Source organism: Tiliqua scincoides, chromosome 4 (genome assembly GCF_035046505.1).
Source record: "Tiliqua scincoides isolate rTilSci1 chromosome 4, rTilSci1.hap2, whole genome shotgun sequence".
Classification (NCBI taxonomy): Eukaryota; Metazoa; Chordata; class Lepidosauria; order Squamata; family Scincidae; genus Tiliqua; species Tiliqua scincoides.
Window position 1 is genome coordinate 138,539,669 of NC_089824.1, and position 71,934 is coordinate 138,611,602.

At 43.8% G+C, this 71,934-nt stretch overlaps 2 protein-coding genes across 2 annotated transcripts in view; both read right to left on the reverse strand.

The window, feature by feature from the left end:
- Positions 1–1,279: 1,279 nt before the first annotated feature.
- Positions 1,280–32,476, reverse strand: LOC136648460 (calcium-activated chloride channel regulator 1-like). Its single transcript, XM_066624572.1, has 15 exons — positions 32,321–32,476; positions 28,792–28,932; positions 28,408–28,558; positions 25,801–25,909; positions 24,268–24,436; positions 23,955–24,176; positions 22,890–23,114; positions 20,521–20,698; positions 19,614–19,720; positions 15,349–15,573; positions 10,014–10,284; positions 9,429–9,593; positions 6,551–6,805; positions 1,542–1,794; positions 1,280–1,445 (listed from the first exon to the last, which is right to left on the reverse strand). Exons 1-15 carry the CDS (start codon positions 32,474–32,476, stop codon positions 1,280–1,282), a joined length of 2,793 nt encoding a protein of 930 aa, XP_066480669.1.
- Positions 32,477–50,636: 18,160 nt separating this feature from the next.
- Positions 50,637–71,934, reverse strand: part of LOC136648461 (calcium-activated chloride channel regulator 1-like) — a 28,550-nt gene continuing 7,252 nt past the window's right edge. The window contains exons 4-15 of the mRNA XM_066624574.1: positions 71,200–71,308; positions 69,995–70,163; positions 69,672–69,893; positions 68,048–68,272; positions 65,044–65,221; positions 64,165–64,271; positions 63,519–63,749; positions 61,624–61,894; positions 61,029–61,196; positions 55,638–55,880; positions 52,815–53,234; positions 50,637–50,710 (exon numbers count right to left, since the gene is read on the reverse strand). Coding sequence (XP_066480671.1) covers positions 50,637–50,710; positions 52,815–53,234; positions 55,638–55,880; positions 61,029–61,196; positions 61,624–61,894; positions 63,519–63,749; positions 64,165–64,271; positions 65,044–65,221; positions 68,048–68,272; positions 69,672–69,893; positions 69,995–70,163; positions 71,200–71,308 — 2,417 coding nt within the window. The remainder of the gene's footprint in view (positions 50,711–52,814; positions 53,235–55,637; positions 55,881–61,028; positions 61,197–61,623; positions 61,895–63,518; positions 63,750–64,164; positions 64,272–65,043; positions 65,222–68,047; positions 68,273–69,671; positions 69,894–69,994; positions 70,164–71,199; positions 71,309–71,934) is intronic.

Sequence of the window (71,934 nt, forward strand, 5' to 3'; positions counted from 1 at the left end):
ATTGACAGTATAGATAATTCTGACACTCTCTTCAGCAGTTGTGTTGATTTGCAGGTGAGCATAATTGTTGTTCCGTTACACAGACTTTGCCAGCTCAGAAATAAAGAATGAGGTTAAATACTGGTCAGTCACCAATGACAACAACCTAGTCACAAGATCAACCATACACAGAATACCAAATGAAAAGACAGGATACACAGGTAATCCCTTGGACAGAGTAAACTTGGGGCACAATCCTAACCTCTGCTGATACAGCCAGGCCAAAGTGACCTGCATTGTATCCAGTGCAGGTTAGTAGGCTGCTGGAGGTCACCTCAGGATAAGGGGATATTTTTCCCTTTACCCCGTGTTGCCCCAGTCTGCCCTATGGGGCTACTTGGATCTGCACCAGCTATTTAAATCCAAGCAGCCCGCATAAGGTTGCCTGGCCCTGGCAAACTGGCATGGGCTTCCGCACTGGCCCAGCCAACTCCTGAGTTGGCGCAAATGTGCCTTACGTCAGTGCAGGGGGAGCCAGCGCAGGGGCCTGTGCCAGTTCAACTGTTAGTTTGGACTGGGGTCTTGGGCAAATAAGCGCATTAATCACTTATCACTAAGGTAATTATCTAAGCATTACTAAGCATTAATTATTAATGATTACTAAGCATTAATCACGAGGTATCACTAAGAGGTGCCTGATGAAAACTTTGCTTTGTTTTCAACAGGAAAATAAGTGATCATTTCCTAAGCTGCAGTGAGCAACATGTTTTGACAGGGTCTTTGTTAAAAGTAAATTATAACAAAAAGTTATGAATATGACCAAGTATTTGTAAATTGGAGTCTGGATTTTCCTGTTCACTAGTAACAGCTGCTAAATATGTAGCTGCAGGAATCCCATGTACCTCGATCATACAGTCTTCTGCTAAAGAGTTTGGAGTGAGCGTGTTTGTGTGGAACACCCTCCCACTTTGCTTTCCTTTTAAAACAATGCATATGTTGTGATGTAGAAAATAGAAATGTACAGCAACAGTATAATACAGGTTTCAATTTTACTACAGAGAATATTCATACCTAGTTATATTATTTAAAATGACACAAAATCTCCGGTTTTGTTATTCAGCATCTGTGTATGTACAGTATATCACCTTTTACAATCTGTGAAAACTATGAACAAAAACTACCCTGAAAGAGAGAAAAGTTTAATGTTCATGTATCTAAAGGGCACAGCCAGTACACTTTTCTATCCCCATTGTATTATTTAGGAATCCCAGCTCATAAGATCTTAAAAGGTAAGATCTTCTTACATTCCAGTCTCCGGGTGTCTGTTTTTTTGCTTATGTACAACACATACTGTTATGCTTACAATAGCACTAATAATAATAGCACAAGCACATGCTATGATCACTATTACAGTAACATCATTTATAACTCTGTTGCTTTCATTATGAGAAACAGTAGGAGATGTGGTTTTCAAATTAGAATGAGTACTAGGGCGAGGATAGTTAGAATGTGTTGTGGCACTGGCAGTGTCAGCTGTATTGGGCAGAAGAGTCGTAGGCAATGGTGGCATGAGCAAAACCGCTCTTGCGATATTGGATGCTTCTCCAGCATTGTTACTGGTATCAATGGCACGAATTGCAAAGTAGATCATGGTGCCATTTTCCTTTGTGAGGTTTTCAGGCTTGAACTGAAGGGATTGTTTGGTCCCAGCAACAGCCGGTGTCAGACCTGAAGTGTTCACAGAAATGGCACTCTGAAAGGTAGCATCTCTTAATTCCAAGGGATTTCCACTCATTTTGATTTCATATTTCTCAGCTGCAAAACAAAGAGTATTTTTACAGGATTTTTCACCCTGCCCCCCAGGCAAAACTTCCCATCATAACTAACAATGTTCAGATGGATAATAACAAAGTTTAACATTTAAAAAGACACTCGGCAGGGACATTCAGACTCAGGGTCTAATGCTACAGTGGGCCAGCACCGAACATGCTGTAAGACACACCCACAACACCAAAGGGGAGTCAGCATGGGAAGGATGCCACCCTGAGCATGGTAAAAGCTCTGGGCAGCGGTGAGGGTTTTGGAGGTGGGGGAGGCATTCTGGGGCAGGAGGAAGGCTCTCCTCTTTTCCCAAGAATAGCACCAAGCAGGGTAGGACCCGCCAAATCCTATCCTCCATGTCAGGCTGCAAAATAGCCAGAACAGACTTGAGGAGCCCCTTTTTGGGACTTAGGGCTTTCCTCAGGGGAAGAAGACAAAAATCCTTTTCCCCCAAGGAGACCTCTGGTAGCCACAGTGGTGTTGCTGGATGCAATGGTAGCCATTCTGACGCTACTGCACCCAGTGGTACCACCAGGGATAGGAGTGGGCTATAAGCCAGGAGCCAATAAAATGAAGTATGTTGAAATGACTGAGCAAATAAATGAGACTTCAAGTGCTAAAATGAATATAGGGCCAGTGCCAAGCATTCCTGTCTAGGGAGAGCATACCACAAATGGAGTGCCACCGCAGAAAAGGTCATCCACAGTTCCCCAGTGATTGCATTCAGAAGGCAGAAGGACTTGGGGCAAGACCTCTGAGGCTAATCCTAATACCTAGACTAGATATGGGAGAAGGCAGTCCTTGAGCAACCTGGTCTTTTGTTTAGTTTGGGCAGGGCAGCCTGGAAATAAACTAGGGATCACTGAAGCTTTTTAAACTGCCTGGACCCAGTCAACAACACATGCATATTAGGATTCAGATGTTCATCCATGAATGAAGACTAGTTATGTCAAAGATCTCTTTAATGTATTTGAATCTTCCTACCCTCAGGTCTCCAATACACTGTTGGAGGAAAAAAAAAAATTTGTCCTTTGTCAGAAAACAGGAATCCCAAAGAATCTAGTACTTTTTTGTTTGTTTCAGAGATATGCCCAGACAACTGTTAAAAGATATGACTGCCAATTAACAATGCAAAAAGCCTTTCTGGTATTATTTGCCAAATAAACCATAGACGATTATATATGAATTCAAACAATTACATGCCAACTAGGTTTTCCAACCAAACAAACCCCCATAATCATATGTCTGGTCTATACCTGTAAGCCTGGGTCAATCTCTTAATGACGTGAGGGATGGGTCAGTGTGCAGAGAAAAGACGGATCCCAAATAACTGTTGGTCCTGTGTTTAAATGGTGGACTTGCTGTTCTTGAAATCTTGGAGACTTATCAGTCACCACTTGTTTTCCTGTTTCCCCCCAGTTTAGGTAATTTCTTACCTAATTCCAAAGATAATCAGTCTAATGGGATTGTCCAGCTTCTCCTTTTCTCCCCTGATCTCCACCCCGTTAACTGCCTTCTGATGTGGGTGTCTGTTCTGAACATGACGACTGATTGCTTCAGATTCTGTGGTTACGTTGCAAAAACCTCCTTCCGTAGCCTCCTTTCTTGAATCTTGCTTTCCTAGACTTGAGCAGAGCCATGTGAACTACAGCCTAGTTGTTTTACTTATCTGGAGGTACTTCATTCTACCTAGCTATATGGTGTGACACCACAATTAAGGAATTCTCTACCAGCGGAATTAAGAACTCATGGCTTTTTGGCAAGGCCTCAAAACATTTCTATTTTGCCAAGCATTTGAATGATGGTTTTATGTTTGCCCTCTGAGCCTCCATAATAGAATTATGGTTCTGCTTCCTTTTTCTGGACCATATAGCTGCCCTCCCCAATTGTTTTATTGTTTTTATTAATGATTTTAATCATTGTTTTGATACATTGTACATTTTATTGTGGAGCTTTGTTAGCTGCCTTGGGCATTTGCTTCAGCATGGGAAAGATAGGATACAATTTTTTCAAAACAAACAAATAATTCATCATATTGGTGTGTAATACAGATTGTTGTGGAATCCCTGCATGATGCAGAGTACTCTGGAATATATTTCAGGACACACTTTCAGCATGCCTTACACAGCATGAGGGCTGGGCTTGTGTTGGGATTAGCTCATATTCCATTCAAACCGACTGCCGTGTGATATGCTTGCTAGCATTTTTAAAACAGCAGCCTGAAGGGGCCACAAAACTACATCAAGGGAACAGAGTGCAGTGTCCCTGCCAGTAAGGGGTTTCTGCCAGTACACAGACCCCTTCTGTATCTGTATGGTGTTGCAATTGTGTTGTGACACCACTTCCAGACATTACGCAATGACATCATCGCATCATTGCTCAACTTCAGTGTTGCCAAGCTCCGTGCTGTGCAGAGCTCAGCTTGGAGGAAACCTTAGAGGGAACAGTAGTAGAGTGGATCTTTAGGACTTGTTTTCACCATGGCTTTGCTCTTAATCTTAATCATACTCCCCCTTGTGACCTATTTTCAGGGGTGGTCCAACCATTAGGCAAAGCTCTCATGAGGGAAGCTCTCATGGCTCCATATCACATCTTCCTATCTTGGTGCTTATGACGCACCAAGTAGGCAGGGAAAGTGATTTGGAATCTGCCTGCCCCCTTGCCTGGACTTCCAAAGATCACTGCCTGCAGCCTCACCAGTTTGCCCTTCTGTCTGTAATGAATGTGAGCTGGGGACCTGGGTTCCCAGCATCCTCTGCACCTGTTCATTTGAAACATAAACAGTGTGGACCAAGGAGGCTGCATTTCAGCAATCTTCATAAGTAAGGGTGGAACACAACTGGTCATCTGCCTACCCATTCTCTATAGGAGGGATGCATAGGAGGGTGTCTGTGAGCCAATGTGGTAGAGGGTGGATTCAGGCAGCACAGAGACACCCACTGCCCCTGACTATTTTAAAAAGGAAAAAACTTTACTGAAAGCCAAGAGAAGCTTTTTTCTTGTTAAAATAGCGGGCTGAGCATGATCTGAAGTGAAACCATGATGGGGGAAGTCCTAAGCGCCCCCCCCCCCGCAACTTCCTTACAATTGTTCTTCTCTGTAAGGGCCAATAAGTTATCTGTTCATTGCTCAGGTGATGAAGCAGATACATTCTTTACTAACTTTAAATGAACTTGGGCAGACTATAATGTAGGTGACGCTAAGCTTTAGAAACGCTAAGCTTTTGAAACCCTCACAGATACTGCTGCAGTGATGGAACCCATGGAAGGAACAGTTATACTCTGTTTAAAGACCAGGCAAGACAGAGTTTGGTCTTCATCCTTGAAAACTTCAGGCACCAAATTAGGGCCCTGGACAGCAAGATCCATGTGGGCAAAAAGGGCAGAGATCCAGAACTAGAGATAACGTCCTGATCCAAATCAGGTTAGAGCAGTTCTATTAAGTAGTTCCAGGACAGATACAGTGCCCCATACTGGATAAATAAAAGAACCATCCTGGCTGAGAAGGAAAAGCCTAGAAACAATTACGTGCCAGCTAGGAAGGAAAGAAGTTCCTGCCCTAGGAGCCAAAAAAGATGCACAAGGAAGTAATTAATTCCCTGAGGCAAAGCCCAAGAAACTGAAACCCCTTACAGAAGGGACTGATAGAATTATTTGAATTGTTCCTAAAGGACAGGGACGTGTTGTGATGTTCTGTGCCAGTGAGGCACAAAACATCATGGAGCCCAGTGTAACACTTCCGGGTCATGCAGAGCCTCCAAATACAACCGAAACATAGTTCTGGTTGCATCTGGAGCCTTTCTGAAGCCCATAGAGGCTGTAGGCAGCCTCTGCAGGCTTCAGAAAACCCACAGACACAGGCAAAGCTGGGGACACAGGCAAAGCTTTACCACACCCCATCTCGGCTCCTATGGGAGGGAATGCAGAGAAGTGCCCCATCGCAAAATTCTCCCCGAGGGCGGAGCCTTGCCAAGCCTCTCCCGGCTTCTGTGAAGGCAGGAGCCAGGAGGGAGCGCCCCACTCTTGCTTTCTTTAGGTGGCCACATAGGACCTATTTGTTCTGTAAAACCTTCCCTGATTATCAGCCCAGTTCCAACTAAATTCCCATACAGTTATGCAGCAGTGCTAACAAAGACTACGTAGGGAAATTTTGGTTGCTGGAGGGGTCATTTGTCCCCTTGCCCCTGGGTATGCCCCAGCAGCCACTTTGGGTCAAATTGGACCTGCGCCAGCTGCATCACTGGCACAAGTCCAAGTTGATCCATGCAGGCAAATTGGGCTTGAGAAGGGGATAGGATAGGGCACATTCTGGCACCAATCCCACCTCCCTGACCCTGCCACTCTCCCCCGCCCCATTCCAACTCTTCCCTGTCCTCCCATCACTCTTCCTCCACCCTGTGCCGGACTTGCTTAGTCAAGTTGCTGCAACCATCTCGCCAGCAGGAAGGCTCCAACCTTCCTACTGGCTAGAAGTGCTGTTGCAAAGTGCTTTACAGTGCTTTGGTGCCAGAAGAATGCATATTCCACTGGCACACCAACTAAATGGGATTGAGTCGTATGTTTTATTCCATTTCATGATGGTTGCTTTTGTTAACCGCTGAGCCCTCCTTTTCTGGACTATTTCTGCTTTTTGTCTTTATTATGAGATTTTGTATTTTAATTACGAGTAGCTACCTCTTCATGAAAGTGAGATATAAATCTTTAGAAATGAATAAAAGAAGTCTCTACTAAAAGCAGAATTTCACACTCACCTGTCCCCACATCGTAATCATTCCCAGGAGCTGTCCATAACAAAATGAATTCCTCAGCATCATCAACTGGTATTGCCTCAAGGTCAGTGATTTTACAGGGTGGAAAGACATCTGGAAGAGTTCCTGACGGAGGAACACTGGGAACATTTGTCACTACAAAAGAACCTCCTGATGCAGCTCTGCTGAAATTGCCCAGGTTTGTCTGAAGTTCATCCTCGCTTGGTTCAGGCCTAGGTGCATTCATATTTATTACACCTTTAAAAAAAAAAAAAAAAAAAAAGGTCTAAAAAGTTGCATCACATTATGCCACAAAATTACTCAACACTTTTTCATTATTTTGATAACCGAGATGATTATATAAATCCTAATTATTTTCCTTATTAATCCAGAATATATTTGTTTTCTGTCTACCATGGGCTGTCAGTATCTGCAGGGGATCCATTCCAGGAAGCCACCTCTGGTCACATCCGGGAAGTCCTCTTGAGGCTCTCCAGCCATAGGCTCAGCATCCAGAGATATTTAACTCCACAGATGCCAAGCCTGTGGATAAGAGAGGCCCACTGTATATTCTATTTTTGGCTTTTTATTTCCTTATTAGGTTTACAGTATGATTTTTATGCAAAATCCTATTACATCTCTATTCCGCATCTCAATCCTCCTCGTCTTCAAATGTTTCACAGATGTTTCTTCATAGATGTGAAATAATCAGTTGAAAATTAATATGCAGCTTGTTTTTCTCCTGAAATATTTTCACTATGCCTGGGAAACAATGTACCTAATCAATTGAGCAAATCCAAATTAACCTCTGCCTCCTCTCAGAGACGTCCAGGAACCTCATATCTCCTTAGACCCCTGATCCAGCTAGTCCACTGTGCCACCTGAAACAGGATAGTTCTTTACAGTTCTAACTCCATCCTGTTCTAATTTGTGAAGAATTTAAAAAGCACAACTCTCAGTAGAGATTATTGGGGAACCCACGTACCTCCATCATGAAAATTTGCCATTTATTTCTACTCTCCTTTTCCTATTCTATTAACCAGTTATCAATCTATAAAAGGAGCTGTACATTTGATTCCATGATTGCTAACTTTATTCAAGAGCCTTTGGTGAAGGACTTTGTGAAATAACCTTTTGAAAATCAAAGTGTACATCCACAGGATTGCATCAATCCACATGCCTGTTGATACTATCAAAGAGTCGAAGTGATTTGATAATTTTCAATGTGTCAGTAAGCAGTCCTACAACATCATCTCTAATCACTTCTATTTGACTCACAGCCCAATCCTATGCTGCCTGGAGTGCATGGCTGCCGCAGCATCCTGAGCGCTAACCAGGCGGTGCAGGCAGCACCTCAGGAGAAGGAGACTTTCATCCCCTACACCCAGATAAGGCAAGTAGCCCCACAATGGGGCTACTTGATTTCACAGCAACCCTTGGGCTGCCATAGAATTGAGAGCCTCCATGTAGGGCCCACAGGCCCGACACGGAGACTCTGGATATCAGCTATGCTGGTCCTGCCCTGCTCCCTCCCCCTGGCTAACCTCCTCCTCACCCTCTCCCTGCCTCCTCCCTGCCCAGGAACAACTCCTCCCCACCTCCCCCCATGCTTCCACTCACCTCCTACTGCCCAGCGGTCTACACGACCGCTGAGTGGCAGAGCACTGGTGATCCATTGGCGCTAGCCCAGCACCAGCCAGCACTGAGCTAGCACCTGTGCTGGACTGGCACTGAGGGCCACATGCTTTAGGGCACATTTACAACACTCACCACCAGCGGAGCACCAGTGGTGTGATCTCAGGACTGGGCTCTCCGTACTCTCTCCTTGAAAAGGTCACTCCTGGCAAAGTATCTGCCCTACAGGCATGTCTTGTGTAGTGAAGACAGATGCAAAGAATTCATTCACTTCCTCTGTGATCTCCACATTCTCTTTAAACATCCTCTTCACTACATTGTTATCTAATGGTCCAAATTTCTCTTTGGCTGGTTACCTGCTTCTGATGTATTTAAAGGTATTGTGCTTGGCTATGGTGTTTTTAACCATGTGTCCCTAATTTTTTTTATTTCTTTTGCTAGAATTTGTGTTCTTTTGTCACTTTCTCATTTGGGCAAAACCTTCATTTTCTGAAGAAAGCTTTCTTGACTCTACTCATGAGCCATGCTGGATGGTAATCATGAAATTGATTACAGCAATTCATGTATTGATTATTTTGAGACTGGATTACTTGCATGCTCTATATGGAACTGCTCTTGGTCTAACTAGAAACTTTACTTGGTGCAAAATGCAGCTGCACATGTAGGGATAAGGCTCAATGGTTTCTCATGCCACTGCTGTATCAACTTCACTGGCAACTGGTTCCTTTCCAGGTGCAATTCTAAATGCTGATGATTATGTTTAAGTTCTACATGGCTTGGGATCCAGGATACCTAAAGGACTGTTTGCCCCAATATCAACTGGCTTCTCCCTTAAGTTCAATTGGGGAGGCTTTCCTGTAAGTGCCACCAAGGTCTGAAGTTTGACTGGGAGGGCTTTCTCCATGGTGACACCCCAGGCTTGGAACTCCTTCCCACCGAGATAGGCTGGCTCCCTTTCGCTTGGTGTTCTGGCTAGTAAGTGTGCCTAAGGTTTCAGTAAGGAAACGGAAATTGTTGATGAGAGTATAATAGGAGAGAAAGTAAGGCTGTGTGTGAGAGATCTGTACTCAACTTTCAGGTTTAATCAAGATCTATATCAAGCCAGTGATAGGGAGGGAACTAGCAGGGGAAGCTTGCGTCTCCACATAGAAGCCCGTTTCACACATTGCAAATCCTTGAACTAATGTACCCCTCATTTTGCTGCAATTTATTGAGAAAGTAATGCTATTTCATGATGCATCCTTACCATTTTCTACATAACCTGGTACATATAAAGCCTGGCTCTGTCTGCGGACACGTCTGGCAGTCTTCTCTTCCCCTTGGACATGCACTTTCAAGTTGTATCTACCATTTACTTTGAAGGATGTGAAATATCTGGAGTAGACTCCATCATGCTTGAGCGTATCAGCACCTTGGCACATAAATATTCAGAATTAACATATAAAACAACATTCTTACTGCTGCCAAACAGAATATATGATATTTAGGCGAAAGCAGATGTTACGGGGAGCAGAATAGAAAGTAACTGTGTGATATGGATTACAAAGGCCCAGCACAAGTTATTCCCTATACCATCCCTATACCATCAGCAAGGGTGTAACTGGCTCAGTGTGGGCCACAGCTTAGTGGTAGAGCACATCCCATCCTTTGCATTTCTAGTTAAGGAGAATCTCAAGAACCCAGTTTGGGAATGAGCTCTACTAGAAACCGGGAGAGATGCTGCCAATTAGATGAGACAACATAGCTAAACATGTTCATAACTTTTAAAAAGCATGAACAGAAGCACATTCTAAAATGCCTAATGCCATAAATGAGTCAAAAAAAATTGTACCTGAACCATCGTCAAGAAGTTCCAACTCTACAGTAGTTCCATCTTCTGATTCCACTATGGCTTTGACATCTGCATGGAGCACAGGCAAAAACCCTTGACTGACTTCTGCATAAATGATCATTGGATTAGGATAGTTATTGTTGTCTCTGTTCATAGAGGGCTTCACAGTCACTGGAGGCTCACTTAAAGATCTTGCTCTGGTGGTCACTGTCAACGAAATGACTTGAGCCGTATCGTAGGGATTCTGAATGGAGTAAGCCCAGTCTCCCACCTACAGATCAAAGTATTTGAAGAATATTAAATGTTCCGTTTTGAAGACCACATTTTTCTTACATTCAGATTTGTTCCTTTGGTTTTCATGTTAGGTAAGGCTTGGCATGAGGAGGTTGTTGTTTGAAAAAGACAACAAAACCAGAGGTAAGAGAGTCAACCTGTTTATATGACAACCAGATGATAATTTGACTCCCTTCTAATGGGGCACCACAATAGTAAGTCCTGGTTGACAGTGATGGTCTTCATCCACTGAAATAAGCTATTGAATTAGAACCTGCTTCTCCTCCTCCCTGGCTCTCGGCCAACCATACCAGTTGTTCTACGGAATTGTTCTGCTGGATTTTTTTCAAATTATGGTGTATTCCTTGAGCCTTAGCCATCTCATACTAAGATGAACTGAGGTCATTGCTTCAGCTCAGGTGGATCTTCCCTGATAATCCAGGGGACAAAGCAAATGCCTTGCGATTTTCACACACAGCCACAATTCTCTCACAGTGTTGCTGTCTTCTTCAAAGTACTTCCCTGTCTTCAAATTATGAGGAGGCATTCAGGAGAAGATAGTGTGTTGGAATCAGGGAGGATCTGGCAAGGATATAGATATGGTGTCAGCAGTGGCCCCTTTAAGGGTAAGGCCTGGGCATCCAGCACAGCTCCAGCCACTTGAAGGCAATAGGGCCCTCAGGGTTATAAAGAGCACCTGAGGCAGGAAGGGTTTGTGGGTTGTAGAAGAAGTACATGTTTTTAGATTGTGAGCCCTTTTGGGACAGGGAGCCATTTAGTTATTTGATTTTTCTCTGTAAACTGCTTTGTGAACTTTTTGTTGAAAAGTGGTATATAAATACTGTTAATAATAATAATAATAATAATAATAATAATAATAATGTTGGAGGTAGGAGAGGAGACTGACTGACTGACTGGGCTTATTGACTTTGATACTCTGACTGATTTGACTGACTTACTTTGGAATCTGACCTTGGACTGTGACTTGGCTTATTGACTTTGGACTCTGTCCTGGATACTCTGACTGACTTTGTGACTAATGGACTGCTGGAGACACTGGAGTTTGGTGTGTGGCTGCTGTGCCCAAGACCTGCTGAGGACCAAGGGGCTGCTGTAGTGGTGGGAGGCTGCTGGCAGGCAAGAGGACCTCTGCAGGTTGAACAGGCGAGCTACTCTGGAGGAGGAGTCCAGCAGGACTGCAGGGCAGAACCAGGGTCATTTGTTGGGAGAAAGAAGGGGAGCTAATTTGCTTAAAGTGGGCATAATTCTCCAGGCAGAGCTTGGTTTGGGATTTGGCAGACCAGATAGCAGCACTACAACAGAATTACGGCTTCCTGCCTCCTACTATCCTCCTCACAAAGGATGCTGCAATAATACAGGAAGTGCCATTCACCAAGGGAAAGAAGGAGCTGCTTTCATCAAGAGACTGAGATTCCCCAGTGTCAGCTACAAATGGGAGGAATGTGGCAGCTCCTCCTTCTTTCCCACCTTCCAAGGTTAGGAGGATCAAGGCTTGCTGCTGCTACCCTGCATTCTGGCTTCCCATTCAGCAAGGGGAGGGATGGGAGGAAGCAACCAACTACCAACTTATTGCAATAACTACCCATCCTTGCCCATCACTATCATTCACCTGCCTGCCTGCTGCTCCAGCTACATCTCTCTTCCCCCAGTTCAGGTAAGAAGGAGTGGGGTGGTACAAGAGTGCTGATTGGCAGGAGAGGAACACAGGTTGCAGAGCATGGTTGGGGGACAGCATGTGGGATGAAGGAGCACCATGAGAGGTCCACTGACTTTCAGTTCAGACAATGAAATGGTTTGGGCCAATCCTGGCTGTTGGAGGTGTGGGCCTTCTATCCCTGTTGCTTCAAGATTACCACACCCTAATCTACTTTGTCAGATGATCTCGCTTTCATGGTTTGGCAGTGAGGTTTTCTTCCAACTTCTGGCTGGCTCTCTCCTTTAGGTGACTGCAATGGGACTACAGTCTAGTACAGGGGTATGAAACATAAGGCCGGTGGACCTGATCTGGCACACTGAAGCTCTTTAGCTGGCTCCCATAATAATTGGGTTCTGCCAGCACCACCTTTTCAGTATTGTCACTTCTACTGAGGCTCTACTGAGACGGAAATAGGCCTCACAAGTCAAAGAATGAAACATAAGAAGGGGCAGACCTAGGATGAGAGACAGAGAAAAAGATGCTGCTGAAGCTCTGGGATATCCCAATTATCTGCTTTCTCCAGAGTTATGTGCCCTGCTTGTTCTCAAGCCAAGAATTGTCCTAGTTTCTCTAAGGGCTTTCCAATGTTCAAAGTTCCTCTACTATAAAAAGGGTGCTGTGCAAGGAAGGTCCACTTAAATGCATCTGCAGTGGATTTCTTATTATCAAGTCCTCCCGTTACATGCCGTTTTGTTAATGAACAAAATCACAAGAGGCAAATATTTGGCAAATGAAACATTTCATTTTCAGGGAGTTGCAATAATAGGAATACTTGTACATGTGTAGCCTTCAGAGAGGCTGAGACATCCTTGCTCTAATGTCTGTGAATAACATACCTTGGGTGATATAAGAGTGAAATGGGCCCCTACTTTGAATTCAGAAAAATGTGTCTCTTGGGTAGCAAAAGTTTGGGAAATTGTGGTCTAGGCTTCTCATGGATGCTGTGAGCAAGACTACAACAACAACAACAGTATTTATATACCGCTTTTCAACCAAAAAATTCACAAAGCAGTTTACAGAGAAAAATAAAATAATGAATGGCTCCCTGTCACAAAAGGGCTTACAATCTAAAAAGATGCAAAAGAACACCAGCAGACAGCCACCAGAAAAGACACTGCTGGGGTGAGGTGGTCGAGTTACTCTTCCCCTGCTATCTTCCCCTAACTCTCTTCCCAACTAAACATTAGCATCAGAGAGTCTGCAGAAGGGCTTGAATACCTACTAGGTGAGCATCAGAGCAGGTTGCAGGGATCCAGGGGGAGTGGCTATGCAAACACACCATCAAACTTCTAGCACACAGTTGCTGTGCAACATCTGGGCAGTGCATTTCAAACTCCATGACCAGCACTGATAATCATGTCCAGGGGGATAGAGAATTGCTAATATCGGGTATCAAGAGCCTTTAGAAAAGTTACAGAATGTTGCACCCTGGACTTCTGGAAATAAATGGGCTTGAGAAAGTCTTAGGGCGCAATCCTAACCAACTTTCTAGCACCAAGGTAAGGACAATGCAGCTCTGAGGTAAGGGAACAAACACTGCCTTACCCAATGGCGTAGCATGTGGGGGCGGTCTGCCCCAGGTACCCTTGGGGGGTGTAACACCACAAATCCCCAACATTGCTAACATCACGAAGGTTACGCGTATCCCCATCATGCCATATACCGTTGGATGCGGAATTTCCAGCGGAAAGCAATGCAAAAAACCAAATTGAAATATCTCCTTTCTATCAAAAGGTATGGCCAAAAAACCAGAAACCAAAATGCATTGAACCCTATGGAAAATGAAACAGCCATATCGCATGTTTACTCATGAGTAGGTGAACTTGCCATAGAAAGGGCAGGCTGAGAGGAATCCAACGACACCAGAATGGTTCCAATCCAATGCAAGCCGCCCCCAAAAAAACACCCAAGAACGAAGTCCCTCCCTCCAAGCAGACCAATGTATTGAACCCTATGGAAAGTGAAAGTAACCCACACAGTCGTGTTTACTTGTGAGTAAGCAAATGTGCCTTGGTCAAGTCAGGCAAAGAGGAATGCAAGGCTAGCTGCATGGTCCCCATCTAATGAAAGTGGAGCTCAACAAATGCTCCAGAAGGCAGCCCACCCCCAAAGAATAAACCAGATGCTTGAGCTGGTAAGGTGGGCACTGGGGAGGGCTGAAAATCTAACTGCTTTATCTGTTTGTGTAGGGGAGGTGTCACTGCAGTCAGGCTACAGAGAAAATTCACTTGGTGAAACAGGGCTGGCTTCCCCTTATTTATCTGTTTTCCTTTAATTATTTATTTATAATTTTATTTTGCTTGATGATGTCACTTCCTGGACAGATTGTCATTCTAAAAAGTGGTTCCCAGTGTTAAAAGTTTGAGAACCACTGCCTTAACTCAAAACATGCCAATGAGATATCTGGGGGGGGGGGGTGACATCCTAGTGACCAAAATTCTGGAAATCATGGCTTTTAGGAATAATACCATCATGCTATATACCATTTGATGCAGAATTTCATCCATTGCTTGTGGAGAAATATTCACTGCATTTATTTTTCTGGCCATTATTATTATTCATTCATGTCATGACTATTACTGTCTCTGTCTCACCTATCTCACAGGGTTGTTGTGAGGACAAAATAAGAGGAGGAACTATATACACCACCCTGAGCTACTTAGAGGAAGGGTGGCATAAAAAGTGAATTAATTAAACAATATGATTAATAATTAATTAATAATTAATAATTAAGTCATATGGAGTGACAAAAATTTATGGGCCCCGGGTGTCAAATGACTTAGCTACGCCTCTGGCCTTACCTTGAGGAGGCCTCTGTGACTGTCTCCCAACTGCAGGATGCAGCACTAGCCCTATTGGCACAGCTATGCCAGTGCTGGAAATTTGGTTAGGATTGTGCCCTTAGAGCAGCCATTTTCAATCACTGTGCCGTGGCACACTGGTGTGCTGTGAGTGGTCCACAGGTGTGCCACAAGAATTTGGTGGAAGGTTATTTATTCATAGGGCCAATGGGAAATGTGAGCCCCCACTGGTAGCATGGTGTGTCTTGTCAATTGTCAAAAACCTGGTGGTCTGCCTTGACCATTTTAATGCCTTGTCAGTGTGCCGTGAGATGAAAAAGGTTGAAAATCACTGCCTTAGAGTCTACTGAAGCTGCATGGCTCTTCTTCACTTGCTGAACCAATGACCCTATCTGAGTTGCAGTGATGTAAATTTTTGTTGGCATTTCTTGCCTACTTTAATGAACAAACACTTTCATAGTATGTATAGGGTTAAACATATAGAGAGGTTTAACATAGGTTTAACATGTATAGGGTTAAACATATAGAGAGGTTCAGCTCTTACCTCTGCAGTTCCATCAATCTTTAAACGAGCCATTCGCACGTTGGTTTTGTCAATTTCAAAATCTGATTGAACGTATCTTCTTCCTTTTGGATCCGTCAAGAAAATTGTAGGTATAGATGCAGTCCATGTAACAACGAAGAATGTGTCATTTCCCACAGTTTTATCAATGGATACAACACCATCCAAAGACTTGTAGGGTCCAATGCTTTGACTTTTACTTTCCAGCTGTTAAAAGAAAATCCTAAAGTATCATAATACAGCAGAAAAAGCTACAAATGTAATAAACAGAGGGTTTATGTAATGTTTCAGAGATAGTCAGGTAAAATTATACAGTTCCATGGTTTCTTTACAAGGATAACTGTTTAATCAGTTTCTGCATGTGGTTTTACACTATCCAAGATTCTCAACAACCTTTTGGCATTCTGACTTCACTGCTATACTGTGAAATACTTTTTGCCATGCCCAAAAAGGCAAATTATATCTTCTCCAGTGTAAATGAGAAATGGAATAATTTGATCCACTTTCTTTGAGCAAAATGCCTTGCAATCAAAAATACCTATTTGATACTTTCCATTTCATTCATTGCTTTCTTATCATGGTGTTGTAGTGCTTGGTGATCCACTTCATATTTTCTAGTACTTTTAACGTAACAGAATCTGGAGCAGTTCCAACCCAGGATTTAAGCAGGATTCAAAGTCATTCCACACAAGGTGGAGCTGCTCTGGTAGCAATGAAAGATTTTGAAATGCCTCACTCAAAATATTTGTTGCTACCCAAGATGTTCAGTAAAACAATACTTTTACTGAAAATACTTCTCTGGCTTTTCCTGAGTCTCTGAAGAATCTTACCGGTGTGACATATACATTGCAAGAATGAAAACACCAGTGTAATCTGCATCAGTGACAGCAGCATTCTTATCCACTTCTCATCTGTGATCAACAGAGGTATTGTATGGAGAAACTGAAATTGATTTACTTATGATTATCTGTACATGAAAGGTCCCACCATCTCTTTTGTAGTGAGCACAGAAAAGGATGTGTGGGTGTTGCTTTGCATAATTCTTGAATCTGGCTTAAAAAAAACTGGTTACAAATTTAATTGTCCTTTTTTTTTTTTTTTTAGCAGATATAGTTGCACCTTGATATCCAGAGAAGATTCATTCCCTGACCCCTCACAGATAAGCAAATCTGCAGGTTGGTCCAATATTACCTCTAGATGCAACTGGAGATGTTCTCCTGTTGCTTCTGAAGGTGTGTCTGAAGCCTGCAGGGGTGATGTGCAGCCTCTGCAGGCCTCAGAAAGCTTCCTGGACACAACAGGGGAACACCTCTGGTCGTATCCAGGAGCTCAGATCCAGCCCTCCACCGTGGGTTCAGAACCCCCAGTGTGTTAAATCTGCAGTTCCCAAATTCACAAATAAGGAGGATGGACGTGTATTGGAATTTGATTGTAGCTGGCATGTTCTTCACTCTTGGTATGGGTTGTGTTTTGTTGTTGTTGTTTTGCCACTGATGTACGATGACCCACTTGCTGTAGATATTTTACATAAATGTTGACTGTCTTGATGCTTATGACAATGTGGTATGGATCATTAACAGCCTGTCCTATCCTCCACCCCTGTTTGTGCAGCTGGAACGCTGTATCCAGCAGAGGGGGTGAATCGGGAGGCTTCCGCAGGAAAGGGGGATTTAAATACCCTTACCCCTGCATAAGCCTCCAGCTCTACAATAGGTCACCCCAGGCCTGTGATAGCAATTCTGCTAACACAAATCTGAAGAGAGAAAGGGTGTTCAGAAGCTGCAGGAAAGGGGAATATGATTTGCTGCCAGATCCACCCCTCCTGCAGCCTCCCCTCCTTGTTACATTCCCTCCCTGCCCTGTTTTACTCCCTCCCTGCCCTTATTGTGTCCTCCCCTACCCCCTCCTGCCTCTCCTGCTGGCTGCCAGTGGAGAACTGATGCTGCATGCAGGCAAGCTCTGACCTTCCCACCACTGTCCCAACAACATGGTACTCAGCACACTGCCAGAAAGCACTTCACTGTACTTTTCTAGCAATTGCCACCAGTGGAACACACATTCCACTGGCAGCTGCAGCCCATAAGATTGGATCAGTGGTGGACCAGGGGGGTCAAGGGGTGCAAATACCCTAGGTGCCACCCTCAGTGGGTGCCTCCACCAACCTCATCCCCCGCTGCTCTTTTTTTTTTTTTTTAAAGAGAAAGAAGCCAATAGCTCCACTGGTTCTCTCCCTTTACAAAAAAAAAAAACTTCTTCCTGGCAAAGGAGGGGGCAGCCCAGAGTCACAGCTGGAGAAGCAGTGATCTGCTGCCTCTCCAGCAGCGATTCAGGGCTAGACTGGGCTGTCCCCTCTCTTCTTTTATAGAGGAGAGGAAAGGGGTGCTGTAGAGAGGCAGCGCACTTGCTGCCTCCCAAGCAACTTGGGAATTGCTTGCAACTCCCGGAATGCTGGCTCCTTAGACTGCCCTCTCATATCCTCCAGAGGAGAGGAAAGAGGTAGCCTAGAGAGTCAACACACCAGGAGTCATTCGCAACACCCAGTGTGCTGACTCTATAAAGGAGAAGAGCAGGAGGGGTGGCCCAGTTCGGCCCTGAATCACTGTTTTTTGCATGCAGAAATCTGAATCAAGCCTTTGTCCCTGTGAATTGGCCATAGATCTATATAATTTTTCTTTATAAGAATAGTAAATTAAGGATACAAACAGTACAATCCTGTGTACACTGAGGATTGTAACCCTCAGTGATCTTTCCTGAGATCAAACCCATTGAACATAGTAGCTCAGAAAATCACGAGATGTCATGTGAAACCAGATGGCAGTGCCTAGGAGAGCCAGAAGAAAGGTCCAGGGTATGGTGACCCATGTAAGTTTGGGAACAGCTGGATTAGGCTGTAGGTGGCCTTGAGTAAGCCTATTCTGCTCAGCTTCAGCTATAATATGAGGAGAATAAACATCCTACAGGATTCTTGTCTTAACAATATCAAGAATAATACATGTGAAGTGCTTTGTATTCTCAAAAACCACAGTGTAAATGTTGACTACTATTATTAGTGCAAGAACAATATTTATAAAGTCTCAGAGGCACTATGAAATTCCCATAGATGTGATGATATATTCTAAAGACAGACAACTTGTTGAAAACATTTCCAGTGGGGGGCAGCGACAGCCAGCCAGGTTGCAGCATGGCATCCAGTGCCATTAGCGGTCATTGCCTATGCCCAGCTGCAGGTTTGATGGGCCAATGAGTGGTAGCTGGCCCTGTGAAGCAGGGACTGATGGTGGCCCTATAATAGGCCTTCCCAGCAACTAGACAGTGAAGAGAAAGCAAGGGAGGAGCAGAACACAAGCAGAAGCAAGGGATAGCACACTGACAACCTGTGCCAGTACAGCCAGGCTGCATGACCTGCACTGTATCCAGGGCAGGTTACGAGGTGGCTGGAGGTCTTCTCGGGGTAATGGGATATTATGCCAGTTATTTAGCTGGTGCAAATCTGGGAAGCCCAGTGTAACACTGGGAGAACCAGGAGGGGGGTTAGGATATGGCAGAGGAGGCCTCCACTGATCCTACCCCCACCTGGACCCAGTCCATCCCCCCTTTCCACCCTCCTCCACCCAGCAACACCCTCTCCCTGGCTCCCTACCCATGCCCCTCTGTCCTGCAGAATGCCTCAATGCAGCATTGGCAGGCCTCCCTTCCAGCCAGCCTCCTGTCCAGGTGCCAGAAAAGTGCTTTCCAGTACGTTCACGACATCCTCAGCTGGTGCAGCGTCCACTACACCGGCCAAGCCCGTAGTTTGGATTGCGCTGACGGCAACAAATGGGGAGATAGCAGACTTCTTTGAGCCACTAAGAGGGGGTCATGGCCAACTGCCAATCAAGGCTGCCTAGGCAGTGCCTAGCTTGCTGCTAGAGGGCAAGGGGTCCCAAACCCTGGAAGGAGGGGATGAAGAGGAGGGGGCAGGCTGGGAGAATGATAGCAGCTCTGTGACGCACAGCCATTTCACCAAAGTGAGTAGGCCAAACCAATTTGCCAGCAGGTGGCCTGGGGCCTAACATAGCCCTGGAAGCCCTTCCTAGGATTGCATTACAGGAAGAGAGCCTCTACTTAAGAGCAGCTGGAAAGGACTTTGAAGGGGCTTGGAGAAAGGGCGTGGTTAACCCAGGGAGAAAGGAAGACCCCTGAACTTCTGATGATCAATGCTGAATAATAATGGAGCCCAACGATGCACCCAAATCTGAAATCCAGACCTGAATAGATTGTTGAGATATATTTCCACTTTCAGATGAAATCCCACTGAAAGCATCTATAAGGCCATTGGAGTCCAAACTGTTGGTGGCAGCAAATTTCAAACCTCCTGAAACACAATAGGAAGAATAGTTAGAATAATTCCTCAGTTGCAGTAAAATCTCTAGACTCTGTTTATATTGTGCCTTGTCATAGTATCAACAAGTTTGTGGATGGGGCTGGAGAATCACAGCTGCAACTGTTGAATGGAGCTTTTTAATGTTGGGAAATTAATATCGAGGAACTCACTGCCACAACATACACATAATGCCCTGTGTCAATTTTAAAATGTGGTTGTAAGTTCTCTCATGAAGTAAGATCAGAAGGTGGGATAGAAATCAGTTAAATAAATACATAAAACATACAAGCACAGGATGCTGTCTTATTTAAGATGAGAGAAAACACAGCATTCTACCATTTTAAGTCCTGAAAATTCTCTTTATCATATTTATCTATGGGGCATTTGACATGAAGGATCTACCATGCAAAATTTATAATCTGACCAACTTTCAGAAAATTCCAATGCAGAATGGCATCCCTCTTTGGCTTGTTTAATGTTTCAGTAAATGAACATCTCTATTTCAAGCCCACATCTTCTGCATACTAATTGTGTTTGTTTCTGGTTCCATTTTGATTACTTTCTGATCCACAGGCAAGAGCTGAGTTTGCGATCACAGGAAGAGATACTGCATATGAACCTGCCTAATAGGAAAAGTTCCAGATGTGGAGCTGACAGGAGGAGCTTTGGTGGATGGCACTAGCTTGGAAGGGTGACTAGAGACTGGTGGCAACCCCAATTTTGGGAAGCACCTGCTGTCACAATGCGGGATATCTGTCTTGTGAAACTTGATATTGTGCCTACATCCTTACCTGTCATGTCTGCCAAGGTTTCTAGTTCTTTTGCAGCACTAGGCCCCAAGGCAATGGTGTGAATTTTTGTCCCACTTCTTTCAACTTCAGCAAAGCAAGATCCTATACTTGAATCTTCTCCATCTGTCAACAGCACAATCTCACAGCCTTCAGTACTTGCATATCTGTTTAAAAATACCTGTATTTAAAGAGCAGATTAAATATTAGCAGCAAGATGTGTAGAAGACACAGCAAGATATAATCATCATCAACAATAATACCACCACCTTTCACAAAGAATTTACAGAGCTAAGACCCCAATCCTAAAGAAATAAGAAGTGGTGAGCTGGTGGAGTGCACCTTCTGCTGACATGCCAGGCTTTTTCACTTTTGCAAAAGTGCCATAAAATGCTTCTAAAAAGCATAATACTAGCACAAATTGTGATCTAGGGCTAGGAGCCCAACAACCTGCAGTGAAGGGGTAGCCTTGATACAGAGGTGTAACATCTTTGTTCCCTTCTTCATTAAGCAGAGAAGTGCACTACAGCACCTGAAGAAAGAGGGACAATAATGAGCTAAAAGAATATTTAAAAGGAGAAAGTGGCAGAATATTGTTGCTAGAATAATGACAGTCTTGCAGATACCTACTTGCTGACTTATTCTTGAAGGATCACATGAATATCCTGCATTTACTGTAAATGAAGCAATGTAAAGCCAGTAAAGGTGGTTTCCTTGTGTTACATGACCTATTGAGGGACCAGATGCTTTAACTCTGAGCTGGAGGACAGTACTTAGCGATTTCCTTAGAAGTTATTGGGTAGAGTACCAATGACCGAAGTGGCTTGCAGTTAATACACAATTATGCAGTTGTTGCAAGCTGTTTTTTCTGTTATAGGGGAATCATGTTTCCCAGCACTCAAAAAAGCAATATTTGCTGCTAGGAATATTAGTCCCTCTCATTTACAAGTAGAGCATGGCATGTGTGTTGTGAGCACCTATTGGGTCTGTGCTAACCCTGTGTGGAGTAAGCCCCATTTGTGCTATTTTGTTAGCTTTTAAACCATGTTCTGATACATTTCAAAGAACTGTTTGACATCACTACAGGCGGATGCAGTGATGGCAAGTTCAAAGAGCAAAAGGTGGTGGTGGGTGTACTGTTCAGCTGCCACCACTGGGAAACAGACAAGTGAGAATGTATCACAACTCCACATAAATTTTCAGAATGGAGCATGAACATGACTATATGACATCATTGTTTTGTGCTAGACTGTAAAACTCTCACACTGACCCCCTTTACTGCAATGTCTGCACTGCCAAGGCCACAGCCCCCCTCTCTCCTGTTTCCACCATTAAACATTTCAGTCAGTCAAGATGAGTGGCATGGAATGAACTGAATGGCATTCTCTGGTCTAAGCAGACCACATTGTTTTCACACATTGCCACTGCTTTGATGAATGGCTATCGAGTTCATGGAAGCTGCACTTGTTTGTCAGTAATCAGATATCCAGGACAACTTTCATCAGAGAACAGAGATTACTTTTTGCAAGTCATTTTTCTAATGCTATGTCTGGCTTTTCCATTCTCAAAACTAAGTTGACTACCTACAAATGTAATGAAATTACTTTCATTACTTACATGACAAAAGTAATGTGATCTGGCCTTCCAACTCCTGACAGGAATTTTCAAAATCAGAAAAATAAAGGATTGAGAGCCCAATCCTGAGCTGCTGTGGCGCACGGCTGTGGTGGCACCGAAAACGGCTGCCACTGCATCCTACACTCCCACAGTAGCCACAGATGGCACCTCAGGAGAAAGGGACTTTCGTTCCCTTCCCCCAGGTAAAGGGAGTAGCCCCGCAATGGGGCTACTCAATTCACTGCCAACCAAAAGGTCAGCGGTGAGTTAAGAGCCTTCATGTCAGTTGCTGAGCCTGACACGAAGGCTCTGGATCCGGTGGATCCACTGGTCTGCCTCCTTCCGTCCCTGCTCCCTTCCCGGCACACCACCCCCCTCCCCGGAACACCTCCTCACCATCTCCCTCCCACCCCTGCTTTCCTTTCTGCGGTCCGGCAATCTGTGCGACTGCTGAGAGGCAGTGGCCAGGCGCCTACATGGCGCTAACCCAGCGCTGGGCTAGTATGAGCACTTGCCCAGTATTAGAGCTAGCAGTAAGCTGGTGCATCAGTAAGCCAGTGCGTCGAGCCCAGGATTGGGCTCTCAATCATTATGCCCCTGAAATTTAGATAAAGTTTATCACAACTATATACTGTTGGTGCTTAGCTACAAAACTAAACAGTGGTGCTTAGCTACAAAACTAACTTTTTCAGGATACAACCCAAAATGTCTCATCAGAAATGAAATAAAAGTAACTAGAAAATGTTCTCCTTCACCTGAAATCCTGCACGCACTCCCGAACAGATCTTCGTTCCTCCACCAGCTGTGGTAGGCAAATAGTTTGTAAGAGATTTGCGCACACTGTCGTTGGCAATCTGTTGCAAATAAGTTGCAATTTTTGCAGTGCTCTGAAACGTAACAATTCCAACCCAGGAACCCATTTCAATAATCTGTACGAGGAATAATTCTGCGGCTTGCCTCAGTCGATTAATGCGATCATACTGCATTTGAAGGAAAAGACATTTATAAAATTGTCAATGTCATTCATGTAATAAAAATTACAGATACCGTTTTATGGACTGCCTTTCTGCATATCTACACTTGAGGGGGCTCAAAAAACAATTTAAAGTACAATAAATAATAATAAAACCTGGTGTAAATTACAATATAAACCCAACAGCTTAATTCTACCTAACTCCTCAAGCAGTGATGCAGCCATACCCAAGGGGCCCACGCTGCATTCTGCAGGGGGTCTTCAGGCTGTAAAGGCCTCCTCAGGGTACACCCTTGCTGCCCTGCTGGGGTTATTTGAATCTGTAACAGCTTAATAGCTGGCACAAGTCCAAGAGGACCTAGGAGGACAGATTGAGGCTGAAAAGGGGGATAGGATATTGGCAGTGGAGCTGTCGCAGATGCCACCACTTCCAGCCTCAATCTACCCGCCTCCCCACCTCATCACCATCCCGTACCCCCCGCCCCGCTTCATTCCACCCACCACCCACTTCATTTCCACCCACATGCTGCCTTGCTGGCTCCAGCAGGGGCAGCAGCAGACCTTTAACATCACCATCTTTTGCTGTTCCACTGTTGTAGAACACCCCTTGCGATGTCTCAATCTTATTTGGATTGTGTCAGAAAAAGATAGCAGAGAAACAACAAATCTCCTCCTACCTCCAGGGCCTCTGTAAAGCTCTCAGCCACACAACTTTCCCATCCCTCACAGAAGCTGGACTGAAAGCTTTCTAACCACTCTGTCTGGAAAAGCTGCAATGTTTGTTTCAGCCAACCAGCACCAGAAGCTTCACGATGGTAAAGAGGGAATGGAAAAAATATATACTTACTGAACCCATACTTCCAGAAACATCAAGTACTAGACAGACAACTCTGTCTTGTGTTTGCAAAAAGGAGATAGTGGGAGCAGGTGGAGGGGTAGTGATTGGAGACGAGCTGGCAAAGTCAGAAGAGTTCATGATAACTTCCCAGGTGCTCCTGTAGTTGCACTGCTTGTTCTGCATATTTGTGGCCTTGATATTATGGTTACTTTCGTCACAGAACTGAGTAACCTTTTAAACAAAAAGGAAAAAAAGGTTAGCAAAGCAGACAATAGGTTGGAATAAATTCCACAACCTCCGAAATGACTTTAGTAATGCTTACTGAAGGTAGACTTTGCATGTACATGATGGATGCTGGAGCACTTTGCTTTCTTTCTGGCACAAATTGGCATCCAGTCTCATATAGTCTAGTTTGGCGATCAATGTTGCATGTTCTGGTTTTTCCTGTGCTTGTTCGGAAAACATATTTACCAGTGATCTCAGCTGAGCACCTGCACAATATTAGAAGGGGTATCATTGTCAAGAGGTTAAGGAAGTTTTATACCATATGTCTGTGAGTTTCCATGTGTGTGCATATGTGTGTGGGTGTGTGAATGCGTATATGTGCATGTATGTTGTTTTGCATAAAAAAAATAGCCATCAAAAGATGGGAATGCATTTTACTAACGTGTCTAGTATTGACAGCAGGGGCTAAAATTGGGAGTTTAGTCATAGTGGTGCAAAGATATGCTACATTACTGCAAATATAGAGTCTTTCCAGTGCCTGGCAAACCTCTTTGCCAAGCAATACTCTCAACCATAGTGCTCCCTGAAAGCCTGTTGTTGGAACATGACTCATAAATAGGGTGAATACAACATTTGAAAAGTTATTTAAAGTTATTTGGATATTTAGGTGCAATACTACACATACTTTCCTGGACACGTCCCATGATGCACATAGGCTAGCACTGGAATAGCCCAATCCTATTCCCCATCACTAGCACAAATTCAGTGCTGCATCCTGTGGTGGTGGGGACATTAAACAGACTGCCAGAGGTAAAAGAAAACATTTTGCATTTACCAACTTGTAGGCTACTCAGTTGCCCATTTTTGTGGTGTATGTCTGAGGAGAAGAAAGGAGCAGGAAGGTTTAAAAAGGCAGGAATAAGATCCCTCATGCACCATTGCTGGAAGCCATAAACCATGTCTGTGCCTTTCGGGAGAACCCAGGCCAGCGCACGGAGATGCGCTGGCCTGCGGAGGCTGACACAAGCTTACACGCCAGCTTCCTTGGTTGGGCCAACGCAAGCCTCTGGGGTGGGCAGGGAATAGGTGGGAGGGAGGTGTTCCTGGGTGGTGGGAAGGCGGGTGGTGGGTGGCCCTGGGGCAGATGGGTGGGGAGCGGGAGGCGGGGCTGGGATCCAGCATGTATGTATGCTGGATCCCAACCCTCATTCCTGGAGAGTTTGGAGCAACATGAAGCTGCTCCGCTCTCCTCGAACTTGTGCCACCTCAGGAGGTGGTGTAAGTCCAAGGAGACCCACAGGGGAAAGGGCGCCTTACCCAGAGGTAAGGGGAGAGTTTCCCCTTGCCTCTGGCTGAGCCACCTTGGGCCCCTATCCTGCACTGGATACAGCACAAGCCTCTTGGCTTGCCTGTTCCAGCTCAGGGTAGGATTGTGCCCTTAATCTTCAGGACAATGATTCACAGAACAATCCTACTCTGAAGTAAATCCAGATTATTCCAATGGGAATTACTCCCAGATAAGTGTGTATAGGAATTCAGCGTCACACCACATTAAAACTAATAAACCAAAGTGAATGCTATCCGTGAAATATTTATTGTAACAGTTGAAGATACACATCCAGGAGGGTACCTTGTTGCTTCAACTTTGTTTTGTCCACCAATATAGAAAGGTGCGTCATTGTTATATTCATCAAAGACTCCCCATCGGAGATGAGCCCATTCATGGACAAGGACTCTGCCTGCAGAGCATCAAGAACAAACCTGATTGTAGGTTGGTGGTTTACATTTACATTTACATTTACATTTGTTTTCCTAAAAGAAACATCTAAAATAAAAATAGAAGTTCTCTGCAGTCACACCAGCAATGGAGAAGTTACAACAGAAATAGCCAACTTTTGAATATGCACCTTTAGTAGTTGTGATCCTGTTACTGAATCCTCAAGATATATGGGATGCATATTGTTCACGGCTCTGTTTACGGCATGTGCACCACACTGAAGCATGCCTCTTGAATCCCAGGGCATGGACTGAAAGCACAGGACACATACAGGAACCTTGCTGAAACTAAAGAGGGCTGAGTTGGACTAAGCCTGGGTGGGAGACCTTCTGTTAAATCCTAAATATGGCATTGTGGAAGAAAAAAGGCTGGAGAGGTGTCATAAAATAATAACTGTTGAAGTGTACAACATGGAGAGCACTTTCATGACTTGAAAATATACTGATGAACCTGACATGTAAATATTGCTAATTCCTTAGTTAAATGTTGGACATACTATGTGGCCACCTTATTAGTTTGTAAGTGACGCTGACATATGTCTTTAGCGTAGAGTAAATGCCAAGATTGCATGGAGCCCAGCTCAAACATACTGTACAGGTTGAGTCTCATTATTTGTGAGCATTCTGTTCCCAGAACAGATGGCAAAAATTGAATTAAATTCATTTAAAAAACAATGTCCCTTTGCTAGGTGATCTAAAAACAGCCTTGTTGCACCTTTGTAATGTAAGACAGAATCGTTAAGCAGACAGTACATTAATCAGTCCCTCTCCAGGCGCTTAGAAAGGCTTCACTCTGAGCCAAGGAACCCTCCCTTCATCCAGAGTAAACTGATTATCTTCCTTTCACATGCTCAGGGGGAAGGGAGGGGTTGTTTGCCTTTGTAAGAGTGCCTGGACGGAGAATGATTGATGGATTGTCAGCTGGCTGCCAGTGAGGTTATTGTTAAACAACTGTTTTCCTTTAATTTAAAGGGTCCTTCTCATTGCATTGAGAAAGAAAAATCCATGGGTGAAAAATTTGGTGAAATTTCCATGGGTGAAAAATCCATGGATAATTAGGTTATACCTGTAATCACTTGCATGACTCTCTCTACAACAGTAAGAAAAGCAGTTTTTTTTTAAAACTGTCATTTTAAAGGGATGCATTTTTTCCCTTCTCCAAGGATCAGCACATTCTTTCTCATTTGCAGTAGCCATTCATGTTGAGACAAATCCATGTATAAAAAAATCTGTGTAACAAGGTTGGACCTGTATCTTTGTTTTGACGAAGGTTCATCCTAGCAGGCATCAAACCAGCTTCAGTAGGTCAACTTTTTTTCCTCTGCAGCCCTCTTGCTCTTATTTCCCTAAAGTATGGCTGCACCTTACCTGAAGTCACCTAATCTCCATTATGACACACCAATTCAATCTTGGAGTTTCATGTCCTAAGAAAAGAAATGAACCATTTGGGTTCTTGGCTCCTGCCATTATTAACAAAATTAAGGGGTTTTTTTGTTTCTTATTTCTTTTCTTATGTGTCTGTCAGCTCAATCCTATCCTCTGCCATGGTATAGCATGCAGCTGTGCCAAAAACATGTTATGCTATGGTGTGTGTGTGTAGGGGGGGGGGGGGGGTTTGACCAGAAGGCAAACCAGAGGCAAAAAAACTTTTTAATGTACCTCCACATAAGTGGTTGCTAGGGGGGCACAGGAGATGCTGGCTGCACCAGGTGACACCACTACTCACCAAAAATTTTTTGGTATTTTTGAATAATATCATCATGTTATATATCAATCAATGTGTAATTTCATGAAGAATGCAATGAAACAGACCGCGTTGAAATATCTCTATTCTATCAAAAAGTATAGCCAAAATCCCAGGGGGTCGGGGTAATGGTACATCACCATGTCCATCACCTAGGAGGAGGTCCCACTGCATGGGAGGAGGTCCATCACAGCAGTGATACGCTGGCCTCCCATACCAGGTGACACAAATCCTAGTGATGCTACTGCTCCAAATAAGCCTACAGGCTTCCTATGGGTCTCCTTAGATATACAACAGCTATTTTGATGGTATATGTTCAAGGAGAGAAAAGGTACAGGCTTTAAAAAGAGAGGTTAAGATCCAATGTGTATGACTGCCACCGGATCCATCCCCTTCCTCTTCTGACATGCCCCTGGTTCGCCGCCAATTGCCCCAATAGTCTCCCCATCCACAGCCTACCCCCCACACTGGCTTACCTGCTGAAGTGTAAATCACTGGCCACAACAGCAGGCTTCCAATGCTGCTGCTGCTTTATGGTGGTGGCTTGAAATGGCCACTGGCAGCCCATAATCAGCAGCCAATTTATGACACCAGCATAGTGTCCCACTGTTGTAAACTCAAGGACAGGATGGAGCCATTATTGTGGCTATCATCATTCCAAATGTTGAATGTTTTAATAATAAAAAAGAAAATGTCGTTTGAATGAACAGATACTACCTCGTGATCCATAAACATCATGAAAACTATCATTTGTGAGGAAATTAGATGTGAAATGAATATATCGTCCCTTTTCTCCACATCCTCCATACTGCAGTGTGTAGGGATCATCTCCATATTTCAAGAAGGGATCTGCCACTATGACATCAGCCTAAAATAAAATAGGACTTGGTTTTAAAATCTGATGGCCAGCACCACATCAAAAAGAGGTTGAACATTGAATTTTGTATATAGCCCAATTCTATGCATGTAAGTCCCACTAAGTTCAATGGGATTTTGTTTCAGTGAGTGTGGACAGGACTGCGGCTTTCTTTCATAGGTTTTGCTTTAATGTTTTGTACAGATCAAAGATACATTTGAATTGTAAGCATCTTCTACACTTACCTTTTCATAGGATTCTATGGTCACTCTTTTATACTCAGGTTTGCTTGACCATGTCAAAGGAATAATAACTTTAACAGTTCTGAAATAAAATCTTTGCTTTGTGGCATTGAAGAGATAAGTAGATGCCTCTTGAACCATGCCCTGATAGGAAAATAAAATAATTCTGTGTTTTAGAACAGTGTCCATGTAATTTATTTTAAAACATTTCTACAGTTTGCTTCATCTTATGAGAGGGTTAGGTTCAAAAGTCAGCATGTAAGGGGAAAATCGCAGTTAGTCAAAACTACGTTATATCTGAAAAATTTATACTATCTCTAAGAACTAAAATCACATTACGAGAGACACTCAAGAGCTGAAACAACTGAAAAGCAGTTTCATTCTCCCAGATCAGGCTTGCTCTGGGGAATAAACAGAGTAAGTGGAATGACAGGCAGAATTGCCTTATAACCCAATCCTAAGCTGCTGGGCACCCATTGGAGCAGCAGCACCAAAATGGCCCAGGTTAGGGGCACAGGTCCCTCAATGGGGTCTCTCATGTCTGTGCCAGCTATTTTGCAGGCGCAGAGTTAAGAGACTCCATGTTGGGCCCAAGGGTTCTGGATCCTGCAAAGTTCTCCACTGGTACCTCCCCTGCCCCGCCCTCTCCCCACCTCAGAATGCTTCCCCCTACCTGGACAAACCTCTCCACCACACAGAGCTCTTCCCTTGCTCCAGGCAGGCATGTGGCTGGTGCTGGCCTCAGTGCAGACTGGCGCTGGGTCGGCATCAGCACTGACCCAGCACTGAGTGTCACAAGTGTGCCTGACGGCACATTTGTGACACCCAGCACTGGCATAAGGCCAGCATGATAAGCTCAGGATTGGGCTATGAAGTATTTAAACCGGTGTTTCTCTCTTTTTGTTTGTTTGCTGAATGTATATACTTTGCACAACCAAAGTGCACCTAAGATCCAGCATTTCCTTAACATGGCTGTGGTACCATTCTGCTAGAACAGTATATTTTCAGAACAGTATATTTGACGCCTCTTACGCGAGCTCATGAAAATCATTTATACGTGCGGACAAAACTCAGCAGAAGGTATTTGATGTTCTGAGTATATGAAATTGTGTTACTTTTCTTTCTGAAATGTTTTTTACTTTCAGTTGGGAAATACTTAGATTTACTTTTGGTTTTGGGAACACTGAATTTATTAATGACACATTTTTAAAAGCTTTGTGACAAGATTCAAGAGCTAGGAACCATTGAGTGAGGTACATACTATAAGTCAGTTTGTATAATCATGGATAGAAAATATAAAAATAGGATTTTTAATAATGTACATATATTGAAAACAGTACAGTGCTGGTCACCAGTTTCCTACTTTATAATTTTTGGGTTTTGGCATGGAAAATGTTGAACAACACTGCTAGAACTTCCATCCTGCTGCCACTCCTTGAGGTTTTTTTCTCTTTCCTCCCATACCCTCAACTATTCATTCATTTATTTAAATGATTTATTACCCACGTTTGCCTTAAAATAATCAAAGCACTCAACATGGCATACAAATACAGGGGTGCCCCTTATCCACAGAAGGTTTTGTTCTGGAAACCCCCCCCCCCGGATAGCTGAAATCGCAGATACAAGCGAACACCCGTCCCCATGGCCTGGACCCTCTGGAGGCAAGGGGAGCCTGGCTCTCCTTCCCTCTGGAAGGGCTTCTGAGCCCCACCATGGCTGCGGGCATCTGCCCACACCTCAGCGGGCCTCAGAATGGCCATTTTCAGCTGAAAAAACGTCACTTCCAGAAGTGAAAACCAGAAGTGACTTTTTACTCCATAAAATGCATTAGGAAGGCTGGGGAAGACCCGAGGTCAGATCTTCTTTACCAAGAATAGGAACAGACATAGCTGGTGCACTAATCTAACTGGACAAAGGCATTTCAGGTCACAATCTCCTCCTGACCACGTAGGTGAGTTGAGGCCAGACCCAAAGTACTTCCTCACTGAGAACCCAGGACCAGCGCAAATCCTCCTGATGCCTGAGGTGGTAGATAACTATTTGTATCTAGTAGCTTTTTACTAGCCCTCCTGAGTCTTTCACAGCTGCTTAACATAAAGGTATAGAAGAGATATGAGGTTGAAAAAATGGTTCCTGCTAAATCTCTGTCTGTAAAGGTGCTGTTTAAAGGCACATGAACACGGTCAGTTAAAAAAGGCAGCAGCAGCCCTAGTGTTCCCTGTGCAATTCCAACAGTTCCATGGAATGGGAAGTAGGTGCCACATTACATACTAGGCACATATATCATAAGTAAAGATAACAATACTAGAAACTAGAAGCTAATACTAGAAATATCTGGAGTGAGGACATTGATACTGTACGCCTCTTCTTCAAAGGAAGAAGGGAAGCAAGAACTATTACCACAAATGCTGAAGGAAGCCAAAATTTTCGTACACTTGTAGTCTAAAATAATCCATTTATGACAGAAGTTTAAAAATGTTTGCAGAAATGTCACTAGAGTTTGCATCATTTCCCTGATAGATCTCCTCCCATACCAAATTACGAAGAATAAAATAAAATACCATATGTGCAACCTAAATGCAGTGGCATCACTAGGGTTGATGTAACCTCATTATTATTATTTATTTATTTATTTATTTAAATATAGAACAGTACAATTCACCCAACCAATCAGTAACCAACAAAAAACCAGTGGCCAGCTTGCTGGCACCCACACAACCGAATAAGAGTTCTAGTGTTAGCTCTGTTACATAGAAATGACAGCTGACTCATACTAACACCTTATTGGTTCCTTGCTGTGTCATAATAACACCTCATTGGCTCTCAAAACAATCAGTCTCATTGTTCAGTTTTGACTTAAAATAATACACTTTTTGTTACATAAGGCAGTTGTGTTTTCCTTTTCTAGTTATTTAGCCATAACATTTGATATAGATATTTAAGCACAGTTTGTTTCATTGCATTCTGCATGAAATTTCACATCAAATCATATGTATTGTGATTGTTTTGATCAAAAATACCAAGATATTACAATTTTGCCAGTAGTGGTATCACACACACCTCCCAAGTGCACCACCTGGTGCGGTCCGCACCCTTCTCATTCCCCTAGTGACATCATTAAATGTTTGTACATTGGCTCATCAGTATGCTTAAAACTGTTCACCCTACTTTCAAATTACCCATTAATCTGAAGTTGGGTATACGTGTAGCTCAAAATAGTCTAATTACTAGAAAAGCCAGTAACTAGAAAATTTTAACCCATAACAGCAACAATTCAGGGCACTAAATTTACCTAACAACAGAGGCCTGTCACTCTTGCAGCAGGACCCCACACAGGGTGGAACGTTGGGCCTGGGAGTTCCATGGTTCCTTTGTATAGTTGAAGCAACAGGGCAGGGAGTGGGGATTTCCAAGAATTTGTCCCATTCTTCTTTAGAATGAGGCATAGTTTACTGTTCTTTAGAGAATTTGGCATAGTCATAGATGGCTGACTTGCTAACTTGATAGATCCACAAACGTTTAAGAATCTTACCTTTATGTTTTCCACAATTTTTTGGTCTTCAGGGAGCCCAGGATTAATTGCAATGACAATGTCTTCAAACCCACCATCCTTGAGCTTAACCATAGTCCCTGTCACTCCATGTAGCAGTTGTAACACCAAGAAGAGAAGCCATCTATTGAGCTCCATCTTTACATGTGACACCTGCCTCTTTCGAAAAATAAATGCCCAGGACAGTTGTCAATGGAAGTGCTTATATATACTCACACAGAAAGTTATTGCATGTTTTATGACAGAAGGGGTTTGTTCTGACTGCCAAGGAAATTGAGATTTTCTTTTTACAGTAATTAACATTGTAGCAATCCGGGTATCTCCAAACACTATCATAAAATAATCCGAATTTCTGTTTCCTTGTTTTGTCCTAATCATAAACATTTTATGCATTTCTTAAGACACTGAAGTATAAAGTTTATTATTACAGTACTTTGGTACTTATGACACACTTTACAGCTATGCAGGTTAATCCATGTGACCAGCCTGTGATTCTTTACCATTTTTATTATGTGGGTGACTTTCAAATCTGTAGTGAAATAAGAAAAAAGTATGTTCTCAAATTCAATGAAATGAAGCTGAAACTATACATGATGTGCGAAATCTGTGAATATGATAAGGTTGCATTAGCAGCACCACTGGGCTAGGTCACCCTTGTCTCTTTGTTAGCAGATAGGGATACCTTCTTGCCACCCTAGTTGTTCCTTACCTAAGTTGGTCTCAGGATGGGACTCTGCAGAGGAGGGAGACCTCAAGGTCTGCAGCGGCCTCTTTGAGTTCTTGGGCTCTGAGTGGTGAGCTCCCTCAATGATCACGAACTCCCTGCCATTATTTATGGTAGCAAAGGAACAGGGTGGCAACATACTAGCAGCCACACCAGCTAGTGCCAGAGATGCAACAAAGGACAGGGGGTGTCAAGGGTGTGTGGCTAGTTAGGCAGGCCACTGCAGTAGGTGCTCTGTCTCACATGCCAGCACAATGATTAGCCTGTGCAGTACTCCCTCTCAAAGATTCATGTGACATAGCTTCCCAGCCAGATGTGCATGTTTGCAGTGATACAGGGTGTCAAATGGCAGATGAGGTGCTTCTGCCTGTCTCCTGCTGAAGCCAGGCGGTTTGTGAATAGCTTTGTGGAATGGCCGATGTGGGTTCTAGACCCCCTCCTTCTCTTCTTTTGAACCTGGGTGCTTCTGGTCAGTCACGCAAACACCATGGGTGTTTCTGGCCAGCCATGGAAATGGCGAATGCCTTGCTGGTCCCTTGGCAGGACTCAAACCCATCTTGCACTGCTCCTAGCCTGTGACTTTGTTCAGTGAGCCACCGCATCTTGCCTTGCTTGATTGCTGCCAAAGCTTCCCTTGTGACTCATCCCTGTCCCTCCTCTGGCACAAGGGTTCCTTCCAGCTGGCAGCTGTTGCCACAGGGACTTGAACCCTTGCTGTGGAGGTGCTTGTGTGTTTGTTTCACATGGCTACCCTCTTCCAGGGAAGCTGTCTTTCTACGCTTGCTCTGCTCAAAAGGTATTTCTTAGATGCATGTTTATAGGCGTGGGATGTGGGAACTTGAACGCTGGGTATAGAAGTCCCTAGAAATTATTTGTTTTTGCCCCTTTGCTGCTGGTGCCACTGTTGTGGGGCAGGAGGGGTGCTGTGGCATCCTTGTGTCATGCTGCATGTTTTTGTGCTGGTGCTTAGTGCCCTTGGGGGCATCACCCCATGGTTGAAGTGGTGCCTGTGACTGTGTTGTTATTCATTCCTAGTGGCTAGCAGGGCTTGTCCCCCCAGTGTTGGGTCCACTCATTGGCCTTGCATCTACCATCACCCAAGCTGAGTCTACTCTGGCAGCACTTCTCTGGTTGCCAGTGTTGGGGCTGATTAGGTGCAGTGATTGGCTCCTTGGACATCACACCAATGACATATGGATGTCACACAGATGATATGCCAACTTCACAGCAGTGACACACGGATGTCACAGCAATGATGCTCTGCCTTCAGGGCACTGCTTCACATAACTAGCTGTTACAGTTTTTCCATGGACTACTGGTTATCTGGGCACCACTGGCTGTCCCTCCAGCTCCCCCAGGAGAAAGAAAATGCAGCAAAGCAAATGATTATCTAGTTAGGGCTAGGTAAATTTATTAGGATTTGTTGTTTTTAGTTTGCTTTTATTTTTAAATGCCTGTTTTTTTCCTTTTGACCTTTTCCCATTCCCTTTTCTGTAGTTGTTGTAGACAACAAGAGTTTCTGAAGAAAGACAAGTGATGTGTGTGTATTTCTGACCAGAGCTAAACATTATTGCTCCTTGCTTGCTTACTCCCAGGGCAAACACTACACAGGGAAATGTGGGGGTTATGATGTTGGGGTTGGCCACGTCTGGTGGCTTCCCAGTACGTTCCTAGAGCAATCGATTTTGGGCTGAAGGACCCTAGTAATTCGACTGTTGGGTGAGGTACAGAAAGAGGTGGAGTGAAGAAGTACACTTCCCTTTCAGGTCTTTCTCTTCCTGATAGAAGCATTTTTTCTTGTATTGGGAGATAATCATCCATTAGGTGAGATGATGTGGGTGGCATCAATAGCAGTTTGTGAGGTGGGGGTGAGAGGGTGGCAGATTCAAGGCACTGGCATAGCTAGAGGAGGGGCGGCACACTAAGTTTTGCAGGAAGCCTCCCTGCAGCGTGCAAGCAGCTTCTTCCCTTCCCCTTGGGAGCCATTCACCTCCATTTCTCTAACCTTGACAAGTGCATAAAGCATGTTTGCTTGCCATTTCTCAGAAATGACATGATTTCCCAAAAACTTGTTACTGAATCCAGAATTATATCATTTTTACCTATTGTGCTTTGTGCTGTTTTTTACAGCGACAGTGGTTCATGCCAGAATGCTAAAATAAGATCAAAGTTCATCCCTAAGTAGGAACTTCTTAAGCGAACAGGTGTGGCTTTACCCATCTTGTAATAAGCTAATGGTTACACATAAGCTATATGGATTTTATGAATCTATAAGAAAGCTAATGGCCTATTGCATAGTTTGCATAAGAATATAGCCATCTCAGGGCACTCTGGGCCTTTATTTCTTCAACACCATGTTCTATGAAACAATAGGTTTATTTCCAGTTCATCAGGCAGGATAAAGATTCATGCCTGAAGAATTTACCTCAGGCAGAGCTAAAACTGTAATACTAATTGAACAAAGTAAAGTAATAGATTTATAGGGCTAGGCTGGCACCCAGGGAAAAACCTACTACAGGACAGATCCAGAAGGGACTAAACAGCAGGTGACTGGTCGGCATCTACAGCTCCCAGCTAAATGCCGGTGTTGGAAACTTGAGTCAGGTGACTCGGACTCAAGTCACAAAAATGTGTGATTTTTGCTGACTCAGTGACTCATGAGTTTTGCATGTGGAAGACTGAAAAAAGACTTGAGTCAGGGCCCCCCTGACTCAGCACTCATCCCCATGCATGCTGACTTGAGTTTGCCTATGTCTGGGGATGCTTACTTGTTGGAGGAAATTAAAAGTAGTTTCCTCTTGGGGGGGGGAAGCAGAGTAGCTTAAGCAGCGGACCCCCTTTGGGTATCACCCAAGGCACCCGGCTGACTGCTATTCAATAGAAAAGACAAAGAGGCAAGGGCTTGCTAAAGTTGCAAAAAATAAGTTATTTACTTACAGTTCCATTGAGTGTATATTTACAGCATCTGATTAGGATCAGAGGTTCAGCTAACACTTAGATAGCAAGTCCCTAGAGCTGCCTCACCCTGCATACCTTGTGCTCAGGATGGCCTGGGCATCAGAGCCCTGGTGTGCGCCATCTTAACAGGTCGGTGGTCAGAGGACAAGAGGAAGTGCTCAGAGGAGAAGGGAATGATAAAGGGTTAAGGCCACACCCCACGAGGATCACAGAGAGAACAGGTAGAAAGGTCAGATTCTATGGGCCATAGCTTGACCCCTTCTGGACAGTAGACAGAGTTGCACCAACTCCAACATTAATTACTGTTTCCACAGTGTGGAAAACCTCATGAAGCCATAATTCTGACTGGCAAGCAGCAAGGAGTTCCAGCTGGGAGGCAGGAAAGGGTTAATGTGAGCAGGAGTGGGGACTGGGCTCTCTTTTCCTGTCTCTGATAGGAAGGAAGGAACCAATGATCATTAGATCAGGATCATTGGACAGGCATTCTCATATTTCCATTGGCTGAGGGAGGGCAGGAGGAGAAGCCAGCATGGCTGGTGGAGAGGGGCAACCCTCACTGACCAGCTACAGTGGAACTACTTCTAAGTAGGGCTGCAAAGGATTGGGTCATCCTGGTAAGCCTCCCAGCTGCTCATGACCCTCCTCCCTCTAGCTGCTTCTGTCCCAGCTTCAACTCAGTTCTTCCCACCCCTCCCACCCTGTTTATAGATGGAAGGGGGCAGCAGGATAAGGGGGCTACTCAGCCCAGGGAGAGAGAGAGGGAGGGTAGGAGTTCATAGCAATCACACTTTGCACAGCATGACTCTGTTGTTACTTGGAAGGGGGACCCTCATTGAATGACTGGCTAAAGAGGGACCACTTCTGAGTAGAACTGCAAGGATCGGGTCATCCTGGTAAGCTTTGCAGCTTCTGTTTGTGATCCTCCTCCTCCCTCTTCCCGCTTCCCTCCCAGCTGTCTTGCACTCCTGCCCTGTGTACAGTTGGGCAGGGACAGCAGGAGAGTGTTCAAAGAGAGTTCTGACACACACACACCCCAGCAGCAGCCCCATTTTTTACGCAGCTGGCTTTTTAAAGAAGGGGGCAAGTCCATTAGAGTCACTAATGGGTGAATCAGGGACTCAGAAAGTGCCCACATTATGACTCTTTTTTGAGTCAAGTCATGGGGGGGCAGTGACTCAGCAACTCAACTCAAGTCAAGCCATGCTGGGTTTTCCCCTATTTTCCCCTATTTTCCATAGGGGAAATAGGGGAATAGATTCCTATAGATTATAGAAATAGGGGAATAGATTCCTATAGATTATCCCCTATTTTCCAAGGGTTTTTTGTGAGAGACATCACCAGGCCCCACCACAGAAATCTAAGATGTTTGGATACATCTGACCTGACAACCCTGTTAGGGACTCATTCACTTGATCATCCACCAGATCCTGAGCCTCCATTTCATGCCGCTGGGTTTTCCCAGCATCGCTGCTAAATCCACTTCAACATATCATCAACGACCTACAGCTCATCTTGAACAATGCCACTTCCTTTCACAGACCTTGGATGGTAGGCTTATCTTTGCTTACAGCTACCCCTCTAATCTTAAAAGGCTACTCATCAGCAAGAACAAACTATATAAGAAAGGCACAAACACGGAATAAACCCTGCTGCAAACCACAATGCCAAGTCCATCTTCTATCTAGTCCAGTGGTTCCCAACCTGTGGTCCTGAGAAGTGGTCTGTAATGTGTCAGGAAAAAAATAATGATAACCTTTTATCACTTCCAGTGTCTCACCAAGTGAGCATCCTGCAAGGACCACTGAAGTGTCAGCTGTGGCTGTAGGTAGTTCATGGTCTGAAGTGCCAGATGCAGAAGGGTCCATTCTCCACCCTTTTTGGTAGTCTGTGGAGGAGCGCTCACTCAGCGAGATGATTCCCCATGGAGCACCAGAGAGGGTGGAGAATGGACCCCACACAGCTGGCATTTCCAGTGTCTCTCTGAGCACTCCTCCATGACCTGCCAAATATAATTGTATTTTTTTGTTTGGTGGGGATAGAGGACTCGCATGTGGTCCACAACAATTCCAATGTTTGCCTCGGTGGTCCACAGGCTCCTAAAGGTTGGGAACCATTGATCTAATCAGACTATACCATTATAAGACCCAAAAATGTTCACTATCAGTGAACCCATTTGCCCAAGCTTCTCCAGCTTTGGGGGTTTTTTTGTTGTTTTTTTTGTTGTTTTTTTAAGTGGTTGGGCAACAAAGATCCAAATCCTAACCCCTTACAGCTACAGCTACAACAAATTGTCACTGAGACCTCTCTCTTTTGCATCAGGACCCACCTCAGTCCTAGATTATCCCCTATTTTCCAAGGGTTTTTTGTGAGAGACATCACCAGGCCCCACCACAGAAATCTAAGATGTTTGGATACATCTGACCTGACAACCCTGTTAGGGACTCATTCACTTGATCATCCACCAGATCCTGAGCCTCCATTTCATGCCGCTGGCCTGACACAGAAGCTCAAAATTCTATGCTGACCCAAGGGTCAGTGTGGAATCAAGTAGCCCTATTGCGGGGTTTCTCAGCTTACCCAGGAGAAGGGGAAAAAAGTCCCCTTCTCATGGAGCTGCCCGCGGTGCCTGAGAGGTGCACAGGATGCAGCGGCAGCCATTTTTGACGCTGCTGCAGCCCTGGACGCCTGGGCTGTTAGGCCCAACCCTATCCAACTTTCCAATGCTGATTCAACCACAACGTTGTCCCAAGGCAAAGGAACAAATGTTTCTTTATCTTGAGGAGGCCTCCATGGCTGCCCCACCACTACAGTATGCAGTGCACACCCCATTGGCATGGCTACATCAGCACAGGAAAATTGGATAGGACTGAGTCCATAATTAGAATTTATGGTAAGATATGGTGTTGATTCCATCAACACAGGAGGAAATCTTAATCAAGTCAGGGTTTCTTTTTTAATTGCAAGAGAAGTGCAGCACAATCCTATCTTGCGCTGGAACAGGCAGGCCAGGAGCCCTGTGCTGTGTCCAGCACACAATAGGGCACCAAAGTGGCTCAGCCAGAGGTAAGGGGAAACTCTTCCCTTTACCCCTGGGTAAGCCACTGAAACCTCTATGGGTCTCCAGAGATGGCATAAGTCCAAGGAGAGTGGAGCAGCTTACAGCCACTCCATGCTGCTCAGGAATGGGGGTTAGGATCCGGTATAACTGCCGGGTCCAAGCCCTGCCTCCCACTCCTCACTTGCCCACCCCTGGGACTGCCCTCACCCGCGCTCTCCCCCACCCTGGAATGCCTCTCTCCTGCCTCCTCCTTGCCCACTCCAGAGCAAGGCTCCTTCCCTGAGTTGGTGCAGAGGCTGGATACAGCCTCTACAGGTCGGTACATATCCATTCAATGGCCAGCTGACTCACAAGGAGGCACAAACGGCACGTTTGCAACCCTCCTGACCATCCCCGGGTCAGGATTGCACCCTTAATTAACTTCTTGCTAGGAAGTTGTTGTCAGCAACTGGAAATTGTCACCATGCTTCGCTTCTGCACTTTTAAGCTTGTTACAAGACACAAGCTTCTTGTGTTTTCCTTGATAAGTGACTCTCCTTATGTATGCACAGACATGCACAGTATGGGCATGTCACCATGCATCTGAAGAAGTGGATTGAAGCCCATGAAAGTTTATGCCACAGCAAACGTGTTAGGCCCAAATCCTATCCAACTTTCCAGGGCTGATGCAGTGGCAATGCAGCCCTGAGGTAAGGGAACAAATGTTCCCTTACTTTGAGGAGGCCTCCATGACTGCCCTTCTCCCACTTCAGGATGCAGTGTATGCTCTGCTGGCATAACCACATCAGCATGGGAAAACGGGATAGGATTTGTCCCTTAGCCTTTGCCACAAGTTTGAGACTGCAGACTAACACAGCTATGGAATATCTAATAATTGTCTTTCAGAGAAAGAACTCTGATACAATAGAAATAACTACCAGGTTGTATATGTTCTATCACAGTGACCTTTGGTTAGGAGTGCAGAGTAATGCTTGCATGGAGAGAATGACTACCATTTATGCAACTCAAGGAAACAAAGCTCTTTTTTCCTCAAGAGAGGAACTTTGTACACAATAAATTTCCAAAGCAGATGTCATTTCTCTGTAGGGGATTATCTGTACGCTACATGTACATCTTCAAGTGCTAGTGATCTGACTGTTTTGCCCTGTGTATATGCAATACAAACCTATCAGCAACTGGGGCTTTCCATTTCATCCAATTTCCAAAAGGTGAAACAGGTAGCTAGGCTGTCTATATCAGGGGTGCTCACACTTTTTTTGGCTCGAGAGCTACTTTGAAACCCAGCAAGGCCCGGAGATCTACCAGAGTTTTTTTACAATGTTCACGCCATCATAACATTTAACATTTATGTGTACAATGTATGTTGGTGTACCTTGCATAACCGCATGAGCCAATATTGCACAACACAATATAATTAACTATAAACATTTTTTTGTAATTACTTGAGTTTACTTTGATGACTTGCACTGAAGTGAATCAGCCAAGGATGCATAGTCCGGACAGTAGCTGCTGACAGCCAGCCTCAAGCACACTTCCAAATGTTCATCAGTCATGGTGGAACGGTTCTTGGACTTAATGATCTTCATGTAGAAAAAGGCTGACTCACATAAATAAGTGGAGCCCTTCCTGCCTCAGGTACTCTTATATCCCTAAGGGCCCTATTGCCTTCAAGTGGCTGCAGCTGCACAGCACACTGCTGGGTGCTCAGGCCTTACCCTTAAAGGGGCCACTGCTGACACCACATCTACCTTCTCACCAGATCTTCCTCGATTCCAATACAAGTGGGGGGGGGGAGCAGATCTCTATACAGACCAGTGCAAAAACAGGGGAAAGGTGTGGGGGAGGGAAGATCTCTATATAGACATCACAGCAAGACCAGTGCAAAACCCCTTGCACACAGAACCAACAGATGGAAGTTGGGAGGGGGCAGATCTCCATACATACCAGTGCAAAAACAGGGGAAAGGTAAGTCAGCCCCAGTAGAGTCAACGGGGCTCACTCGCAGGGATGCGTGGATGGGAGAGAAGCCTGTGATCAACTCATTTTGCCTCGCGATCAACTAGTAGATCGCGATCCACGTATTGAGCACCCCTGGTCTATATGATACATAAGTTCATTCGGAGTACATGGAATTTCCTACATAGAAGTGATAGCCATGACAGAAATTAGTTTACATGAAGAGACCATTTTACTGTATATTTTAATATTTCTCGGCATTCATTACTGTTTCTGTTCAGAATATGCTTAGCATCTGGGCACCTCTCTAAAAGGTATTGTGGTACAGAAAAAGTTTCACATTAGAAACATGGGGACTTGCCGTGGGTTCTTCTCATAGCAATAAGACCAGTAACTCCTTTCATAGCATCAACTCCAATCCCATACATTCTTTTTTTCATGACTTCACAATTATTATCTGCCAATTCATTAGCAATAGAAGTTGCTAATGCTTACCTTTAAAGGCCTTCATGGCTTGGTACCCATATACTTGAAGAACCGTATTTGCCTGTAGTAGTGGTTTCCAACCCGGGGGTTACAACCCCCCAGGGCAGCAGGGACACTTCATTCCCCCTTAAGGAGAATAGTGAACTGCCAGTGAAGACTTAAGGCCCAATCCTATCCAATTTTCCAGTGCCAGTGTAGCCGTGCCAATGGGGCATGCACTGCTTCCTGTGGTGGGGAGCCAGACACTGAGGCCTCCTCAAGATAAGGGAATGTTTGTTCCGTTATTTCGGGGCTGCATTGCTGGAAAGTTGGTTAGGATTGGGCCCTTAAGCATTTAAGGGTGGTGGTGGTGGCATTTCTGGGTTCCCACTGCCACCACTGCAGTCTAAAGAAAAAAAAGTGTTTTTATACTACCCGTCTGCATTGGCAGCTGGAGACACCACAAAACCCAGGTTCTCACTGCCATAGACGTAAGTTAAAAAACAACCCCTTTTTTCCTTAGTTTTTTTCTCCATGAACCTCACCACCACCACCACCACCAAATCGCCGCCACCCCCCATAGCCCCACAAAAACTCAGTGGTTCCCTTACCTTTAACTAAACATTGGGAACTACTGCCCTCTCAGAAGCTCTCCATTGCCAGAGGTCATCTGGAGAAGCCCTCCTGGACATGCTATCACTCATGGATGCGCAGCTGGAAGAGACACATGGGTGGGCCTTCTTTGTTGTGGCACCACCTTGTGGAAATTCCTTCCAGAAGACACTGTTATGGTTGTTATTAGTAATAAGAGTATTTGTATACTACTTTTCAACCAAAAGTAGTTCACAAACCAGTTTACATAGCAAAACAAATCAACAAATGGCTTCCCTGGCCGTTAGAAAAAGATGAAGAAGAGACTCCAGCAACAGCCACTGGAAAAGATGCCATGAGGGGCAGTTGCTCTCCTCAGCTAAATATAATAGTACACAAGGTGCCTCTTTGCCCAGTTCCCACTCTGACAGTTTGTCACAATTATATGAACATGTTTCAGTTACACCAGGTACTTAGATGAAGCTGCACTGCTTCTTCCCTGTTGTTTTATTAGCTCACACTGTAGTTCGGTTGTTGTTTTTCTGATGTTTTTCTGTTTTCTCTGATTGTAATGGTTTTATTCTTTCATGAGCTGCCTTGTGGCCAGGGGAAGAAAAACAGCAGATAAATATTTCTAATTAAGTAGAGAAGAGAATAAGCACATCTTTCTAGTTCCTTAGCTGAAAAAATAAAGGATGGACCAGAGGTTAAATTGGTGTGCATAAAAAGCACAAGGGAACCCTCATAATTTTGGACTGAGCAAACCATTTTTCCTTGTGCCTGTCAAAGGTGTGGGGCATGTTTACATAATGAGCAGTAGAAGGACCAAGTGCCTGTAATTAATGCTGCTTGTTACATGCTCCGCTGGTGCTGCTTATCATGTAAATGCACTCCACCTCTTCATAATGTACAGGGTAAAATAGATTGCCAAACCCAAAATCATGCAGGTTTTATTTCCGGTTTTGTTCCTTCCTTCTGTCTCCCACTTCTGTCTGTATTCATTGTAAACATTACTTTCTTGTCCATCAGAGTATTTTTTAATATTGTTCTGTCTTAGGCTGCAATCCTAACCACACTTTCTTGAAAGTAAGCCCCATTGAACAAAATAGGACTTACTTCTGAGTAGACCTGGTTAGGTTTGTGCCCTTAGACCGGTACTCTTTCTTTAATCATTTAAGTAAATAGGGTGATTCCTATTTGGGGCATACCAGACATTCTTTCAGCAGGCACCTGACAGGTTTCTCATTGTGCATGTAGGCCCTTTGAAAGGTTTCCTTGAAGCACTTCCTCACCGTGCCAACATTATCTGCCACACAAAAAGGCTGGCATCAATCCCAGCTCCTGCACTGGCATGGCATCCTGTCACATCACATGTGAATAACAAGGTCAACCTGTAATTAGAGCTTATGGAATTCCAGTCAGTCCTAAACATTGATTTGCAGTAGCGGCACCTCTTTGGAGGAGGCTGCAAGCAATGACTGGGACATATTACTGGCATATTAGAGATGACATGGGGACAATTGCTAATATTGTCACCCACCCTGGAGAACTCATTCTCCCTCTCCCCATCCATAATGTGTATGGGATGCCCCCATTGCACTGTATTGTCATGATCATGTGCTTCCTCACTCCTTCTCCACATCAGTGGCTGGTGGTGATGGGAATCAGAGAAATGAACCCAAGAAACCCAATCAGGTTTCTTGAGAATAGATCTATTTTAGTCTGTCGTAAAATGTGTAAACATTCAACAAACAGAGCAAAGGTATCAATTATCTCTTGTTTTGTCTTTTCTTGAAGTCAACCATTTTAAACGCTATGATCAGAATTGTAGCATCCTGATATGCCATTAGACAATGAGACACTCCAATGGGAACTTCAAGACTCTTGCTTGCAGTTCACACTAAGAACCAAATCTATTGTGTGAATGCATCAGACTGATTAATCCTGAGTCTGCCCCAGTCACATACGCAAGAATGAGTGAACGTGTTTGGTATGTAGAGTAAAAGAGGTGGGCAAGTGAAGAAGGGTGAACCGTCCCCACTGTATAAAGCCAAATCAGTAGTGGACTGTACATCTAGGACAGATATGAGCGCTGAAGACACTCCAGGATGAGCAGTCTTTACGTTAATGGAGGTGGGTAACACTGACAAGTGGCTCACAACATATGGTTAATAGGATAGGTAAAACAGGAGTGCTATGAGCCCCTTGGGGCTAGCAATAACAGGATTCAAAACATATATCATGCATTTAAACAGGCTTCTGTGGTTACCAGTTCAACAGACACTTTGCACAGATTAATCCGAACATCAGATCCTTCTTTTCAACAGTTTCAGAGCTCTTTTTGTTTCTTACCCACTACTAAGGCTGTAATCTTATCCACACTTACCTGGATAGAGTAGACATACATAGGATTTGGCTGTAAGGCTCTTTCAGTCCAATTCACCAGCTCCCATAGGCATGTGCCCCCAGGCTATAGTTTTGTCCTTTTGATTCCCTTCTTTTCCAGTCTCTTTTTTCCTTTAGGAACACCTCCCTCTTTTTCCAGGTCAGACACAGATCACAGCAGTGGCTGTTGAAGAATGTGATCTCTAGACTTAGCAGTCCCATACATCACATCAGCAACTTAGCTCCTTGTATCAAGTCTTTTTTGACACTTAGCTCCTTCCCATTATTAGAGCTCAGCTAAGGAGAAAAACATCTGGATGGACATGTCATGGAGAGGTAAACCGCAGTGGGGAGAGCATTATGTTACCTGACAGGACTGGCCCAGGAACTTTTGGCCCCTGAGGCATGCCAAATAATGGAGACCTTAGGAGGCACCCCTTACCCAAAAACTTGCCAGTCTCTAGTCCTCCCAGGTCCAATTATCTAGCTCAGCAGCCTCCTCCCCTCCCCTCCACATTTCCTCTGTTCCCATCTTCCTTTTCTAATCCAGGGAGGAGCAGAATAGGGAGACAGAGAAGTGTACCCCTCACCAATCTGCTTTCTAAAGCAACCATTTCATTTGGCCTCACAGATGAGCTGACTCTGTAACCAGGGGTGCCCTGAGATGTGCAGCATTCGCCCATGGGGAATGCTTGTGCAAGGACTGTTATGCAATTAACATAAGCCAGTTGGCTGAGACCAAAGGCCCTTCTAGTGCAGCATCCTATTGCCCCCAGTGGCCCACCAGCTGCTTCAGGGAAGCCCACAAGCAGAAGAGAAAGACAGACTTCTCTCCTGCCATTGCTTCCTGCAACTGATATTCATTGGGTCATGGTACACCTCAGTGGAACCTGATATTTTAAACAAATATGAGTCAGACAAATGCAATACGGTCTATTTATTGTGGAGATAAGTTTACAGTAAGTGGGATGGGAAATCAAGGATGATAAGCAAATGAGAAAAAAAAAACGAGAAGCACTTTTGTCTATAGCAGTGGTTCTCATCCGTTTAGCACCAGGACCCACTTTTTAGAATGAGAATCTGTCAGGACCTACCGGAAGTGATGTCATGACCAGAAGTTACATCATCAAGCAGGAACATTTTTAACAATCCTAGGCTACAATCCTATGCACACTTATCCAGTCCCATTTACTAACATAGAACATACACGGTAGCTTGTTAAAAATACAGATCTGTAACATTTCCCTAAATGCAGTCTCATGCATAAGAACATAAGAACATAAGAACAGCCCCACTGGATCAGGCCATAGGCCCATCTAGTCCAGCTTCCTGTATCTCACAGCGGCCCACCAAATGCCCCAGGGAGCACACCAGATAACAAGAGACCTCGTCCTGGTGCTCTCCCCTACATCTGGCATTCTGACTTAACCCATTCCTAAAATCAGGAGGTTGCGCATACACATCATGGCTTGTACCCCATAATGGATTTTTCCTCCAGAAACTCGTCCAATCCCCTTTTAAAGGCGTCTAGGCTAGACGCCAGCACCACATCCTGTGGCAAGGAGTTCCACAGACTGACCACGCGCTGAGTAAAGAAATATTTTCTTTTGTCTGTCCTAACCCGCCCAACACTCAATTTTAGTGGATGTCCCCTGGTTCTGGTATTCTGTGAGAGTGTAAAGAGCATCTCCCTATCCACTCTGTCCATCCCCTGCATAATTTTGTATGTCTCAATCATGTCCCCCCTCAAGCGTCTCTTTTCTAGGCTGAAGAGGCCCAAACGCCGTAGCCTTTCCTCATAAGGAAGGTGCCCCAGCCCCGTAATCAGCTTAGTCGCTCTCTTTTGCACCTTTTCCATTTCCACTATGTCTTTTTTGAGATGCGGCGACCAGAACTGGACACAATACTCCAGGTGTGGCCTTACCATCGATTTGTACAACGGCATTATAATATTAGCCGTTTTGTTCTCAATACCCTTCCTAATGATCCCAAGCATAGAATTGGCCTTCTTCACTGCTGCCGCACATTGGGTCGACACTTTCATCGACCTGTCCACCACCACCCCAAGATCTCTCTCCTGATCTGTCACAGACAGCTCAGAACCCATCAGCCTATATCTAAAGTTTTGATTTTTTGCCCCAATGTGCATGACTTTACACTTACTGACATTGAAGCGCATCTGCCATTTTGCTGCCCATTCTGCCAGTCTGGAGAGATCCTTCTGGAGCTCCTCACAATCACTTCTGGTCTTTACCACTCGGAAAAGTTTGGTGTCGTCTGCAAACTTAGCCACTTCACTGCTCAACCCTGTCTCCAGGTCATTTATGAAGAGGTTGAAAAGCACCGGTCCCAGGACAGATCCTTGGGGCACACCGCTTTTCACCTCTCTCCATTGTGAAAATTGCCCATTGACACCCACTCTCTGCTTCCTGGCCTCCAACCAGTTCTCAATCCACGAGAGGACCTGTCCTCTAATTCCCTGACTGTGGAGTTTTTTCAGTAGCCTTTGGTGAGGGACCGTGTCAAATGCCTTCTGAAAGTCCAGATATATAATGTCCACGGGTTCTCCCGCATCCACATGCCTGTTGACCTTTTCAAAGAATTCTATAAGGTTTGTGAGGCAAGACTTACCCTTACAGAAGCCATGCTGACTCTCCCTCAGCAAGGCCTGTTCGTCTATGTGTTTTGAGATCCTATCTTTGATGAGGCATTCCACCATCTTACCCGGTATGGATGTTAGGCTGACCGGCCTATAGTTTCCCGGGTCCCCCCTCTTTCCCTTTTTAAAAATAGGCGTGACATTTGCTATCCTCCAATCTTCTGGTACTGTGGCTGTTTTGAGGGACAAGTTGCATACCTTAGTCAAGAGATCTGCAACTTCATTCTTCAATTCCTTAATAACCCTTGGGTGTATGCCATCAGGGCCCGGTGACTTATTGATCTTTAATTTATCAATGAGGTCTGAAACATCTTCTCTTTTAACCTCTATCTGACTTAACTCCTCGGTCAGGAGGGGCCGTTCGGGCAGCGGTATCTGCCCGAGGTCTTCTGCCGTGAAGACAGATGCAAAGAACTCATTTAATTTCTCTGCCATCTCTAAGTCTCCTTTTATCTCCCCTTTCCCTCCCTCACCATCCAGAGGGCCAACCGCTTCTCTGGCGGGTTTCCTGCTTCTAACATATTTGAAGAAGCTTTTATTATTCCCCTTAATGTTGCTGGCCATGCGTTCCTCATAGTCTCGCTTGGCCTCCCCTATCACCTTCTTACATTTCTTTTGCCACAGTTTATGTTCCTTTTTATTCTCTTCATTAGGACAAGACTTCCATTTACGGAAGGAAGCTTCCTTGCCCTTCACAGCCTCTCTAACTTGGCTGGTTAGCCATGCGGGCACTCTCCTGGATTTAGTGGAACCCTTCTTTCTTTGCGGTATACACCTCTGCTGGGCCTCTATTACTGTTGTTTTAAGCAGCCTCCATGCACTCTGGAGAGACTGGACTCTTTTTACCCTCCCTTTCAACCTCCTTCTAACCAGCCTCCTCATTTGAGGGAAGTCCGCCCGTCGGAAGTCAAGGGTTTTTGTTAGAGATTTGCCTGGTATTCTTCCCCCAACGTGCACGTCAAAACGGATCGCAGCATGATCACTGTTCCCCAATGGCTCAGTAACGTTTACATCTCTAACCAGGTCATGCAATGGTAGCAACAAGTCTAACATATTAAAAATAAAAAATTGAAATGAATGGGAACCCACCTGAAATTGGCTCACGACCCACCTAGTGGGTCCCGAACCACAGTTTGAGAAACACTAGTCTATAGTGAAGTAGTGATTCACAGGCTGTGAGATGGCTTTTAGTAAAAAAAAAAAGAAAAGAAAAGAAAAAAAAAAGAAAAAGCAATTTGGAGCCAAGCACAACATTAGGGCCTGGTGTAGGGGGGAGGGGAAAGCAAACTTACAGTTAGACGCAAGGAAGAGGCTTTCTCTCAGCACATACTCAGTCCAGGAATGTGTTCTAACTACCAATATGGAGCTTACAGTGCTTTCACACAAAAATCCAAGCTAGATTTTCCATAAGGTTTTTCTTTACAGGAGTGTAATGGGGGGGCCTTTGTTGTTGTTACTATTTGTTGGTGTTGTTATCGCTAAACAATTAGGAGTTGGAAATCTTTGTTGGTTTATTGCATATTATTATTATTATTATTATTATTATTGAAGAGTATCTATATACCACTGTCCAATAAAAAAATTCACAAAGTGTTTTACAGACAACATAAAATAATTAAATGATGCCCTGTCCCAAATGGGATCACCATCTAAAAAGATGCAGAAGAAACTCCAGCAAACAGGCACTAGAAGAAACACTCTGCTGGGATGAAAAGGTACAATTACTCTCCCCCTGCTAAATATAAGAGAAGCACCACTTGAAAGGTGTCTCTTGCCCAAAAAGTAGGGGATAAATCACTCAAAAATTTCCCAGTAGATCCTGATCTATTGTCTGCCACGCCCCCCACCTTTGTTTACTGTCAATAAATTGACAGTACAGCTAATTCTGTCTGCTCAGCAATTATGGTGGGGCAGTGCCAGCAGCTGACGCATTGCCCCAACAACTACAGTTGCAAAAGTGCCATAAGGAATTCCTGTGCTGGCAATAAGCCCACTGGTCCAGTGCTGAGTCTCAGCACCTAGAAAAGGATGCCGGAGTGGCTCTGACAGTAAGTGCTCCTGCCAATCAGCCGTGAGGCTTTTGGGGCAGGGGAAGGCAGAGAGGAGCAGTAGACCAAAGGAAAGAGAGGAAAGTAGGCAAAAGGGAGGATTGGGACCACGAGGGGGGGCAGCGACTGGCTCTGCCACTGAGTCCTATGCCCTCTCCCTGGCCCGAAAGCCTGACATGGGTCTCTTTGGTTCTGCACCAGCTAAATAGCTGGTGCAGCTCCAAGGACACTGATTGCTGCCTTTTACCTGGGATAAGGGAGCAAACTTTCCTTTACCCCGAGGAGACTATGGAGGCTGCCTCAGTCCCCTCTGATTTAGTGACGGCCATTTCGGCGCTGCTTCTCCTCTGGGCACCACCGGGGCTTCAGACAGGGTTGCCCTGATGAGCATAATTGTTGTTACATTATGTACAGGTTGAGACTAATTATTCTTGTGGGTTCCGTTCCAAGCACTTGCACTATAAATTGCACTACAAATATAAAAAAAATTGCACTATAGCAAATCAACTTAAAAAACAAAGTTTCTTTGCTCTGCTGATTTATAAACAGCCTTGCTGACCTTTGTGATGCAAGATAAGAGTCATTAACAAGACAATCCATCAATCAATCCTCCTCCAAGAGCTCACAAAAAGCAAGAGCTTACACGCAGCCCCTCCCTTCACCAATGCAAAGGGATCACCTTTCTTTCAAGTGCTCAAGGGGAAGGGAGGGGCTGCTGGAGAGAGAAGGATTGATGGATTGTCAGTCAGCTGCCCGCCCGTCCGCCCCCCCCTCTCAAATATTAAGGAGGCTATTGTTAAAGGACTGTTCCATTTTTTTAAACGGATTTTAAAGGGATGCATTTTTCCCCTTCTCCAATTATCAGCACATTCCTTCTCATTTGCAGGGGCCAATCATGTTAAGTCAAATCCGTGTATAAAAAATTCCTGTGTAAATAGGTTGGACCTGTAGCCTTTTGCCAGCTCCAAAATAAAGAGTGATTGGTAAATACTAACTAGTCATCAGTAAAAACACAGGGCCCAATGCAATCCCATTTTCCAGCACTGATGCAGTTGTGCCACTGGGGTGCATGCTGCATCTGTGATGGTGAGGGCAGTCACAGAGACCTTCTCAGCATTCAACCCAGGAAAAGATACCTAATTGGACCCTTACAGATGTTTTCCTACAGATGTTACTACTACATTTTTAAAACAAGTTTTTAATTTACAGTTTTAACCTAGCATGAGCAAGATTGGAACTAAATAAAAACATTTATCCAAATGGGATAATTTCCTTACTTTGAGAAGTGCTACTGCATTTCTTTTCCTCTTCCTCAGTAAAGTCTTCCTCATTTGCTTGTTGTTCTAATAATAATGCAGTGGTATCCAAGAACTGCCTTTCACTATCTCCCTCATTACTGTGCAATGATGATTTTGAAAACAAAGTCCAGATGAAATAAACTTGCCTGGCTTTTTTTAATTTTTCCCTCGTTTTTTCTTTTCTCTTCTGTGTCCATACTCATATCTGTACCCCATACTATTAATTTCACCTTCAAACAATGTGAAAACACAGGTACACTTGATCCAAGGTCAGGGGCTCTACACATGCACTAAACTAGAAGAAGGAGTGGAGCTAACTGTTGGGCCTGGGAATTCTGCGAACTGGGTGACTTACTACTGGGGCCTAGTAGTTTATTATTATTATTATTATTAACAGGTTTTGTCATCTGAAGGTTTAAGTTTCACTTTCTCATGTTTGAATTTTACTACAGGTTGATTATCCCTTATCTGGACTGCTTGGGACAGGAAGGTGTTTGGGTTTCGGAATACTTGCATAAATATAATGAGAACTGCCTCTTCTTGCTCTTTTCACTGCTACCCAAACGGATGTTTGTTGGCAGATGTTTTTCAACAATGTCTGTACAGGTACACAACACAGAGTAGAGAATAGAACTTGCAGCCTGTGCCTGCACTGTACATGGGAATGAACACAAGAGCTTCTAGTGTTCACAATACAGAAAGTTTTTTTAAAGTCCTGGAACAAATATCTGGATTTCAGAATAGTCTGGATTTTGGATGTTCAAATAAGGGGTAATCTGTAATTCACGTTGGTGTTTTTGGAGAAGACCTGGGCTGCATTTCTGCTACACCTTTAATTCATTTTCAATTCACTTCTATTCCCCCAGTGCATGGGGGCAGGCAGGCTGTAGTTTGTTAAGGAATCCTAGAGCTGTTAAAGCTACCCTTAACAAACTACACTCTCCAGAATGCATTGGGGTAATAGAAGTGCATTGGAAGTTGAATAAAGCTGTCATGGAAATGCAGCCCTGGATGGGCTGAGATTGAGGTACCCAAATTTATTTTGTAATAAATTTGTTTTTCACAGTGTAGGTCATGCCTCATTATCCACTGGGGTTCTGTTCTGGAACCCCCAATGGATTTAAAAAAAATTGGTAGATACCAAATCAATGGAAAAATAGCTTTAAAGACCCACTTCCAGGTTTCTTGCTTCTTCATTGTCATCCCAGAATGCATTGATAGACTCAGAAGTGGGTCTTTAAAGTTATCTTTAACCCTGAGAAGCTTGCAACCATCATGGTTAAAGTTAAGGTTACACATACTTAAATCAAGGCAGCAATTTCAAGAGAGACAGATTTCCAGAAACACATCAGTTCTTACAAAGCTAGCTTTCTGACTATAATGACTACATACCTATCTCTCATCTGGGTCCTCCAACCACTGGAGACAACAGATTTAAAGCTTCCTGTCAGGCCAGGCACCCATGAGGGACAAAGCCAAAGACACAAACAGCAGGCAGGGCTGCTCTCAAGACTCACAGCAGCCACCCCGCTTGAGGGTCTCTCTTCATCTCCTTATGTTGTAGACACCTGTACTAGCCAACCAGATTACAAGATGGCCCAAAATTTCTACAAGAGGCTGGCTCTTAACAGTGGTTGTTTTCTCTTTCCCCCCCATTAATTACACAGCTGAAGAGAATTTTCCTTGATAAGCATGTTCTCTCCAGCAAGAAGCACTTCACTCTGTGATTGGCTACCCTGGCCATTGAAGAACAGATAATATATTCCTTTCTCCAACTAGTTGCTTCCTTTCCCACCAGCTGTAGAAAGGCAGCTGAAACCCCCAGATTGCTACAGACTTAGGCCTAGTTTTAATCTGTTCATGACAGGTGTGCCTGTGTGAACACTCCTTGCTTTCCTCTCGTGATGTGGAAAATAGAAATGTACAGCAACAGTATAATGTGGGTTTCAATTTTATTACAGAGAATATTCATATCTAGTTATATTTAAAACCGACACAAAATCTCTAGTTTTATTGATTATATTGACAATATCTATGTATGCACAGTATGTTACCATTTACAATATGTGAAAACCGTAAACAAAAACTGCCCTGAAAGAGAAAGAGGTTTAAAGTTCATGTAGCTAAATTGTATACTTTTCTCTCCCTATTGTATAATTTAGGAATCCCAGCTTATAAGATCTTAAAAGATAAGAACTTCTTACATTTCAGACTCTGGACTTTTGTTGCTTTTACTTATGTACAACACATACTGTTATGCTTACAATGGCATTAATAATAATAGCACAAGCGCATGCACAAGCATGCACATGCATGCACAAGCAGTATTTATACCACTGTTGCTTTCATTATGAGAAACAGTGGAAAATGTGGTTTTCAAATTAGAATGAGCACTAGGGCGAGGAGTTAAACTAGTTTCATTATGAGAAACAGTGGTAAACGTGGCTTCTAAGTCAGACTGTCTTGTGGCAGTTGTACTAAGTGGAAGAGTTGTAGGCAATGGTGACTTGCGCAAAACTGCTGTTGCGATATAGGACACTTCTCCCACATTGTTACTGTTATCAATGGCACGAATTGCAAAGTAGATCATGGTGTCATTTTCCTTTGTGAAGTTTTCAGGCTTAAACTGAAAGGATTGTTTGGTCCCAGCAGGAGCAGGTGTCAGACCTGAAGTGTTCACAGAAATGGCACTCTGAAAGGTAGCATTTCTTAATTCCAAGGGATTTTTGCTCATTTTTATTTCATATCTTTCAGCTGCAAAATAAAGAGTATTGTAACAGGATTTTTTAACTTGCTCTTCAGGTAAACAATGGCAAAACATCAGGGCTAGCAATGTTCAAACAAATAACAATATGGTTATTTAAAGAGAGACTGACTCAGTAGGAGCATTCAGACTCAGAGCCCAATCCTATCCAACTTTCCAGCACTGGAGCAGCTACAATGCAGCCCCAAGGTAAGGGAACAAGTGTTCCCAAACCTTGAGGAGGCCTCTGTGATTGCCACCCCAGCACAGGAAGCAGTGCATACCCCATTGGCATAGCAGCACCGGTACGGGAAAATTGGATAGGATTGGGCCCTCAGCCAGTAGCCAATAAATGCAGTACACTGAAATGACAGGACAAATAAAAGATTTCAAATGCTAAAATGAATATAGGGTGAATGAATATGAATATGAATACCAGCATTCCTCTCTAGGGAGAACACACCACAAATGGAGTCCACCTCAGAAAAGGTCCTCCACAGATCCCCAGTGATGGCATTCAGAAGTCATAGGAACTCAGGGCAAGGCCTCTGAAGCTAATTTTAATACCTTGGCAGGATATGGAAAAAGGCAGCCCTTGAGGAACCTGGTCTTAAATTGTTTAGGGCTTTAAGGTAATGAACACCACTGTGAATAGGACCTGGAAATGAATTAGGAATCATTTATAGATAGATGAGGAAAAAACCAAAATTTTTCTATCCAAATAGGAAAAATTTTTCCATCCAAACCAAAATTTTGGTTTTTTCCAAATCCTGGAGGCCTCTTCATTGGGCAATCAATAACCGGCCTATTGAACAAGTCAAAACCTTTAAATACCTTGGCATTTTTCTACATTACCAACTTAAGTGGTCTTTTCATAGGAACTCTGTGATAGCCTCTTCCTCACATCTAATCGGGGCGATAACCAAATTCCACCATACTGCTGGGAATCAGTATGTCCCGGCTGCGCTTCATGTTTTTAATACTAAAATGGTTAGTCGCCTGCTTTACGGAGTTCCTATTTGGATTCATGCCTTATCTAACAAAGTTGATCAGTTGGCCGCCTCCTTTTATAGACGGATCCTTGGGGTCCCCAATTATATTAAATTGTCCACCCTGTCTTTTGAGTTGGGCATCCATCTCCCTTCAACTATGGCCTGGAAATTTACTTTTAAATTTTGGTTACGTCTTTTTTTTAAGACTGATCCTGACTCTCTTCTTGTTCATTTTCTTAAAGACTCTTTTCAATCTTTCTGGTCTTCGCTCTGTATATCTAAATTAGCTTCTATTGGCATTCTTTTAGACTCTCTTTTTAACAGTAATTTTAATCAGGCGCTATCCCTTATTTATGAAAGACTTTGTGAGTCTGAATATTCATGGTTATCTTCTAATTCGAATCGGGTATGCTCTCCTATCTATTATGGAATTTTCCCCTCTTTTGCCACCCGCTATTCTTATTTCCAGTCCCTTACGAATCCCCTTGAGAGGAGGGTTTTTATGGTAACCCAGTTAAATGTTTTCCCTTCTGCAGTGCTGAACGGTCGTTATTCTCGGATACCTTTTGACCAAAGGTGTTGCAATCACTGTGGCATTGAGCCTGACTCTGTCACTCACCTTCTTTGTGTTTGCCCTGCGTTTAGCAAGCTCCACCGCTCTATTCTGAACCCTGTTCTCTCCAGCTATTCTGGCCCCCCCATCTGTTTGCAGCGTTTCTTCTACATGACTTTTCGCAAGAAACGACTATGCTTGTTGCCGAGTTTCTTGTAAAAGTTTTAATTTCTAACAGCCCAAGGCAGCCCTGACTGGCATGTTTGTGTGAGCATTTCCCATGCGGTAACTTCTGTGTTTATTTTATTTGTGGGTTATATTTATGATCATGTATTTATTATGTATGATGCCAATAAAGGTTGTTGGAGTAGAATTAGGAATCACTGAAGTTGCTTTAACTCTGGGGAGCAAAGTTCCATCTGCCTGGACCCTGTCAACATATCATGTATATTAGGATATAGATGTGAAGACTAGTAATGTCAAAGATCCCTTTCAATGGATTTGAATCTTCATATTCTCCGGTCTCAAATTCACTACTGGAAAAAAAATGGTTAACAGCCCAATCCTAAGGATGGCTAGCACTGGTCAGCACTAGTTGGCTGTTGAAAAGCATTTTATGGTGTTTTTACAACAGCGTGCACTGGAAGAAACCGTGGGACACTGGCTGAATAGGATTGGGCCAAACATTTTATTCCATTTCATTGTGGTTGTTTTTTATTAAATGCTGATTCCTCCTTTTCTGGGTTTTGTCTTTATTAAAATGTTTTGCATTTTAATTGTTACCTGCCCCACATCTTCTAGAAAGTGAGATATAAATCTTTATAAATAAATAAAAGAAGTTTCTGCTTAAAGCAGAATTTCACACTCACCTGTCCCCACATCATAGTCATTCCCAGGAGCTGTCCATGACAAATGGAATGCTTCGGCATCATCAATCGGTACTACCTCAAGGTCAGTGATTTTACTGGGTGGAAAGACATCTGGAGGGGTTCCTGATGGAACATCTGCCACTAGAAAAGAACCTCCTGATGCAACTCTGCTGAAATTGCCTGGGTTTGCTTGGAGTTCATCCTCACTCGGTTCAGGTCTTGTTGGATTCATATTTATTACACCTGGAAAAAAAAAAAGATGCAAATAAGTTGCATCTCATTATGCCAGTGTTCTTCAACCTGTGAGTCGGGACCCCAATGGGGTCACAAAGCTTCATTTTGCGGGCCGTGGCAATTTTCAAAACCTGTACAAGAAAGGGCTTGTATCCAATCGAATAATGGTACTGCCTTATCAAAGCTGATTTGTTGATATAATCCTGCACAGCCTCTTTTTTCTGTCATGCCCCACAGCTCCTAAGGCCAGCTCTGCTCAGGCTCCTACCTCACAGGGTTGTTGTGAAGACACAAGAGAGGGGAAATGAGGCAGACGGGGTAGGGGTGGATGGCGATGGATTGGATTGGCAGTGGGTCCCCAGTCTCATACTTTATTGATTTATTGATTGGAGTTGTGGCATGAAAATGGTTGGAGACCACTGCATTATGCAACAAAATTGATCAACAAAATTGCTCAATCAGTTATTTTGATAACCAATTTGATTCCATTTCTCTGCTGAAATATACTATGAAGATCATTTTAGAAATATAAATTGTTTTCCTTATTCACTTACAATACAGGTGGGGCCTTGATATTCAGCAGGGGATCTATCCTCGGACTCCCCGTGGATGCTGAATTTTGCGTTAACAAATCTGTGATTGGCCTCACCTGAGCCCTCCAGAGGCGACTGGAGCTGTGCTCTGGTCGACTCTGGAGCGCTTTCTGAAGTCCACCAAAGCCCATTGAGGCAGTGCATGCCCACACCTCTGCAGGCTTCAGAAGGGCCTCTTTGACAAAAAACCAAAAGCGACATTTTAATACCATATGAGGCATTCTAAGTAGCTTTTTTTTCTCCTTTTTTTCTTTTTTTTTCTTTTTTTTGGCCAAAAAGGCCATTCTGAAGCCCATAGAGGTGTAAGCGCATGCTGCCTCTCAGAGCTTCAGAAAGCCCGGTCGCCTCTGGAGGGCTCAAGTAGGGCCAAGTCTGGCTCTGCATGGGTTGGGGGGGGAACGAACCGTGTTGAGCCAGATCCACTAATGAATAATCTGTGAAGATGGAGGCCCCATCTGTACACATATGTTTCCTGCATATACAGGCAGGTACCATATCTTTGGATCCCTTATCTGTGGTTTTAGTTAACCATGGATGCAGGAGGGCTGCACCCCCTGCAGGACCGGAAAGGCTGCTGTTTCGGCCAAACAAAATTCACTTCCGATTTTTCATAAAACCAAAAGTGGTGTTTTTATGCCTTTGGAAGGCTTTAGGAGCAGTGGCATAGCTAGCGAGGGGCGGGGGGCAGTCCACCCCAGGTACCAGCCTGGGGGGGGGGGTGACACCACAAATGAACCAACATCGCTAACATTGCTGAGGTTACAAATAACCCTATCATGCTATATACCGTTGGATGCGGACTTTCCAGTGGAATTCAATGGAAAAACCCAGAGTGAAATATCTCCTTTCCATCAAAAGGTATGGCCCAAAAATCAAATACAAAAAAAATGCATGGAGCCCTATGGAAAATGAAACTAAACCATATCGTGTGTTTTCTCGCAAGTAGGTGAACTTGCCTTAGTGCATCAGAAAGGGCAGGCGGAGAGGAATCCAAAAACACCAGTATGGTTCCAATCCAATGAAAACAGCCCCCAAAAAACACCCAAGAAGGAGGTCCCTCCCTCCAAGCACACAAATGTTTTGAGCCCTACGGAAAGCAAAAGTAAGCCACGCGTCATGTTTATTCACCAGTAAGCAAATGTGCCTTGGCTGCTGGTCAACTCAGGCAAAGGGGAATGCAAGGCTAGCTGCATGGTCCCAATCTGAGGAAAGTGGAGCTCAACAATTGCTCCAGAAGGCAGCACCCCCCCCCCCCAAATAAGACAGAGACTTGAGCTGGTAAAGTGGGCACTGGGGACGGCTAAAATCTCACTGATTTTTTGGGGGGGCAATGTGTTATTGCAGACAGGTTACAGAGAAAATTCACTTGGTGAAACAGGGCTGGCTTCCCCTTATTTAATTACCTGGTTTTTTTTTTAATTCATTATTATTTTTTATTTTGCTTGATGATGTCACTTCCAGCCATGACATCACTTCCAGTGGGTCCTGGACAGATCGTCATTCTACAAAGTTGGTCCCAGTGTTAAAAGTTTGAGAACCACTGCCTTAACTCAAAACAGGCCAATGAGACATCTGGGGGGGGGGGGTGACATCCTAGTGACCAAAATTCTGGAAATCATAGCTTTTAGAACATAAGAACATAAGAACAGCCCCACTGGATCAGGCCACAGGCCCATCTAGTCCAGCTTCCTATATCTCACAGCGGCCCACCAAATGCCCCAGGGAGCACACCAGATAACAAGAGACCTCATCCTGGTGCCCTCCCTTGCATCTGGCATTCTGACATAACCCATTTCTAAAATCAGGAGGTTGCGCATACACATCATGGCTTGTACCCCATAATGGATTTTTCCTCCAGAAACTTGTCCAATCCCTTTTTAAAGGCGTCTAGGCTAGACGCCAGCACCACATCCTGTGGCAAGGAGTTCCACAGACCGACCACACGCTGAGTAAAGAAATATTTTCTTCTGTCTGTCCTAACCCGCCCAACACTCAATTTTAGTGGATGTCCCCTGGTTCTGGTATTATGTGAGAGTGTAAAGAGCATTTCCCTATCCACTCTGTCCATTCCCTGCATAATTTTGTATGTCTCAATCATGTCCCCCCTCAAGCGTCTCTTTTCTAGGCTGAAGAGGCCCTAGGAATAATACCATCATGCTATATACCATTTGATGCAGAATTTCATCCATTGCTTGTGGGGAAATACTCACTGCATTTATTTTCTGGTCATTATTATTATTAATTTCATGTCATGACTATTACTATCTCTGTCTCACCTACCTCACAGGGTTGTTGTGAGGACAAAATAAGGAGAGGAACCATGTACACCACCCTGAGCTGCTTAGAGGAAGAGTGGTATTAAAATGTGAATTAATTAATTAATTAATTATACAATTAATCATTAATAATCAATTAATTAAGTCGTATGGGGTGACAAAAATTTATGGGCCCTGGGTGTCAAATGACCTAGCTACACCTCTGATTAGGAGAACCCCTGCAGAAACCGGGGCATGTCTGTACTCTCACTCATTGGCTCACTCATTTCCTTATTGGATTTATAGTAGGATTTTTATGCAGACGGTATCCATATATATTTCTTTTCCATATCTCACTTTTCGTCTCTTCAGTTGTTTCACAGCCGTTACTTTATAGATGTGTAGTAATCAGTTGAAAATTAATATACAAATTACTTTTTTTCCCCCTGAAACATTTTCACTATATTAGGAAACAATGTCGGTTCAATCCTATAGTCTCCCAGTACCAGCACAGAAGCCTAGCACCAGAGCTGGGTGTCATAAGCGTGCCATAAAGCATGCTTACACCACCTGGGTCATCAGGTGCTGGACCCAAGGCTAGCAGGAGAAGGACTTGCCACTGCCAGGGGTAAGTGAAACAGCCTGGTGGCAGTGCAGTCTCTGGGGCAGGGGGAGGGTGGAATGAGGGCAGGGCAGGAGAGGAACTGGTGGAGCCCAACACAAAGGCTCTTGCATCTGAGCCGGAAAAATAGCCAGTGCAGACATGGAGACCCATTGCCAGGGCCGTGGCTTTCCTTGGGGGAAAGAGACAAGGTCCCCTTCCGCCAAGGAGACTCCCAGCAGTTTCCTTGTGCCCATTGGACACAGCGGTAGCCGCTTTGGTGCTGCTGCTCCAGTGGGCACCAGGAAGCATAAGATTGGTCTGCCCCTCAACTGAGCAAATCCAAATTAACCTCTGCCTCCCCTCATGGATGTCCAGGAGTTGGGCTGCTGCTAAGAACCTCCCATCTACTTAGACCTCTGATCCAGTTAGCCCACCAGCCCACCACCACCTGAAAGGGGACAGCTTTTCACAGTTCTAACTTTCAGTCCTTTTTGAATTTGTGAAGGAATTAAAAAGCACCCATCTCAAGAGAGATTGTTGGGGGACCCACTTCCCTCCATTATGAAAATCTGCCATTTATTTCTATTCTGTGTTTCCTATTCTATTAACCAGTTATTAATCTACAAAAGGACATGTTGGTTTTATTTCCTGATTGCTAAGTTTACTCAAGAGTCTTTGGTGAAGGACTTTGTCATAAAACCTTTGGAATATCAAAGTGTACATCAAATGGATTGCATCTATCCACAAGCCTGTTGATACTGTCCAAGATTCGCAGGGATTTGTTAATTTTCAGTAACCCTACAACATTGTCTCTTATCACCTCTATTAGACTCAGTCCTTCAGATTCCCTCCTTGAAAAGATCAATTCAGGAACACGTACTGTATCTGCCCTATGACTTCTGTAGTTAAGACAGATGCAAACAATTCATTCAATTTCTCTGTGATCTTCATATTCTCTTTAAACATCCTCTTTACTACGTTGTTAACTAACGGTCCAAATTTCTCTTTGACTGGTTATCTACTTCTGATGTAGTTAATGGTGTTATTGCTTGCTGTGGTGTTTTTAACCATGCGTCCCTGATTTTTTTTATTTCTTTTTCAAGAATTTGTGTTCTTCTGTAGCTTTCCCATATGTACAAGAGTTCCATTTTTTGAAGGAAGTCTTCTTTACTCATGGGCCATGCTTGCATCCCTCCAGATGATGTTCATTATCATGATTACAGTAATAAATGTATTGATAATAGCAAGACTGGATTACAGTTACATGATCTACATGAGGCTGCTCTTGAAGTCTGAGAACTTCACTTGGTGCAAAATGCAGCTACACGTTTGGTCCAATGGTTTCTCATGCCGCTGCTATATCAACCTCACTGGCAACCAGTTCCTTTCCAGGTGCAATTCTACAAGGCTGGTGATTATGTTTAAGTCCTACATGGCTTGGGTCAAGGATACCTAAAGGATTATCTGCCCCAATATCAAATGGCCTCTCCCTTAAGGTCAGCTGGGGAGGCTTTCCTGCAAGTGCCACCAAGGTCTGAAATTTGACTGGAAGAGCTTTCACCATGGTGTGGAACTCCCCTCCCCGGGTGTGGAACTCCTTCCCCGTGATATCGGCTGACCCCCTTTCACTTGATGTTCTGGCTAAAGTACCCCCATTTTTTGCACTTTGTAAAGAAAGCAATGGTATTTCATGATGCATCCTTACCATCTTCTTCTACGTAACCTGGTACATATAAAGCCCGGTTCTGTCTGCGGACACGTCTGACAGTCTTCTGTTCCCCTTGAACACGCACTTTCAAGTTGTATCTACCATTTACTTTAAAGGATAAGAAATATCCAGAGTAGATTCCATCATGCTTGAGAGTATCGGCACCTTGGCACATAAATATTCAGAATTAACATCTAACAACTTTCTTACTATTGGCAAACAGCATATAGAAAATCTAGGCAAAAGCAAAAATTATGGAGAACAGAGAGTAGTTGTGTGGTTTGGATTACAAAGCCCCAGCTTGAATTACTCCCTGTACCATCAATGGAATTTCAAGGGTACAACTAGCTCAGTGTGGTCCACAGCTCAGTGGTAGAGTACATGCTTTGCAAGTAAATGGTCCCATCCCTAGTATCTCCAGTTAAAAAGGATCTCAAGTAACAACTTTGGGAAAGTGCTCTGCTAGAGACCTGAAGAGACACTTTCAATTAGATGAGATGATACAGCTTTACATGTCCATAAGTTTTAAAAAGTGTGACCAGAAGCACATATTAAAATGCATAATGCCATAAATGCTTCAAAATAATTGTACCTAAACCATCGTCCTCAAGTGTAATATCTTCAGGAGGTCTAGATTCCTGTTCCACTGTGGCTATAACATTTGCCTCGAGAACAGGCAAAAACCCTTGACTGACTTCTGCATAAATGACCATTGGATTAGGATAGTTATTGTTGTCTCTATTCATATAGGTCTTCACAGTCACTGGAGGCTCCGTTAAAGATCTTGCTCGGGTGGTGACCGTCATCGATATAACTTGAGTCGCTGTGTATGTATTCTGAATTTTGTAAGTCCAATCTCCCACCTGCAGATCAAAGTGTTTGAAAAAAAATTAAATGTTCAGTATCTAAGAACTTCTTTTTCTTCAATTCATATGTGATCCTTTGGTTATCATATTTGATAAGGCTTTGTTCTTGATAAGGTTTTTATTGTTGTTATATTTGAAAGAGACACCAAAACCAGAGAGTAACAGGGTCAAGCTGTTCATATGACAACCTAAGATGATAATTTGACTCCCTTCTAATAGGGCACCAACATAGCAAGTCCTGGTTGACAGTAGTAGTTTTGCTCTTCATCCTCTGAAATGAGCTATTGCTTTGATTCTCAAAGTTTGTCCCCCACTGTACCACTTTGCATGGTCTGCCTATTGGAAGTACCATCAGAAGTAACTGGTGATGATGTCACTGCCAGTTACTTCCAGATTGGGAGGACAGACCATTAAGGCCAGAAAGGTAAGAGGCTCAGGGCAGGCAGGAGGGCTATTTTGAATGTGTGAAAAGCACATGCTGAAGCTCTGCCCGCTGAGCCAATCTTCCTAATACTGCTTGCCGCATTGTGTTCCTCCAGCACCACTTCTGCTGAGGATCAGGGAAGGAGAGATGGAAGGAGGCCTCTCAAGTCAGAATGCAACATGAGAAAAGGCAGACCTAGGATATGAGAGAGAGAGAGAGAGAGAGAGAGAGAGAGAGAGAGAGAGATGCTGCCGAGGCTCTGGGATAGCCCAATTATCTACTTTCTCCAGTGTTGCATGTGCTGCTTGCTCTCAAGCCAATAACTGCCCCAAATTCTGCATGAACTCTCCAAAGTTCAAAGTACTGTGAAAAGGCTATATGCAAAGAAGGTCCACTTAAATGCATCTGCAGTGGATTCCATTATCAAGTCCGCCTGTTACATGCCATTTTGTTAATGAACAAAATCACAAGAGGCAAATATTTGGCAGATGAAACATTTCCTTTTCAGAGAGATGCAATGATAGGAATACTTGCATATATGTAGCCTTTAGTGAGGCTGAGACATCCTTATTCTTATGCATCTGAACAACAAACATTTGGAGATGTAAGAGTCAAATGGGCCTCTACATTGATTTCATAAAAATGGGTCCCGCAGCTAGCAAACGTTTGGGAAATTGTGGTGTAGGTCTCTCATGGATGCTGTGAGCAAGACTAGGTATGTTTCTTCCCCTACTCCCTCTCTCTTCCCAACTAAACATTAGCATCAGAGTCTGCAGAAGAGCTTGCACACCTGCCAGGTGAGCATCTGGATCAGAGCAGGTTGCAGGGATCCAGGGGGAGTGGCTATGCGAGCAGGTCATCACACTTCTAACAACCAGGAGCTGTGCATCATCTGGGCACTCAAGCTGCATGACCAGCCCTAATAATGCCCTGTGGCTAAAGAAATGCTAATGTGGGGTATTGAGAGTCATTAGAATGGAGCCCAGGATTTGTAGAATGAAATGGGTTTGAGCAAGTCTTAGAGTCTACTGAGACTGCATGACTCTTCCCCACTTGCTGAATCAATGAGACTACCTGAGCTGCAGTGATGTAAACCTCTGCTGGCATTTCTTGCCTGCTTTCTGTAATGAACAGAGACACTTTCTTAGTGTGTGTAGGGTTAAACATAGAGAGGTTTAAAGAATGTTCAGCTCTTACCTCTGCAGTTTCATTAATCTTTAGTCGAGCCAGTCGCATGTTCGTATTGTCAATTACAAAGTCTGATTGAAAGTATAGTTTTCCTCTTGGATCCGTCAAGATAATTGTTGGTGGGGATGTGCTCAAACTCCACGTAACAACAAAGAATGTATCATTTCCCACAGATTTATCAATGGATACAACACCATCCAAAGACTTGTAGGAACCAATGCTTTGACTTTTACCTTCCAGCTGTTAAAAGAAAATCCTAATGTGTCATAATATAGCAGAAAAAAACTGTAATAGTTTTAATATAACTATAATACAAAAAAATGTAATAAATAGAGGGTTTATGTAATGTTTCAGAGACAGTCAGGTAAAATTATACCGATTCATGGTTACCCTACAGGGATAACTGTTTAATCATGGTTTCTGCACAAGATATTGCTGAAAGACACTGTCTAATATTCTTAACAACATTTTAGCACTCTCTCACTTCACTACGATTCTTTAAAATACTTTTTGCCATGCTCCAAAAAGCAAATTATATATTTTCCAGTGTAAATGCTTTTAAAAAAAATTTCTGTACAACACCTAGCAATTTTAGGGATGATGATTGATGGTAATAATGGAGCCCAACTTGCTCCCAAATCTTTGAAATCCAGACCTGAATAGATTGTTGAGAAATATTTCCGCTTTCAGATGAAATCTTACTGAAAATATCCATAAGGCCATTGGAGTCCAATCTGTCGGTGGCAGCAAATTTCAAACCTCCTGAAACACAATAGGAAGAATGGTTAGAATAAATCATCAGTTGCAGTAAAATCTCTGGACTCTGCTTGTTTTGTGCCCTGTAGTAGTATCAACAAGTTTGTGGATGGGGCTGGAAAATCACAGCTGCAGCTGTGGGAAATGCATACTGCAACACACACACATAATGCCCTGTGTAGATTTTAAAATGCTGTTGCAATTTCTCTTGTGAACTAAGGTCAGGAGGTGGGATGGAAATCAGTTAAATAAATACATAAAACATACAAGCACAGGGATGCCTTCATATATAAGATGAGAGAAAACTCAGCATTCTACCATTTTAAGACCTGAAAATTCTATTTATCATAAAGTCAAGATTTGTCCTATTTATGGGGCATTTGACATGGAGGATCGACCTTGCAAGAGGTATAATCTGAATAACTTCCAGGAAATTCCAATGCAGAATGGCATCCCACTTTGGCTTGTATAATGTTTCAGTAAGCGAACATCTCTATTTCAAGCCCACATCTTCTGCATATGATTGTGTTTGTTTATGGTTCCATTTTGATTACTATCTGATCTATAGGCAAGAGTCAAGTTTGCTATAACAGGGAGAGATACTACATATGAACCTGGCTAATAAGGAAAATTCCACATGTCGAGCAGACAGGAGGAGATTTGGCAGATGGCAGCTTGGAAGGGAGACTGGTGCCAATTCCAATTTTGTGAAGCACCTGCTGTCGTCATGTGGGAAACCCGAGTCTTGTAAAACTTGATATTGTGCCTACATCTTTACCTGTCATGTCTGCCAAGGTTTCTAGTTCTTTTGCAGCGCTTGGCCCCAAGGCAATGGTGTGGATTTTTGACCCGCTTCTTTCAACTTCAGCAAAGCAAGAACCTATGCTTGAATCTTCTCCATCTGTCAACAGCACAATCTCACAGCCTTCAGTACTATTATACTTTGTTAAAAATACCTGTATTTAAAGAGTAGATTAAATATTAGCAGCAAGAAGTGTAGATGTCACAGAAGGATGTTTGGAATGCTATTATTATTATTATCTTATTTTATTCACATCAAAATGACAACGCAGCTGATAATGATCGTATATACCAGGGGTCGGCAACCTTAAACATTCAAAGAGCCATTTGGACCCGTTTTCTGGAGAAAATAAAACCTCGGGAGCCACAAAACCCTTTTGACATCTAAAATGAAGATAACACTGCATATATAGTTTTTTTTTACCTTTATGCTATGTATAAAAAAACTATAGTGTGTTGCATTTTTGAAATGAATGAACTGCTACAGAGAAAACAATATGTAACATATTTTAATGTTACAAGATCACCATAATCTTAAATTTAGAATTACATATAAAAAACGAAAGAGCTAAAATAAAATACATTTAAATTAAATACTAATTTATTTTCCCAGGGCCTGCCCTAGTCAATTTGGTGCTATAGGCAAGACGTGGGCTGGTGCCCTCCCTAGCAGAAAATCCTGACCAACAGTAAATAGTCATCTTTGTGTCTTTTCCACAGTAATGTAAAAGAGGTACAATGAAATACAAAATCTAATGACTAGTATTTTTCAATACAATAAAGAGATTTATAGTTATTACTCCCCCTTGTATGTCCCAATTTATAATGTGCACTCCCCTCTTGTATATGCAACTTTTATAATGCGCTCCCCTCTTACAGGTCCCATTTTTATAATGTAGCCCCTTCTTGTAGCTCCCTTGTAGGTGCTGGGGCACCTTCCTTATGAGGAAAGGCTACGGCGTTTGGGCCTCTTCAGCCTAGAAAAGAGACGCTTGAGGGGGGACATGATTGAGACATACAAAATTATGCAGGGGATGGACAGAGTGGATAGAGAGATGCTCTTTACACTCTCACATAACACCAGAACCAGGGGACATCCTCTGCCTGTCTCCTCAGAAGTCAGTCCCAGTAGAGTGAACGGGGCTTCCTCCCAGGGAAGTGTGGACAGGCTCCTCTGCCTGTCTCCTCAGAAGTCAGCCCCAGTACAGTGAACCGGGCTTCCTCCCAGGGAAGTGTAGACAAGCTCCTCTGCCTGTCTCCTCAGAAGTCAGCCCCAGCAGAGTGAACCGGGCTTCCTCCCAGGGAAGTGTGGACAGGAATGCAGCTCACCTCGCTCCTTCCTGCCCTTTGCCTCAGCAGCGCTGCATCTCCCGCACTTCTCCGACCAGCCTCAACTCTTCCGTTCAGCCCCCTGCCCGCTGCAGGGCGAAGAATGGAAGAGCGCAGGGAAGAGGTGCCCGGCTGCCCCCCCGCACCTGCTCGCAGTGGGGCACGGAGAGCAGGTCCAGGAGAGCGCCACTTCCCCTGCCTGCCTGCCTGCCGAGGAAGGAGCTGCTGCGCGTGCGGGGGGGGGTGCTTTGCAGGGCAGGAGCTGCAGGGCAGGAGCTGCAGCTTTGCAGGGAGGAGCGGCGCCCCACACTCACCAGCAGCCAGCGCCCGCAGCACATCGCGTGGAGTGAGGCGCCCTCGGGGCTGGGCTGGCTGCGTGGAGGCCAAGGGGAAGGCGCCCCGCTTCCAGCCCCCACTGGGGAGCTGCATCAGAGGACTGAAAGAGCCGCATGCGGCTCTGAAAACACAGGTTGCCGACCCCAGGTATATACAAAAACCATAATATTTATCAGCTGGTAAATCCTCATCCACACGGACATCTTATGGCAGTCTTCTGTAATTCAACTGGTAATTCAGCTGGTGTTATTGCCGGGGTGTCCAGTTGTGCAAAGTACTCATTAAATTGTGTTGATATTGTTCCTAGTGTGCCAATTACTATTGGCATCACTTTTACATGCTTCATTCAGATTCGTAACAATGCTATGCACAGATCGCAGTATTTGCATACTTTATCCTGTAGTATTATTATTATTAATAATAATAAATATTCCACTTTTCACAAAGAAGTTTACATAGCTAAATAAACCAGTAAATGGTCTCTTATCCCCCAAAGGGCTCACAGTGTAAAAAAGATGTAAAACAGACACCAGCAACAGCCAGTGGAAAAGATGTCATATAGGGGTGCAGAGGAACAATTGCTCTTTTGGACTTCATGCCAAAGGGAGCTAAAATATTAATAAAATATTAATAATGAGCTAAAATATTAAAAAGGAGAAAATGGCAGGATATTTTTGCTAGAATTATGACAGTCTTGCAGATATCTACTCCCTGTCCTGCTTTTGAAGGATCACATGAAATATTCCTGCATTTAAATGAAACAATGTAACATTCATCCAGGAAAGATGGTTTCCTTGTGTTACGTGACCTGTAGGGAGAGCAAATGTTTTAACTCAGAGCTGGAGGACAGTACTTGGTGATTTCCTTAGGAGTTAATGGGATAGAGCACCAATGACCTTAGTGGCTTGCAATTAATGCACAATTATGCAGTTGTTGAATGGCCCAAACAATTTTTCTGCAAGCTGTTGTTGCTGTTACAGGGGAACCATTTTTCCCAGCACTCAAAAGAGCAATATTTGCAATTGGGAAAATTAGTCATCATCAGTTACAAGGACAGCTTGATATGTGATTGCATGAGTATTGTGGGCACCTATTGGGGTTGTGTCTGTGCTATTTCTGATGTGGAACAAGCAGCACCTGTGCTGTTTTGTGAGCTTTTAAACTCACATTCTGATATTTTTCAAAGAACTGTTTGACATAAGTTGGATGCAGTGAAGGCAAGTTCACAGAGTGAATGGTGCAAAATGGTGCAAAATACAACCCAAAATGTCTAATCAGAAATGAAATAAGAGTTGCTGGAAAATATTCTCCTTCACCTGAAATCCTGCACGCACTCCTGAACAGATGCTAGTTCCTCCACCAGCTGTGGTAGGCAAATAGTTTGTAAGAGATTTGCGCACACGATAATTGACAATGTGTTGCAAACCAGTTGCAATTTTTGCACTGCTCTCAAATGTGACAATTCCAACCCAGGAATCAATTTCAATAATCTGAAGGAGGAATAGATCTGCAGCTTCCCTCAGTCGATTAATGCGATTGTCCTGCAGAAGAGGGGGAAAAAACACTTATAAAATTGTTGATACCATCCACATAATAAAAATTACAGATACAATTGTACGTACCACCTTTCTTCATATCTACACTAGAGGGGGCTCACAAAACAATAGAGCAGTGGTTCTCAAACTGGTGGGTTGTGAACTGTAGCCAGTTGTGACCCACCAGTTCGTGTAACATGTCCCCTGTCCCTTTAAGGGGTGGGGGAAGGGGAGGGAGGTGCTTTGCAAAAGTGCAAAATGGAAGTGCTTTGTGCCTGCTTCTATTGCAGGTTCCAAGCATCTGGGAGCGCTGCAGAGGACTACTCAGGGCTCCCCACACCTCCTGCAGCCTGCTGCAGTCCTACATTATACAAAGTAAGTCACAAGCACCCCCCCTCACCTCCCCTTAGTGAAGCGATCCTGGGGACCCTGTTGCTGCCCTAGCCCCTCCCCTGCAAGAACTTACTGAGGGAGGAAAGCTCCCTCAAAGTTTGAGAACCACTGCAGTAGAGTATAATAATAGTAAAACCTGGTGTAAATTACAGTATAAACCCAACAGCTTAATACTACCCATCTCCCCACACGCCAACACCCAAGGGGCTCAAACTGCATCCAGCAAGGATTTTCAGGCTGTGAAGTCCTCCTTGGAGTAAGCCATCGCTCCCCTGCTGGGGCTACTTGAACCTATGCCAGCTAAATAGCTGGTACAAGTCCAAGAGGACCTAGGAAGGCAGACTGAGGCCAAGAAGGGGGATAGAATATCTTCATTGATACCGCCCCCTTCCCAGCCTTGATCTGCCCTCCTCCCCACCCCATCTCCACCCCATTCCTCCCCCTCCCTGCTGTGTTCCACTCACTTCACACTTCGCTTCCACCCACATGCTGCTTTACTGGCTCCAGCAGGGGCAGCAGCGTCCAGCAGCAGACCTTCAACACTGCCACCTTTTGCTGTTCCACTGTTATAAAACACCCCTTGTGATGTCTCAATCTTATTTAGGATGTCAAAAAAGGACAGCAGAGAAACAATTCCCCTCCTACCCCCAGGGCCTCTAAGTTCTTAACCTCTGCCACACAACTTTCCCATCCCTCACAGAAGCTGGACTGCACGCTTTCTAACTACTTTGTCCAGAAGAGCTGGAATGTTCAGTTCAGCCAACCAGCATCAGAAGCTTCACCATGACAGGCAGAATACAATTTGGATGGGGGAGACAGTATGAGAAAGTCTCTCCAATATAAATCTATTACCATTATTTGATAAACACCCCCACTGAAATATCTAAGCGGAAAGCAAAAGTAGCCTCTGCGTTTATTATACGAGATGCTGACTCAGCTACTGACTTAGTTCAATCACCTTTAAAAATCCAGTTCTCTGAAAGTAGGAAATGGGGGGAAAAAATAGACTTACCGAATTCATACTCCCAGAAACATCAAGTACTAGACAGACAACCCGTTCTTGTGGTTGCAGCAAGAAGATAGTTGGAACAGGTGGAGGGGCAGCGATGGGAGATGAACTGGCAAAGTCAGCAGAGTCCATGATAACTTCCCAGGTGCTCCTGTAGTTGCACAGTTTGTTCTGCATGTTTGTGGCCTGGATGTTATGGCTACTTTTGTCACAAAACTGAGTAACCTTTTTTTAAAAAAAAAAAAAATAAGGAAGAAAGGTTAGAAGTACAGAAAATAGGTTGAAATAAAAACCACAGCCTCCCAAATGACCTTAGAAATACTTACTGAAGGTAGACTTTGCATGTACATTATGGATGCTGGAGCACTTTGCTTTCTTTCTGGCACAAATTGACATCCAGTCTCATATAATCCAGTTTGGTGGTCAATTTTGCATGTTCTGATTGTTCCTGTTTTTTCTCGGAAAACATATTTACCAGTGATCTCAGCTGAGCATCTACACAATACAAGAAGTGAATATCATTAAGTCAAAAAGCTTATTAGACCATATGTGTGTGTGTGTTGTTTTGGATAAAAAATAGCCATCAAAAGATGAGAATGCATTTTACCAACATGTGTCTAGTATAGGTAATGGGGACTAAAATAGGGATATACATCATAGTGGTGGAAAAATAGTGTGCTACATAGCTGCAAAAATAGAGTCCTTCCAGAGCCTGGCAAACCTTTTTGCCAAGCAATATTCTCAACATTAATGCTCCCTGAATTAGAGCATTAGAATACGACTAACAGTGAATACAACATTTAAAGAAGTTATGTAAAGGTTGGAGATGGGCAGGCCAATCCTTAAGTGGGCACTGAGCTTAAGCACCACAAAGAGGATGGAAAGCACTGAAGATTGAAGCCAGGAAGGGGGCAGTATCGGTGGCAGCAGAGCCACTGATATCCTATTTCCCTTCCCAGGCTTGATCTGCCTTCCTGCAAAGCGGCTGGCTCAGATCCACACAGACCAGGTGGTAGAGGCTTACCCCAGGCAAGGGAACAAATGTTTCCTTACCCTTACCCAGAAAAGACCTCTCGAGGCCTGAACCCCCCCCCCCTCCGTGCGATGCAGCACATGCCCTGTTGGAACAGCTGCATCAATGCAGGAGGAATTAATTTTGGGCTGCCTGTGTATTTAACATGAAAATCATTCCTTCTAAATTAATTTATAAGAACTGTCATGAAAAACATTTGCTAAAGAAATACATTTTTAAAATGGGAATCTCAGCGAATTTTTTATTATTAGTTGTCTTTTAAAATTAAACAAGTTCATATCCCAGTGGCAATAGACTGTGATTAGGCTAGGATACAACTGTTGAAATTAAGAACTCTGCCTTAAAATGAACTGTGAAAAGTTATAGGTCTGCTACCAAACTACTGCTTAATCCTCTCTGTAAATTGATTCACATCACATTAAAACTGACAAACCAAGGTGAATGCCACCAGTGAAATATTTATTGTAACAGTGGAAGATAAGCATTTTAAGAGGGTACCTTGTTGCTTCAACCTTGTTTTCTCCATTGATGTAGAAAGATGCATCATAATTATATTCATCAAAGACTCCCCATCGAAGATGAGCCCATTCATGGACAAAGATTCTGCCTGCAGAACACCAGGAACAAACCTAACTGTAGCTTGGTGATTTGCATTTACAAAATACAGTTAAAGAGTCTCAGATGACTACATTTTCCTAAAAGAAACTTCTCAAATAAAAATTAGAAGTGCTCTGCAGTCACACCAGAGATGGAGAACTTACAACAGGAACAGTAGTTGTGCTCCTGCTGCTGAAGGTATATTTCAGTTCCTCAAGATATTCATACATATGGGATGCACATGTTAAAGTCCATTGAACATGACTCTGATTAAGGCATAATATGGAAATGGCAGTGCACTACACTGAAGCATGCCGCTTGAATTCCAGGGCTTGAACTGAAAGCTCAGGACACATACAGAATCCTTGCTGAAATTAAAAGGGGCTGGGTGGGACTACTGCCTGGATGGAAGACCTCCTGCAAATTCTAAATTGGGCATTGTGGAAGGAAAAAGGCAAGAGAGGTTTAATAAAATAATAACTGATGAAGTGTTAAGCATGGAAAATGCTTTCATGTATTGAAAATGTACTGACGAACCTGACATGTAAATATTGCTAATTCCTTGGCTAAATGTTGGACTTGCTTTGTGGCCACCTTGGTCTGAGACACATGTCTTTGACCTACAGTAAGTGCCAA

What these genes read in the sequence shown, in the direction of transcription:
- LOC136648460 (XM_066624572.1), bottom strand. Translation starts at nt 32,476, where the DNA reads ATGGAGCTCAATAGATGGCTTCTCTTCTTGGTGTTACAACTGCTACAT. An exon ending in AAATTGTGGAAAACATAAAG is followed by an intron (nt 28,933 to 32,320) that starts GTAAGATTCTTA and finishes TTTTCCTATCAG; the next exon opens with GGCATGGTTCAAGAGGCATC. An exon ending in AGATTGATGGAACTGCAGAG is followed by an intron (nt 10,285 to 15,348) that starts GTAAGAGCTGAA and finishes TTTGATCTGTAG; the next exon opens with GTGGGAGACTGGGCTTACTC.